The sequence below is a fragment of the Choloepus didactylus genome, chromosome 20 (genome assembly GCF_015220235.1).
Source record: "Choloepus didactylus isolate mChoDid1 chromosome 20, mChoDid1.pri, whole genome shotgun sequence".
NCBI classification, from domain to species: Eukaryota; Metazoa; Chordata; class Mammalia; order Pilosa; family Megalonychidae; genus Choloepus; species Choloepus didactylus.
This window is the reverse complement of record NC_051326.1, coordinates 8126084-8198172: the sequence shown is the minus strand read 5'-3', so window position 1 is coordinate 8198172 and position 72089 is coordinate 8126084. Positions and strand designations below refer to the sequence as shown.

Below are 72089 nucleotides of genomic sequence, written 5' to 3'. Positions count from 1 at the left end.
GGTTCTTTGATCTTCCTTGCCCAGGATCCCCTTTCCAGCCCAGGATTCCCTACATTCTCCTACTTTGCAAGATTGACTTAACTCCCAGACTCAAGCTCTCTCCATCTCCTGAAGACTAACATGCTTGGTTATGCTTGACCATTTGTCTTGATTTTAGATGTTCAGCCACAGAGGTTAAATACAATGGTGAGAGCAGTGGAATATTTAATACTAGCAAGATGTTTTTAGAAGATTCTACCATTAGAAGTAATTTATGGTAAACTAACTGCACAAATAGTCCCAAAACCAAGTACTTGTGCGGTAATGAAAAAAACCCACTAAGGGCAGAAAGAGTTGCAGAGCCTCAGTTTACCTCTTCTGGAATGTGGCTGAGAGTAGGGGCAAATGCACTCTTTCAGTTAGGAAAGGTATGACACTAACTCATGAGGACTGGTGACTCCTAGACAATTAGGGGACCACGGCTCATATTCAGAAATAACCCAAAGGCTTTAGAGCAGAGCAGAGGGGATGCAGAACATTGTGTTGCTAGGATTTGATCAGACAAACAGAACCAGTGGGAGACAGATATTAAGAGATCAGTCACAAGGAATTGGCTTTCTCAATTGTGAGGGCTGGCTAGGCAAGCTGGAAATCTGTAGGGCAGGCCCTAGGAAAGGCAGACTGGAGCACTGGGGGACAGGCTGATGCTGCTGTCCACAGGTGGAATTTCTTCTTCAGAGAAGCTGCAGCACTGCATTTAAGGCCTTTCACCTGATTGAGTCAGGCCCACCAATCTTCTGGGATAGTCTCTCTGATTTACAGTGTGCTGACTGTGGACTTTAACCACATCCACAAAAATACCTTCACAGCAACCTCTAGATGAATGTTTGATTGAATAACTGAGGACTGGTTGGCAATCCAGTTGACACACAAAAATCATCAGAAACAGATTCTGCATGTGGGTCTCTGCCTAAGCCATTCCCATGGAGTCCGGCTAAGAAGTCTGGTGGGTCAGTAGGTTGAGAAGGCAGCTGGGGCCTACGGGATGAGTCCCCCACAATGGGTGAAAGGAGGAGACCCCAGCCCAGATTACCCAGCTGCCACCAAGCCTGTACACCATGTAAGACTTTGCACCCCAGAACCCCAGGAAGACCAGAGCATCAGAGCCAAACAAGTCCTGAGACCCTCCATAGTGAAGCGGTCTCATCTGCCACTGAGAAAACCGTGGCCCAGATCAATGAAATGGCCAAGACCAGCTAGAAAGGGAATCGAAGGCTCTCATTTGCAAGAATGGGGAAAGGAATGAGAAGACTGAGAGGAAGAAGGGAAGGAGGCACAGAGCCTGAAGGGAGAGGAAAGGCAAACAGATCCTCTAGCCTCAGAGCTGGAAGGGACCCTAGAGCTCCCTAGTCCACCCCCCTTTGCACAGATGGGGAAACTGCGGCCCTCAGAGGGTGATGGGTTGACTCAAGGTCACGCTGAGCTGAGGGTGGAAGTGGAAGAGAACCCAGGCCCACGCCTCCTGGTCCACCACTGCCTGCCCATCCACCAGCCCACCCAGGAGCCCCCTCGCCTCCTGGCATTTGGAATGCTTAGCCCCAAAGCCTTCTTGGAACTGAAGACTCGTTTCATTGACCTTGACCATTTGTTTGGGAACCAGAGGGTTTGGGATTATGCCACAAGCACAATTCCAAGCACAGTCCCTGTGCTGCAAATGCCACAGATCACACCCCAGCCTCAACCGTCCACGCCAGGGGCACCAGGTGAGCTCCCATCACGACAGGTCCCCACTGTCCCAGGAGGGGTCCTGTGGGTGGTGGGTGAGAGACATGCACTTCCCGCCCCTCTCCCGCTGCACAAATGGCAACACGGAGGACAGAGAGGTCATCTGCTCAAGGCCAGACTGACGCCCCACCCCCGTCCTCTAATTCTCAACTCTGCACTGTTTTTCACTTCTGGCTCCCATTTCCAGCTGATTCTAGCAGGGCAGCTGCAGTTAGTGCCTGAAAGGGCTCTTATGTGGTGTTTGTGGCCAGGCAGAAGGTAGGTGGGCTTGGAAGGCTCAATAAAGCAGCATTTAGAAGCTTCCCAGACTCTTACGTTAGAGGAGAAGTACTCATGGATGGTTTTGAGGTTTCTTGCCTCAAGAAATCACAGAGATATCACACAGCACAACACCATGGGCCTCCGAGAGAAACTTGGGCCCAGGGCAGCTCCAACGCGGCACACACTGTGGTTCTGACCGTGACTGATCCAAACCCACCCCAGGCCCTGTTCTGTGGTGCACGTCCCCGCTCCTGGCATCTGTGAAATCGCTGCTCGGGAGCACACCCTCTTAGGGAAGGGAAACAGACGCTGGCACAGAGGCAGAAAGCGGGCATGGGTCACGCCGTGCTACGCTTGGAGGCACCCTGGGTCAGCAGAGCACACGTGTCTGCATGGCGGGTGCAGATGCCACCCACCAGATGCCAGGACTGGGCAGGGTCAGGTTTGCCGAGCTCTAAAACAGGTGGTCTTACCATCTGGAAGAGTCCATTCTGCCATCCAGTCCTGATGACCCCATTTCTGGATTGCCCATTCATCGGCAAACAGTTATCAAGCTGGGCTTGGCGCCGTGTGGCTCGGTACGTACAGAGATTTATAAACTCGGCCTACCCCTCAAGGAGGACAGTCTAGCTGAGGTGGTGAGACACACTCATCCTCAGATCCTGAACGAAACCTGTCCAGGTGTGCTCTGTGCCGGCCGTGGGCATAGACTCCGTGCTGCAGAGGGAATGCCACGTGAACGGCGCCCTCTGGAGTTGTGCATGGGGGTGGTGCTGGCCCCTCCAGGCTCTGGAGCTCAGAGGAAGGGGAGGTGTCTGTGCACTGAGCTGGAAAGCAAGGTTGCCCAGTCCTCTGCCTTTCTCACGTTGACAGCCGCCCACCACTGGCCAAGACTTCCGGAAGGCTTCGTGAAGCACTGGGCAAAGAAGGCAGCAGCATCACGGGGAAAGCCCACTGATGGGCCCACGGCTCCACGAGGGGCCAGAGTTCCCCATGCTTGTCTGCACCATCACACCCCGTGGCCCCAAGCTCCTTCGGTTCCAATCTGTCTCTTTGCTCCTTGGAAAGTGTCCATCTGCACGTCTGCTGGGGCTGGTTTTCCCACCAGGCTTATAGATGCCAGCTGCAGCCACAGTCGACATCGAAGAAAAAGTCAGAACAAATGCACCTGTGTAAGAGGAGCAATTGCAAGTTATTTGAAAAGAGGAATTTGACTGTGTGGTGAGAAGCTAAAGAGAGCTCTTCAGGTTGACTGCTCAGAGGCTCCTTCCTTGCTTGCAGCAGACACTGTTTCCTAGACATATGGCTTCTCGGTTTAATCGTTTGTGCAGCCCGCTTCCTCTGCTACTTGGAAATAAATCAGGTCCCAGGAGGGCTATGGCCGCCAGTCCTGCTCACCAGCCCCCACTGGCCATTGCAGGGAGGAGACCCTCCTGCACTCCCTGGGGAGCCCCTGTCCCGGGAGGCACAGTTTGTTGGTGCCTCCTGGTCCCGCTGCTCTTGAGCTCACAGCTCTTGGCCGCCTCCTTGTCTCATCTCTGGCTTCTGTCTCATCTCGGCGGCAATTAGCAGCTCCGATTCATATTTTGAACGTTGTGGGTTATATCTGCTCCTAATTTTGCTGCACACTGAGTTTACTGTTTTGTTCAGCCTTCTTGTTGCTCTTGTACGATTTAAAGGAGAAGAAAAAGAAAGATGCTGAATCTGTGCCTTCATGCGGAACCTTAACCAGAAGTTCTTAAGGTTAAAGTTTAATTCCATGAGCCTAAAGAGTGATTTCAGCCAAGTGCATGGCAAGGAATTTTCCCACGGTGATAATTACATGGCACTTTTCATCTTCAAAGTACTGGGCCATCGCTCACTGGTTACTCCTTCCGATACCCCAGAGCAATTAAAAATAGAAGCCACATATTTAATTTGGATAGAAGAGATAATTACCAATATAAGCAGACAAGAAATACCTTGAGGGAATGGAGAGGAATAATTAAATCCTCATAGAAATATTCCAAGGCATGACTGCCTTCAGCTTTCATCAGAGGAAAAGAAATTAAAGCTTCATTAGGAAGCAAAACTTATTTCCAATTTATAGGTGAAGAGACTGAGATCCAGGAAAGCTTCTAGTATATGCAAATACTGATGACCCAATAGTCTAAACTGAAGTTAATATGAGAACCACTTAAATGTGAGAACCACAGTGTGCTGGTTTGGAGCTGTTATGTACCCCAGAAAAGACTAAGTTCTTTTAATCCATTCTTGTGGGGGCAGACCTATAGTTCCGTGGGACCTTTTGATTAGGTTGTTTCCATGGAGATGTGACCCAGCCCACTCAGGGTGGGTCTTAATCCCCTTGCTGGAGTCCTTTGTGAGAGGATAAAAGGCAGATGAAACTCAGCTCAGAGAAGTGGAGAGAGAAACGCCCAGAGACTTTTGGCGAGAGAGAGCCATATTGAAACTAGATCCCAGGATGAAGGACCTGCAGACACCAGCCATGTGCCTTCCCGGGTGACAGAGGAGCCCCGGATGCCAGCAGCCTTTCCCACAGAAAGCATCTTCCTCTCGATGCCTTCATTTAGACATTTTCATGGCCTTAGAACTGTAAATTTGTAACCTAATAAATCCCCAGATACTCCAAACATTGATACATTTCATTACACAACATTTTAAAAAATCACATTTTTTTTACTTCACCTCCAGCCTCACCAGAAAATTTTTAACTACTAGGAAACCAGTCAAGCTCACGGTGGTAGATACAAGTCCTCCAAAATGCTAATTTTCTCTTCAAAGCCCTAATTTTATCATTGGCAGCAAATAATTCAGTCGTTTTCCTTGAAAGGATAGGTCCACTTCATTCACTTTTGAGAAAATGACTGACAAATGCACAGGTCAGAATAGTATCTGTCTGTCAGTCATTCTTTCAAGTAAAATGATGCTCTATAAAAAAGCAGCTAGTTCCATTCACAACTCAGACTGCAGAAGTGCTTTCCTCAAGAGCAACCTCGCCTTCAGCATGCAACAGAAGTGCTTCATGTGTACTTCCTGTTTTATTAAACAGAGTGTTAAAAAGATTTGTTTCCAAGGGTCAGGATAATAAAATTGATAAAATTTTTTGTTCATCAAGACCATTCTTAAACTAAACCAGTGTTCTTTAACTCCTTGTATGTGGCGGTGAAGAAAATAACAGTTCCTAGCGCAGTGTGGTGTCTGTCTTACCTCACCAGCGCTGCTATGACACATACACACAGTGGGCTGGCGGAAACGACGGGGATTTATTGTGTTGTGGTTCTGGAGGCCAGAAGACCGAGTCAAGGTCTTGCCAGGCCATGCTTTCTCCCGGAGTCTGTAGCGTCTGGTGCTGTCTGGCCGCAATCTTTGGGGCTCCTTGGCATCCTTCTCTGCCCCCGTCACATGGTGATCTGCTTTATTCTTCGGCTTCTACTTCCTTCAAGCTTCTTCTGACTGTGCATCCGATTGTTTGCTGCCTTCTCAGGAGTCCAGTCGTATGGCTTAAGGCCCACCCTGATTCAATTTGGCCTCATCGAATTAGTATTTCTGAAGATCCTATTCACAAATGAGTCCACACCTTAACTTATAATCACATCTTCAAAGGTCCTGTCTGCAAATGGGGTTCACACCCACAGGATCTGGGGTTAAGACCCGGACACACCTTTATGGGGGACGTGATTCAATCCCCAACAGTGCCACTGCCTTGATTTGTGCTAAGATGTCAGCAGTTTTAATCCATCATTGTTTTTGCACCATCAGTGCAAATGTCAACACAGTGAAAAAGAAATAATATATCATTATGAAAGTGGTTTTGACTTCATGGACTATCTGAAGGAAACTTGGGGACCCCTAAGGGCCTGGGACCACACTTTGAGAACCAGTGGCTTAGACAATCTAGCTGCATGAACACTGAGTCCAGGCTATAGCTAAGAAATTGCCATTTTGAACAACTCCTTGAGTTGATTAGAAAGACAAAGTGAGAGAGAGCAAAGATAGATAGGTGGATGATATGATAGATAGACAGGCAGGCGGATAGAACTCAGTCTGGGTTTGGTGGCTTGACATGCTGTATATCAAACCAGCACCTCCATCTAGCAGGCACCCCACCTCTCTTCCCGTCTTTTAATCTTGCTTCTTGTAAAACACAGTGGTGTACCCTCAGAGCTTTCCCTGCTCATATTTCACTTCATTCCATCCCTCACTGCCACTGCTCTGTGGAATCTGGTTCCATAAACCTCAGTAGAGACCTCCCAGTGGCCCAATCCAAACTTCTCTTTACCGGATACCTTACTGGAAACTTTTACTGCATCTAAGATTGTTGACTACTCCCTCCCTTTTATTCTAAATTAATTTAATTTTTGTCAAATTAATAACTGCATATAGTTTTTTAAAAAGTAAAATGGTACTAAACGACTTATAATAATATCCAGTGGTTCCCTTCTGCACCCCTCCCAGCTCCCTTCCATCTCCCCTCTCCCTTCCCCAGCCCCTTCCTTGCTTTCTGTTTCTCTCTGCAGAGGCAACCACTTTCAATGCTTATGGCCACACATTCTTCCCATCCCTATAGGCACATCCCTTTGCACTGTGACCCTGCAGCTCCTACCATCCAGAAGTAGAGTCTAGATTTGCAGCCCTTGAATCTGGGTGTTTTGGCCAGTGGAACTTTAGCAAATGTAGAACTAAAGTGCTTGTGCGCTGTCCTTGCTCTTTCATGCTGCTCTCAGGAACCCTGCAAAAAACGTATGAAAGAGCCTGGGCCAGCTTGCTGGACGACGAGAGACACATGGCTAAGTGATTGCTGTTGCTCCCCATTGACACAGAACCAACCACCAGACAGGTAGGACAGGACATTAAGACCATCTTGCCTCTGCTAAGTTTGTCAGCTGACCACGGAGATCTGCTGAGCTGGTCCAGACCAGAAGAGACACCCAGTTTATACACAGAATTATGCAATATAAAAACTGTTTGTGCTTTGAAGCTACTAAGTTTTGTGTGGTTTCTTACACAGCCAATGCACAACTGATACAATGTTTTCAGCTGTTTTATTTTTCCTGGCATATGCACAGTTCCATATTTGTGCACTACATTTTCATTAATCAATTTTTTATTTTACCTATTGGCCTATTATGGTAGATGATTTTCCTTCCCTTCAGTTGCCTTCCCAGAATATATTTCAAGGTTTTGTGAAAACATATTCAGTTTTAACTGGATTGTGCCTATGTAATTAACATCCACAGCTGAATGTTATAGAATATTCTGATCACATCTTTTCCAACTCTGTTTTTTTTGAACTTAAAATAATCACCTTCTTTACTCATTAGCTTGGTTTTTCTGTACTTGTTGCTTGCTAACTCTTGTCACCTGTTCCCAGCTCCTTTCATTACAAATTTTCTGCCAGGCTGAAGCATCCGGTGTCGAGAGCAGCCAGTCCAGATTGGAGCACTGAGGCTTAAGGGGAAAACATGTGGAGGCTGTCATCATTTTTTCCTTCTGCGATTGTAATGGGTTTTTAACCTGATAAAATGACTTGAGTATGGCATTGCAAGAGTGCTAAATCTTCATCAACCATAACAGGGAGCCAACAGATAATGTAAAAAAAAAAAAAAAAAGTTGACCATTGAAAATCTGCAAAAATGATGCTGACCCTCAACATGTGTCTTTCTAGAGTCACAGTGTTCCGCTCCTGGCTGGTTGCACAGTTTTCACCCTGGGATGTCCCTCCACCCCCCCCCCCACCCTCACTGTGCACTCATCCCGCCTCGTTGGGTCTCCGTTTTCTGTCTCCCATCTCTTCCTCTTTCCTGGCTTACTCCATTCTGATGGAGCAATCCTCTGGCTACCTGAGAAAAAGGTGAGACTTGTTTGAAAGTATATTTATTCTTCCCCCATACTTGAGGGACAGGCTGGCTAGATGTAGAATTATAAGCTGGAAATCATTTTTTCCTCTGGTTTTGAGGAAAACCTCAAGGGATATCTATATAATGCATAAGAATAATCTCCAGAGTGACCTCTCAACTCTATTTGAGACCTGTCAGCCACTGAAACTTTATTTTGTTTCATTTCTCTTCCCCCTCTTGGTCCAAGAAGGCTATCTCAATCCCATGAAGACAGGTCCAGGCTCATCCCCAGGAGTCATGTCCCACATTGCCAGGGGGATTTACACCCCTGGGAGTCATGTCCCACGTAGGGGGGAAGGCAGTGAGTTCACCTGCAGTGTTGGCTTAGAGAGACAGAGAGGTGTTTGTTGAAAAGTCCAGGGTTATTTGATTGTGGTGCTTTGTAAATGACCTGATTTTCTTCCTTCTCTCTGGAAACCTTTGGAATCTTCTGTTTGTCTCCATCGTCTTGAAATTTCATTCCGCTATGCCTTTATACAGATCCATTTTAGTCCAGTGAGATGGTCATTTTGTAGGCATTTTCAGTCTTGGGAACTCATTCCTTTAGCTCTGGGAAATGCTATCATATCAATGACTAATTCCTCTTTCTCTCTTTCAGGAATTCCTATTCAGATATTGGATATCCTAGATTAATCTTCTAACGTTCTTATTTTTCCTTTCTTACTTTACATATCTTAGTCTTCACACTGCTTTCTGGGAGATTTTCTCAACTTTATTTTCCAAACTTCTATTGAACATGTCATTTCTGCTCTCATGGTTTTAATTTCCCAAAACTCTTTGTGTCCTGTGAATGCTCATTATTAAGGGATCTGTTCTTGTTGCATGGATACATACAACGTCATGTTGTAGAGCTCTTTTCTGAGATTCTTTTGAAGTTTTCTCTCCTTTCACAGTTTCCATTTCCTCATGTTCCTATTTCCTGATTGTTTGGCCTCTGTCTTCCACGGCTTCCCTAGAGGTCTGGGATTTCTCCACTATTTGTTCCAGATTAAGAGTGGGGAATTAACAGGCTGACTGTAAACTCTGAGTTTACTGGTGGGATTTGTCAGCTTTGAGCTTCACTGTGGGCTGAACTGGGTGGGCCATTTATTGGGAAACTACCAAGTTTAGGTCTTTCTTCTGGGGCTAAGCAAGGGTTGGAGCTGGGTTTTGTGAGGCTTGAAGTTGATAAAACTGAGGGGGGCTCTTTAAGAAAGAGAATTCAAAATAACAATTTCAAAATTAAGTAGGAAGGTAAATATTTATTTAGATTGATAAAAATCACAATGATTTACAAAGTTTTAAAAGCTGACAATTATCAGAAAACATCAAAAAATATGAGAAAAAATATAATATTTTGATGAATTAGCTGCTTGGCACAAAACTATAATTCTTTTTTTCCTTCATTTTGAGGCTATGAAAATGTAATCTTTCTTCTATCATGGTTAATAAATTTCATTTTATTATTGTCAGTTTTATGAAAAGGTTTTTAACAGCTTCATAACTTATTGGTAAGGGTGTGTATATTTTTAGGATTGGTGTTAAATTTGGGAAAAGTCCATTGTGAAAGGAGATTAGTGTTTGCCTAGGAATCAGCAGGATGGGGAAATGAGGAGCGACTATAATGGGTATAGGGCTTCCTTTGGGGGTGAATAAAATGTTCTAAAATTGATGGTGCTGATGGTTATGCAACTCTGTAAATATACTAAAAAGTATTGAATTGTACACTTTCAATGGGTGATTTGTTTGGTATGTGAACTATATCTCATTAAGCTGTTTCCAAACAAAACAAAACAAAACAAAACAAAATCCTCTATCAAGGTAGTATTTTTCAAAGCTGTAAGATTTGGAAAGATCCAGCACACACCAGATGCTGACTTGGAATATTTCAGACCTTGTTTCACCTTCACAATCCAGGTCCTTGCAGTGCCAGAAGCTGGAAGACACTTTCACAATGTGACAGTGTCTCTGCCCCTACACCACGCACGGCACAACCGCAGCCCAGCGGCACAGTGGGAAGTAAGAGTATTCCTGGAAGCCACTCCCATATCAGGAAAATGCAACTGAAGCACCTGAAAACAGCTCACTAAATCCAAAATAATGAAACCCCAATCCAACTTCTCCTTAAATGAATGTCAAAAATCTCTGTGGCCACTCCAAAACCTCCTGACTCCACAGGAAGTTATGGAGGGAAGCAGAAGTGAAAAGAGCGGGTTGTCTGACCAAAGGGAAGTCAAAGTATCTTACTTTTTGCAAAGTATAAATTTTTTTTTTTTTTTTAACAAGAGCAAGAGGCTCTCCCAGGCCCAAGCAAGCAGAGAAGCCCCGAAGCTGAGTCTTGCTGGCTTAATAAACCCACCTCTGACCAACCCGGGGTGCAGGGAGAAGGGGGCCGGGCCCCCGGCTGCCGCGGGGAGGGAGGGGCTGGGGGTGGTCGTCACCCTGCACGCGGCCACTTCAAACCCCTCTTCACTCTGGGACTTACACCTTCAACTGTGCATCTGATCCAGAAAACTTCTGTGTTATCCACTCCAATAAATAAACCTCCAGTTATCTGCCCTGGGAAGGCACCTAGTGGGGTGGAGAAGGGAAAGAAATCTAGGGATGGGAACGCCTCATGAAGCGTTCGCACCAACCCTTCCTATTCTAGCGGGTCTCCCCTCTTCCCTCCAGCCCTGGAGGGACCAGCTTCCCCAGCTCTGCAGACGGGACCACAGCCATCACTTGCAGGGCTCGGGACAAAAAACAACGGGAGTCTCCCCTACGTGTGTCTAAATCCTAACGTTACCAATCAAGCTAACGCACGTAAATAAAATAGGTTCTGCTCTCCTACCTCGATAAATATTACCTTCCTAACGAGCTGGTGGCCTAGTTCAAATTCAGAATTCTCCCAATCGTTTGAGTTTTGTGCCCGACCGGCAGCGCGGGGAGAGCTGGCCTCCACCCAGCCCGCTTCCCACCCGGGCTCCGCCGCCCACGATGAGGAACCGCCCACGCCTGTGTGCATACCCCGTCTACACCCGCAATGGGGAAGCCCGGGAGGAGGCCCCAGAGGCCCTGGCAGCAGGCTGGAACCATTTGGGCAGGAATCCCGGGGTCCCGGGGACCCAGAGAACCATTTGGGAACAGGGGTGAGGCTCCGGTGAGCGTGACCCCGCGGCCCCAGGGGGGACCCCCCCCCCGCTCGGTGGGGAGGGGGTGGCCAGAGGAGGGCCAGACCGGGGTGGGGGGGCTCTCTGGACCCCAGCCTCCGGCCAGGGACCCCAGTTGCCTGGATGAAGACCAGAGTGGGTTTTGAGGGTCATGGCACTTAGATTGGGGTGGCTCTGCGTTTAAACGCACGTCGGTTTAGGATTTGGCTCCCAGGGGTCTGCTAAGGTAGTTAGCAGCTGGTCCATTTGCTATCCAGCTTCAAAAATTTTGTTCCTGCCGATCCCTTCTAGTCCCCCTGTTCTTGTGAGCCATGACCTACTTTTTAATCCCTTTCCTCTAGTTTAAGTGGGTTTTTAGGCGAGATTACAGTGAGAAGCGGCGGTTCGCTCTGCCATCTTTCACTCAGCTGGGAATTCTTTGATTGTGCTTTGCCTCTCCTGGGTGGTCTCCTTTGACTTTCCTGGTAACTCCTTCTAGCACCTGCCAGGGCTCCTTTCCTCTCCACGTGCCCCTTTAAAGGTGGGGTGCCCCCTGTGTGGCGGCCTTGCTCCCCTCCTGCATGCACAAGCCCAGGAGGACTTATCCATGGCTACCATGTCTCTCACGCCAGCACCATCTGCCTACTAAGAACCGTCCCCAGAAACGTATAAAACTGAGTCCTATGGTGGGCAACGTCCATGATTAACTGTACAAATATTAGAAATCTCTTCCACAAACCAGAACAAATGTATGGCAATACAATTAGAATTTGATAATAGAGGAGCATATAAGGAAGAAATATATACCTATTGCAAAGTATATACTACAGTTAGTAGTATTTCAACATTTTTTCATAAAAAGTAACAAATGTACTATACCAACACTACGAGTCAACAATTGAGGGGGGCTGGTTAGGGATATGGGAGGATTCGAGTTTTCTTTTCTTTTTTTCTTTTTTCATCTTTCACTTTATTTCTTGTCTGGAGTAATGAAAGGTTCTAAAAATTGAACAAAAATTAAGTGTGGTGATGGATGCACAGCTGTATGAGGGTACCAGGGGCAACTGTACACTTTGGATCTTTGGATAATTGTATGGTATCTGAACAATCCCAATAAAAATTAAAAAAAAAAAAAGAACCATCCCCAGAGATCCCGCTGGTGCCTCAGGGAGGTGAATCCAGCATCTTCTCCCCAAACCTATTCCACCTGCTAAGGAAGGGCTATTCCAACATCTTCAGTGCAATTTCAAGCTCTAGTAACTTTGAAAATATAAAAACTGCAACTTACAAAACAAATTTTGAAAGGTTATTTAAATTTTTATAATGTTGATATGTTTCTTATTAAAATTCAACATGAACATTCCAGAGAAAAAAGTTCTTGGAAATTAAAACCCAAGAGCAGAAATGAAAAACTCAAAGCAAAGGTTGAAAATAAAGTTGAGAAAATCTCCCAGAGAGCAAACAGGCACAGATATGTAAAATAAGAAAGAAAGAAAGAATAAATTAGACGATTAGTCCTCCATATATAAAATATCTAAATAATAGAAACTCCTGAGAGAAAGAGGAAATAGTCATCAATATGATAACATTTCCCAGAACTAAAGGAATCGCTTCCAAGACTGCATTTGTAATCCCAGTCTTAGAGTCATCCAAAGAACGAGGTTCTGAGACATACATGGCAGTTTTGAAGTGGCCCCTCAAGATAGATCAGGTAACTCAAGTGGCCAAGCAAGGGGACCTCTTCTACCAGCCACCGGTCTGAAAGAGTGTCATCCAGAAACTGTAACTCGTACACTGTGTATTGACAGGGTGTCTTGTTTGAAAATGGTGCTCTTTAATGGATGTAACATCTTCGGCCCAGAGATGAAAACGCTCTGAAGCCCTGCTAAGTAAGACTCACCAGAGGCCCATCCTGTATGACTTCCTAATGGCGCCCCAAACTTAACTTTCGGGGTGGCTCATGTTGCCAGGCTTCCTGAGGCTTTTCTGTACCCCAGACACAGCAACTGTGGAGCGCTGCTTTCTCAGAAAAGGTCAACTTGTCAGGTTCGCTGGAATTTCCCATTTTTTCCTTAATCAGTTGGCAGAGTCATCTTCCCCAAGAGGCTGACCTCAACGGGCTGCAGAAAACAGAACTCCCTCAACCTCCGGCTTCCTGTTGGGTTGGCTGGTGAGGAGCCCCAGCTGGAGACCAGAGGGTGGGAGGAGAGAGGCTTTATCGCCCACTCCCTCCCTGCTTGGCTGAGGCCGGCAAGGCAGCTCTCCCGTGCCCAAGGCCACAGCCCAATTGGAGCAGCCCTTTCCTCCAGGCTCAAGGCTCACAGGGTTCTGGAACCTTCTCCTTCCTTAATCTTTTAGGCCTTGCTGCTAAACCAAGTGTGCATCACCGTCTCTTGCAGTTCCCTGAACTCTCTTCAGGCACCCCTTTCTAGTGGGCCGGCAGAACCCTGACTGATACGCTAGGTCATAGCATTTTTAAAGAGAAAAACACATTATTAGTCAACATTTTCTCTTCAGTGACAACTCTCTTTTTAGTGAAGCAGTTCCACTCATTCAAATCAGCTCCTTATACCTGATCCTCTGATGGGTCCACAGTGAAACTTTCTTATTTATTTTACCCCCAAACCTACTAGTTTGAGAAAGAGGAGGAGCTGTACAAGCCGAATGAAAATGGTTACAGAAGGAAAAGGTGTAAATATGAAGAACTCTGATTACCAGAACTGAAGCAAACGGCGCCAATAAAGATGGGCAGGAAGCTACCACAGGAAAGACACAGACTTCAGGGATTCCATGTCAGATCAAGGTATGGGAAAATTCTCAGGAAAGGTGGAAAACTACGATTCTGAGACATAGTTGAATGTGTTAAATAATGTACATGGGCTCAAGATGTTGCTCATGCTAAAACCCACGTCAGCAAACCAATGTTTTACTTAGTTCCTGTTTCTTGAAGGCCAGGATCCCCCAGACCCCGAAACCTAAGGCCAACCAATCAGAAGCCGCCAGCTCTGGTTTAGCTGCTGTGTCCGGGCCCCTCTGGTTTGGGGTTAGCCAAACAAGGGTAGGTATCTTGTAGTCATTTCTAGTGCTGGCTGCCTTGGTGGTGGTGAAAGCTGTCCCTACCACGCAGGGGAGCTCCCTCTATTTCCTGGGTGGGATGCTGCCCGGTAACTGAATAGCTCAATAAAGCTGGGAGAGCCTAAATTTCATGTTGTTAAAAGGTTTTCTTTATTCAAATATTACCAGAAATCTTCAATGTGTGTGCAGGTGTGCGGGAAACTCATGAAACTTCAATCCAACAACATTTTTATCGCGGTCTAATAATTTTCACCTTGGCTTAAAGTCAAAACAATCAAGTCAGTTTGAATCGGGTGTAAGCCAAGATAGGAGATGGTAAATAGATTAAACATTGAGCGCATCATTAATTTAAACATATTTATTTGCAATTCAGCTAGAACTGGCAGTAAAAAGGTCTTTATATTGCCCATTTGTAAAAAGGGGTTGTGGACTAAAAGTATAAATAATGTTGAAAGAGCCATAAACCATTTGAGAATGAATAGGCTCAAAGCACTTTGAAAGCTTTAACTTTGAATCAGAATTCTAGATCTGAAAGTAGAAACTGTTTAGTTTAACCCCTTAGTCTCACATATGAAGAAAATAAAGCCAATCCGACTACTGAATCTCTTGTCCAGGAAAGTGAAACCCTCAAACATACCGACAGTAAATTTAAGCAATTTCCTTAGATAGGAGCTCAGCCAGGGCAAGCCAGCCTCCCCAGCAAGTCAGCCTTCTGGGCAAAGGAAAACCTATTATAAAAAACGGTGATAGGTAATTACATGCTGATTACAATCAAGCTTATTTATTCATCATGTACTAGAAAGAAAGTGAGGTTTCTTTGAAAACATTTTATAATTTGTGCTTTTCACTAATTTAGATCCTTGGTAAGGATTTAGTGTGTTTTAGGGTTACCCATTGTCTTATAAAATAAGCCTTTTCTACAACCACACATACACAAACTAGAAAATAGAGAAAAGGAATATTGTAAACCTGTAATTCCTACCAACCATTTTCACTTTGATATATTTACTTCTGGTTTATATTTAGGATCTGTGGTAAATAGAGCATAGCAAATTTTATTTTCTCTCTTCATTGAGCGTTATATAATAAATAGTCTTCCTTGTTTCACAGTTTGAATAACTTATACTCTTTCATCACAAAGGTGTATCATAATTTACTAAACTATTGTTCCAACTTTGGTCATTTATGTTGTTTCTAATGTTTTTCTATTATAACCAGTGCTGTGAAAAGTATCTGTGTGCAGATTCCTTTCTTATTTTTTAGACTTATCCCTCAGAACAGGTTATTCGAAATAGCATTACTAGGTTAGAGCATGTGATTTGTTATGGCTCTTAATACAGATTATCAAAATGCTTTCCAAAATGGTTGTTTCTATTCACAATCCCACAAGCTGTGCATAAAAGTATTTGTTTTATGATATCCTTACTATAACAGGATATTGTTTTTCCTCTTTAAAATTCTATTCATTTAGTAAAGGAAGGGAAAGAATTTCTCATTTATATTGAATTTATTTGGTTTATCATTTTTCCCCATGTTTCTTAGGAGGTTTTGTTCCTGGGTGTGAATTGTGAGTTCATATTTTTTGCCTATTTATTTATTGCTGCCTTAATGCTTTTGTTAATTATTTATAGGATATCTTTGGAAAGTAAAGATATCATTCATTTTGTGATATATTATTTTTCACTGTTGTTTGCTCTTAATTTATTCATTTATTTGGTACTATTCCTTATTCTAAAGCTCAATGGGGGTCCGGGGGGCAGGAATCAAACTGATTTACAACATAGTTTGAATGCTTTATTGACTTCTACTAATGAACTACTCTAAGAAGCAGGTTTCAAAGTTTCAGATTTCTTTTATTCTACTAAGCTTCTTTCAGGTATGTAATGAATTCATTAAGTACTATTCATATTAAATTACAAAGAAATAATTCTACTAAACCGCAGGCTTTGAACAGGCAGCTAAATATTTTTATAACGATGGTTGTGATTCATGAAATTCAGTCATGTGTTTAGTGTTGCCTTGAAGCTTCTATCCTGTATGATTGAAAGGCAAACATTTCAACAGAACCACGAAGCATGCTAAGCCAGACTGAAAAAAAATCTACATGACAGCAAGATTCCATACGGAAGAACCATTTGAGAAGATGGTTATGGATGTTATTTTTTCAAAAGATGAAATGAAGATCTTTTAAAAATATTTCAATCAAACATTAAAGGAAAGCCACTCAGTTCTATTTTATTAAAAAGCGTATTTCAGTCCAAATAATTTTTGTCTCATGAATAGGGGAAGCAGAGTAACTTGAACGTTGGAACAATATATGCCAAGTGCCTTCCAGCTGATGAGCGAGTCTAGTGAGGAGCTGAATGCGGCTCTGAACTGATTTTTCACTGTCCTTTCATTTCTTGGAAGTCATGAATACACTGTATCATAACACAGTCATTCATCTTCTATCAATGCTTTTATTGGTAGCCATGGATATTCCTTGGTAGAAGTCCTTAAAAATTCTCTCTTCAAAGCCCGCTATGATTCGAGTTGATAAAGAAGGATGACATGGAAGAGCATATTTTAAATTACTGTAAATTATAGTGTGAAAGGTCAAATTAAAATAACATGTAATGAAACAATATCAGTTGGGGTGGGGATTGGTAAGAGATAGACAAAGGTTTAAACATATGCAGGGAAGCTTAGAGTAGATTTAAGAATTATTTTCTAGGACATTGTTATACTTTAAATAGTCTATATTAAAAATAAAGTTTTATTACTACCTCATATCATTCACAAAAATAAATTTCAAATCAATACTAACTAATATTTATTGAATGCCCTCTATGTGCTGGGTGCTGTTTGAAAGGCTTAACATGACTTATTTAATCTTCACAGTATCTCTATCAGAAAAATATTATCATTATCCTCAGTGTACGGTTGAGGAATTGTCGTCTTTCATGTCACCACCACTCACATTTTATCTCTTTTGTCTGTGTGTGCTGAGTTCTGGATCAGTTCCTTGGTACAATCCTCTAAGTTAATCAATTTTATCTTTATCAAGAGTTTATCCAGGTGATTGAGATCTTTGTTTCACTGGCTTTTCCTACTTCAGTGGAACCTGAGTCTCCCTTTCTAAACAAAGCTAACCCTTCCTTCCATTTGTGTTCAGTAGCTGGTCCCTCCCCCATTTCCAATGTCCACCTTCCCTCTGTCTTTATTTAACAGCTTTATTGAGCTGTAATTCACATGCTACACAATTCACCCATTTAAAATGTACAATTCAGTGGTTCAATTCATTGTGGGTTTTTGATATTTTTTATTGAGGTACAATTGACATAACAAAATTCAACATTTTAAAGTGATTTGGTGATTCTTAGTATATTCACAAGGTTGTGTAACCAATGCCACGATCCAGTTCCAGAAGATTTTCATCACCCCATAAAGAAACCTGATACCTGTTAGCATCACTCCCAATGCCTCTTCACCAAGTCCCTACCAACCCCTAATCTACTTTCTATCTCTATGGATTTGCCCATTTTGGCATCTCATGTAAATGGAATCATCTAGTATGTGGCCTTTTGTGACTGGCTTCTTTCATTTAGCATATAATAGTATTTCATTCTTTTTTAAGGCTGAATAATATTCCATTTTTGTCTGTGTCACATTTGGCTACCCATACATCCATTATGAATATTTGGACTGTTTCAACTTTTGGACTATTATGAACAATACTGCTATGAAAATTCATATACAAGTTTTTGGGTGAACATATGTGTGCTGGTTTGGATGTATTATGTACCCCAAAACACTATTATCTTTGATGCAATCTTGTGTGGGCAGACTTATTAGTGTTGATTAGATTGTAATTTTTTGATTGAGTGTTTCCATAGAGATGTGACCCACCCAACTGTAGGTGATAACTCTGATTGGAAGTTCCATGGACATATGGCCCTGCCCATTCAGCGTGATTAGTTTACTGGAGCACTATATAAACTCAGACAGAAGGAGCGAGCTTGCTACAGCCAAGAGGGACACTTTGAAGAACGCACAGGAGCTGAGAGAGTAGCTGCAACTAACAGAGACATTTTGAAGACGGCCGTTGGAAGCTGACACTGAGATTTTGGAGAACCAATGATCACTGAACACCAGTCCCAGAATGCCCATCTGCTATGATGATGCCTTGATTTTGGATTTCTTTGATGATGCCTTGATTTTGGATTTCTCTTAGCCTCAAAACAACGAGCCAACAAATTCTCATCATTTAAGACAACCCATTGCACAGTATTTGCTTTAGCAGCCAAGAAATTAACCATAGACATATGGGTTTATTTCTGGACTCTCAATTCTAGTCCATTGATCTCTGTGTCTAGTCATTGTTGTTTGATTTGCATTTCTCTAAGGTCAAATGATGTTGAATAAGTTTTCGTATGATTATTGAACATTGGTTTATTTTCTTTGGTGAAATGTCTATTCAAATTCTTTGCCCATTTAAAAATTGGGTTATTTGCCTTTTATTATTGAATTGTAAGAGTTCTTCATGTATTCTAGACATAGGTCTTTTATCAGGTATATGATTCGCAAATATTTTCTCCCATTCTGTGGGTTAACATTTCAGTTTCTTCTTGGTGTCCTTTGAAGTGGATAAGTTTTTAATTTTGATTAAGTCCAACTTATCAACCTTCTCTTTTATTGCTTGTATTTTTTTAATTCAATTTTATTGACATATATTCACATACCATACAGTCATCCATGGTGTACAAGCAGTTGTTCACAGGACCGTTATATAGTTGTGCATTCATCACCCCAATCTATTTTGAACATTTTTTCATTACCACACCCAAAAAAAGAGTAAGAATAAAAGTTAAAGTAAAAAAGAATCCCTAACATATCCCATCCCACCATCCCTCCCTATTATTCATTTACTTTTTGTTCTTATTTTTCTATTCATCTGTCCATACACTATATAAAGGGAGTGGGAGCCACAAAGTTTTCACAATCACCTGGTCACAGAGTGTAAGCTACACAGTCATACAATTGTCTTCAAGAATCAAGGCTACTGGGTGGCAGTTCAACAGTTTCAGATATTTCCTTCTAGCTATTCCAATACACTAAAAACTAAAAAGGGATATCTATGTAATGCATAAGAATAACCTCCAGAATGACCTCTCAAGTCTATATGAGATCTCTCAGCCACTGAAACCTTACTTTGGTTCATTTCTCTTCAGTTATACATTCACCACCACTATCTATATAAAGACATTTCCATTTCTTCCACAAAGAAAGAGGAAGAGGTGAAAAAAGAAAAAGACAAAGAAAGAAAAAAATGACAACTAAAAAGTGAAAAAAGGAAAAATAAAATGCAATAAAAAGTCAGACAACACCACCGATGCCAAGAATCCCATACCTCTCCCTTATATTCCTCTCTTACAGACATTTAGCTTTGGTATGTTGCCTTTGTTACAATTAATGGAAGCATATCACAATGTTACTGTTAACTATAGACTCTGGTTTGCATTGATTGTATTTTTCCCCCAATACTACCCCATTTTTAACCTCTTGCAAGAGGTTCTCCCTCATGTAAAAACATTCTTATATTTGTACATTTAATCACAATCATTGACCACATGAATGCAATCATCCATGGTGTACAATCAGTTGTTCACAGGACCATTATATAGTTGTGCATTCATCACCCCAATCTACTTGAACATTTTTTTTCATTACAACACACAAAAAAAGAGTAAGAATAAAAGTTAAAGTAAAAAAGAACCCCTAAAATACCCCTTCTATCTTTCCTTCTGGTGTCCTACATGCTCCTAAGTTTCCTCTTTCAACCATACTCACGGTCATCTTTGTTCAATATACTTACATTACTGTGTTACCATCACTCAATATTGTGCTCCAGACTTCTCTCTCCTGTCTTTTCCTATCTGTCTGTAGTGTTCCCTTTAGTATTTCCTATAGAGCAGGTATCTTTTCACAAACTCTCTCAGCGTCTGTTTGAGAATATTTTATTCTCTCCCTCATATTTGAAGGACAGTTTGGCCAGATATAGGATTCTTGGTTGGTAGTTTTTCTTTTTCAGTATCTTAAATATATCATACCAGCCCCCAGTTTCACTTGTTGACTGGCATTGGTACCCGGTTCTCTGTGCCCCTGTTTTTGGGACACAGCCTTTTTCCAATATTTTGAGCTCAGCCATCTCCAAAAGCCTCCATTTTCTTTTTATTTATTTATTTATTTATTTTTCCTGCCAGCCCTGCTTCCTGTCTGCTGGTGGAGACCTCAGGGTTCCTCTCCTGCTTGCTCCAGGTTCATCTGTGCTTATTGCTTGTATTCTGTGGTCCAAATTTGTTAATTAGAACCTCAGTTGGAGCTTGGTTGAGTTACTCTCCCTCGCTCCATGAAGCCTGCTTCTTTTTTCCATGGGGACGGGTTTTAGCTCAGCCTGCCATGCCATTGTTGGAGGGGTGCCAGCTGTGCAGTTTGGGGAGCATTTGTGAATGCTGCAATCTCAGCTATTTCACCCTTTGCAGGCTAGTGTATGATACGTGTCCAGTCACAGATGTCCCCCAACAGTTGTTCTAGACTATTTACTACTTGTTCCTCACTATTTACTAGTTGCTCCAGAGGCCTAACTAAATTCCACACCTCTCTATGCCACCCTCTTTCCTGGCCTCCACCTATTGCTTCTATTTTGATCTCATAGTTAAGAAATCACTGCCTAACTTAAAGTCATGAAGATTTACTCCTGCGCTTTCTTCTAAGAACTTTATAGTTTTAGCTCTTACATTTAGGTAGGTCTATGATCCATTTAGAATTAATTTTTGTTTATGGTGTGATGTAGGGCTACAAATTCATACTTTCACATGTGGATAGCTAATTGTTCCAGCACTAGTTGTTGAAAAGACCATTTTTACCCCAGTGAAATGTATTGTCCCCTTTATCAAACATCAATTGATCATAAATATTAAGGTTTATTTCTGGACTCTCAATTTTATTACATTGATTTATGTGTCTATTTTTATACCAGCACCACTGTCTTGATTACTATAGCTTCGTAGTAAAGTTTGAAATAGGGGCAGTGGAAGTCCACCAATCTTGTTCTTTTTCAAGACTGTTTTGACTATTCTGGATGCTTTGCATTTCCATATGAAGTTTAGGATTAGCTTGTCAATTTCTATTAAAAAAAAGAGCCAGTTGGAATTTTGACAGGAATTGTATTTAATCTAGAGATGAATTTGAAGAGTATTGCTATCTTACCAACATTAAGCCTTCTGATCCATTAATATGGATGTCTATCCAGTTATTTAGGTTTCCTTATATTTCTTCCAACAATTTTCCTTCTCTCTTTTCAATCTTCAGTGTCTCCCTCTCTACTGGAACCTTCCCATTAGCATATATAATGTAGTCAATTTTATGCCATATTAAACAAAAATCAAAATAACAGCAAATTTCCTGGACTCTGTTTCCAACTATCATCCTTTCTCTTTTATCTCCTTTGCTGACAAACATCTTAAAAGTGTGATCTCTGCTCATTTTCTTCCCATCTTCTCTAACTTCTTACTCTTCGTTCAACTGCAGTTTGGCTTCTGTCCTTAGCTCGCCACTAAAATTGCTCTTGATAAGATCCTCACTTGCCTCTTGCTAACTTCAGTGAGCATTTACAATCTTTGTCTCATCTCTTACAGCTTTTTTTTTTTTTTAACATATTGCACACTTTTATTTTAGACACTGCACTAAGCACTGCAGGTGCATTATCCCATTTAAGCTTCACACCAATACTGTGAAGAAAGTACTATGACTGTGTTATCTTCAGTTTACAACGAGGAAGGTGAGATCTAGCACACTGATTCTCAAATCCGGAGAGCCTGTGAAAATACAGATTCCTGATCCCCAGAGACAGTAATCCAACTAGCCTGTGGTGGGGCCTGAGATTCTGCATTTCTAACTGGTTTCCAGGAGTGCTGAAGCTGCTGGGCATGGGCCATGCCTTGGGTACCCTAGCCTAGAGTTTAGGTGAACAACCAAGCCTTGGAACCATTTGGGGCAGGGCTAGTTCTCAAACCCAGGTTTGAGTGTGTGACTTTTTACCCATTCTTTTAATTATTTTTGATAACCTGCCTCTCATGAGTTACAAAAAGAGGTGAGTGATAAGTATTCAACATACACTCAGGAAATCATGTAAAAGAAATAATAAATGTTATTTCCCAAATGACCCAAGTCTTTCTTGATTGGTATCCTACATTTTTGGTCATCATGGGTCGTGATATTCAGACAATATGCAGACTCACAACCATACAATTAGTTTAACTGGCACATTACTTTGGCCTAATATAATAGATGCACTAATCTTCTCAAAATTATCAATTCTGAGAAGCCATGCCCAAAATAACCATACCCCCATGCCTTTTTTCCCAGACATACAATTCTTTACTGCTTGTAAACTATCAGACTTTCTTTGGTATTGTGGTAAAATAATATAACACAGAATTTGCCAGTATAACCAATTTTAAATGTACAATTCAGTGGCATTAATTGCATTTACAACATTGTGAAACCATCACTAATGCATATGATTGATTCTTATTATCTGCAGCAGTTACATTCCATAAAATCATCGTGAACATCGAATTAGTCAATTCCAAACCATTGATGTTAAGGGAAGTCCTGCAAGCTTCTGGTCACAACACTTTCATCAACCCATCAAGACATGACCTTTTTTACATGTAATTCCATAAGGAAATCTTACTTAACATAAACTGTTGATTCATTAGCATTAAACTCACAGCCAACAGCCTTGTACTAGTTTGGACATATTATGTCCTGTGAAAAGCCATATTCTTTAATGCAATCTTTTGGGGGCAGAGGGATTAGTGTTGATTAGGTTGGAATCTTTTGATCCAGTGTTTCCATGGAGATGTGATTCAATCAACTTTAAGTGATCATTTGATTGGATTATTTCCATGGGAATGTGGTCCCGCCCATTCAGGGTGGGTCTTGATTTAATTACTGGAGTCCTAAAAAAGAGTTCACAAACAGAAGGACCTCAGAGCAGCAGAGAGGGACATTTTGGACAGCAGCTGATAGAGGCATTTTGTAGATGCCATTGAAAGCAGACTTTTGCTGATGCTTTTGAGATACTAGCCCAGAGTTTGCTCCAGAGAAGGTAAGAGAGGACAAAATGCCCCAAGAGCAACATTTTGAAGAACACACAGAAGCTGAGAAAGGAGCTGGAACACAATGTGGTGGGATCAGCAGATGCCAGAATACGCCTTCCCAGCTAACAGAGGTTTTCCAGACGCCACTGGCCTTCCTGCAGTAAAGGTATACTTATGCTGATGCCTTAGCTTAGCCACTTTCATGGGGCTTTGGACTGTAAATTTGTAACCAAATTAACCCCCTTTATAAAAGCCAATCCATTTCTGGTATTTTGCATAACAGCAGCATTAGCAAACCAGAACAAGCACTAAAACTCATGCCTGAATAAGATTATCTAACACACATAATCACTTCATAAGGCAAATCACAGCCTTTTAATGCTTAGGAACATTACATAGCATCTCAGCTTGGAGGCCATTTGTAACAGTGAAATCACCAACAAAAAGCACAAAAATGGAAAATGTGGCACTAAATATACCATGACACAACTTGTTTACATTATGAGAGTTGAAACAAGAAGCAGAGTGTTGCCTTGTTCAACTTCAGCTAGGAATTTGAGGGTCAGGCAACTCATATTTTTTCTGCTTTGCACATATCCACAAATGAATGCAAATGTATAGCAAGTATGGATTTGGGGGTTGTGATGGTTAGGTTCATGTGTTAACTTGGCCAGGTCATGGTGTCCAGGTGTCTGGTCAAGCAAGCACTGGCCTAACCATTACTGCAAGGACACTTGTGGCTGGTTTATTAAATCATCAGTCAACTGGCTGCAGCTGTGACTGATTACATCAACAAAGGGCATGTCTTCCACAATGAGAGAATGCAGTCAGCTGGATTTAATCCAATCAGTTGAAGACTTTTAAGCAAGAAAGATAGAGGACCTTCACTACTTCTGCTAGCCAGTGAAGTGTTTCCTGAGGAATTCATTGAACACCTTCACTGGAGTTGCCAGTTTGCTGCCTCCCCTATGGAATTTGGACTTGTGCATACCCATAGTTGCATGAGACACTTTTATAAAATCTTATATTTATAGCTATCTCTTGCTGATTCTGTTTCACTAAAGAACCCTAACTAACACAACTTGGTATGGGGAGTGGCTCCTGAGAAACAGAATCACAAAACGTGCTTTTTTTTTTTTTTTTTTTTTTTTAATCATCATTTTATTGAGATATATTCACATACCACGCAGTCATACAAAACAAATTGTACTTTCGATTGTTTACAGTACCATTACATAGTTGTACATTCATCACCTAAATCAATCCCTGACACCTTCATTAGCACACACACAAAAATAACAAGAATAATAATTAGAGTGAAAAAGAGCAATTGAAGTAAAAAAGAACACTAGGTACCTTTGTCTGTTTGTTTGCTTCCCCTACTTTTCTACACATCCATCCATAAACTAGACAAAGTGGAGTTTGGTCCTTATGGCATTCCCAATCCCACTGTCACCCCTCATAAGCTACATTTTTATACAACTGTCTTCGAGATTCATGGGTTCTGGGTTGTAGTTTAATAGTTTCAGGTATCCACCACCAGCTACCCCAATTCTTTAGAACCTAAAAAAGGTTGTCTAAAGTGTGCGTAAGAGTGCCCACCAGAGTGATCTCTCGGCTCGTTTTGGAATCTCTCTGCCACTGAAGCTTATTTCATTTCCTTTCACATCCCCCTTTTGGTCAAGAAGATGTTCTCCATCCCACGATGCCGGGTCTACATTCCTCCCCAGGAGTCATATTCCACGTTGCCAGGGAGATTCACTTCCCTGGGTGTCTGATCCCACGTAGGGGGGAGGGCAGTGATTTCATCTTTCAAGTTGGCTTAGCCAGAGAGAGAGGGCCACATCTGAGCAACAAAGAGGCATTCAGGAGGAGACTCTTAGGCACAAATACAGGGAGGCCTAGCCTCTCCTTTGCAGCAACCGTCTTCCCAAGGGTAAAACTTATGGTAGAGGGCTCAACCCATCAAACCACCAGTCCCCTATGTCTGTGGTCATGTTAGCAACCATGGAGGTGGGGTAGGCGAATACCCCTGCATTCTCCACAGGCTCCTCAAGGGGGCACTACATCTTTTTTTTTTTTTTCCCTTGTTTGTCTTTTTTCTTTTTCTTTTTTTTTTTTTTAACTTTCCCTTCTTTTTTCAAATCAACTGTATGAAAAAAAAAGTTAAAAAGAAAACAAACATACAATAAAAGAACATTTCAAAGAGACCATAACAAGGGAGTAAGAAAAAGACAACTAACCTAAGATAACTGCTTAACTTCCAACATGTTCCTACTTTACCCCAAGAAAGTTACATAATATAGCAACATTTCAGTGAACTTGTTCCTACTACATCCATCAGAAATTAACAGACCATAGTCATTTCTGGGCATCCCCAGAACGTTAAATAGCTTATCTGTTCTTCTTGGATTATTGTTCCCCCTTCCTTAATTGCTCTCTACTGCTAGTTCCCCTACATTCTACATTATAAACCATTTGTTTTACATTTTTCAAAGTTCACATTATTGGTAGCATATAATATTTCTCTTTTTGTGCCTGGCTTATTTCGCTCAGCATTATGTCTTCAAGGTTCATCCATGTTGTCATATGTTTCACGAGATCGTTCCTTCTTACTGCCGCATAGTATTCCATTGTGTGTATATACCACATTTTATTTATCCACTCATCTGTTGAAGGACATTTGGGTTGTACAAAACGTGCTTTTACAATTGGTTTTCTACTCTGATTAGACTCAAAGGCACAAATGACTCCATTTCCAATAATCAGTATGGCACTGACAGTCCATGGCATGAGTTGGCAATGGAAATACACAAAATATCACCATTTGATTCTCCTAATCATACTCTTGTATGAAGCAAGGCTCTGGGTGACGTGTTTTTGACACCTTAACAGAATTTTGCAGAGTTAAGCTGTATAATGATGTTGACTGGTTACTTTTAGATGCACTAGATAAAGTTATAAGAGAAAGGAACAAGCTAAAGGCTTCAAATTTGAAACTGAAGTGCTATATGACAGACGTAAAGGTTTCTATGTGTGGCCTGAAAAAAATCTTATTTCCTATGGCCGCAGACTTGAGATTTCTGAAAACCAGACCAGAGTCTCATTGTATGAGCAGCAGATTTACAACATAAACTAAAATCTCAACCTCGCAGTGTGTCTGCTGTTAATGTAAAGGCACTGATTGGAAAAGAATGGGATCCAGAAACTTGGGATGGGGACATATGGATTGATAATGGCAGTGAAGACATTGGAACCCTGGATTCTGCTGATTCCTTGTTAGATACACCTATGGTATTCTGCCCTGAGGAGACAGCTTCCTGACCTCCAGTCTGCCCGGGGAGCCTGCCATCCAACCCCCACCTAAAGAGATTAACCCTTCAGTGCCTGCTAAACCTGTAATCATCTCCCCTGAGGAAGCAGCCCTCTCTCCTCTGTTTGGAGAGATTAATCCTGTTTCACAAGATGAAAGTGCAACAGAATGTCCTGAGGTAAATGACTGGAGGGATATTTCTAATTCTAATTGGTACCATCACCAATCTTTGCTTCAAGACCTATAACTAAAGTCCCAACAGGCCCCGAAGGGTGAGGTAAAAAGTGTGACCCATGAGGAAGTACTCTATACTCCAAAAGAACTGTATGAGTTTTCCAATTTATACAGACAGAAATCAGGGCAGTATGTGTGGGAATGGATATTAAGGGTGTGGGATACTGGTGGAAGGAATATAAAGTTGGATCAGGCTGAATTTACTGATATGGGCCCACTAAGCAGAGATTCTGCATTCATTGTTGTACCTCGAGGGGTTAGAAAGGGCATTAACAGTTTGTTTGGGTGGTTAGCTGAAACATGGATCAAAAGGTGGCCAGCATTACTGGAGGTTGAAATGCCAGAACTGCCCTGGTATAAGGTAGAGGAGGGGATTCAAAGGCTTAGAGACATTGGAATGTTAGAGAGGATTTATCATGGAAGACCTGCTTACACACCCCTGGAATGTCCAGAGGACACACCTTTTACCAGGACTGTGAGGAATAAATTTGTGAGACTAGCTCCATCATCCTTGAGGAGCTCTGTAGTCATCCTTCTCAGTAGGTCCGATATTACTGTGGAAACTGCTATCACTGAGCTGGAATCCTTAAACACAATGGGGATAATTGGATACCGAGTTGGCAGAAGCCATGTGACAGCAGTTAATCACCAAAGACAATGTGGGCGTGGCTACAATATGGAAAATGGGCTCAAAGCAGCAGTCAAAATCATCTGACTCAAAGAGACATAGCATTGGCTAGTAGATCATGGAGTCTAGAAGATGGGCAGTCTTAAATTCTTGTTTGATCTATATAAGCAGAAGAATTCTAGGTCAAGTGAACAAAAGTCTGCCTTGAATTACAAAAACAGAGAGTCACAGCCCCTTAACCAATTGCCAGACCTGAGACAGTTTACAGATCCAGAGCCCCTTGAATGAGGGGAAGGCCAGGTACCTTTTGGGAAGAACCTGGTTGCACTGCCAAAAATTTATATTGTTAATCTTCCTCCCGGCCTTCCCCAGGGAGACCTATGGCCTTTTACCAGGGTAAGTATGCATTGGGGAAAAGGAAATGATCAGATATTTCAGAGATTATTAGACACTGGTTCAGAAGTGACGTTAATTCCAGGTGACCCAAAACGTCACTCTGGTCCACCAGTCAGAGTTGGGGCTTATGGAGGTCAGGTGATCAATGGAGTTTTAGCTCAGGTCTATTTCACAGTGGTTCCAATGGGTCCCTGGACCCATTCTATGGTTATTTCCCCAGTTACAGAATGCAAAATTGGAATAGACATACTCAGCAACTGGCAGAATCCTCACACTGGTTCCCTGACTCATGGAGTGAGGGCTATTATGGTGGGAAAGGCCAAGTGGAAGCTGCTAGAACTGCCCCTGCCTAGCAAAACAGTAAACCAGAAGTAATACCAGATTCCTGGAGAGATTGCAGAGATTAGTGCCACTCTTAAGGACTAGAAGGATGGAGGGGTGGTGATTCCCACCACATCCCCATTCAACTCTCCTCTTTGGCCTGTGCAGAAAACAAACTGGTCTTGGAAGATGACAGTGGATTACCTTAAGCTTAACCAGGTGGTGACTCCAATTGCAGCTGCTCTTCCAGATGTGGTATCATTGCTTGAGCAAATCAACACATCCCCTGGTATCTGGTGTGATGGTTAGGTTCATGTGTCAACTTGGCCAGGTGATGGTACCCAGGAGTCTGGTCAAGCAAGCACTGGCCTAACCATTGCTGCAAGGATGTTTGTGGTTGCTTGATAAACCAGAAGGCTGGTTTGTTAAATCATCAGTCAATTGTTTGCAGCTGTGACTGATGATGTCAACAAAGGGTGTTTCTTCCACAATGAGAGAATGCAGTCAGCTGGATTTAATCCAATCAGTTGAAGACTTTTAAGCAAGACAGATAGAGGACCTTCACTTCTTCTTCAGCTGGCCAGCAAAGCGTTTCCTGAGGAGTTAGTCGAATTTGCCAGTTTATATCCTGAGGAGTTCACTGAACACATGCATCGAAGTTGCCAGCTTGCTGCCTGAGGAGTTCATCAGTTTGGTGCCTGCCCTACGGAATTTGGACTTTTGCATACCCACAGTTGCATGAGATACTTTTATAATTTCTTATATTTATAGATATCTCTTGTTGATTCTGTTTCTCTAGAGAACCCTAACTAATACACCTGGTATGCAGCTATTGATTGGGCAAAGGCTTTTTTCTCAATAGCTTTTAGTGGGGACCAACAAAAACAGTTTGCATAGGACCACCAAAAACTGTTTGCACTCAGCTGGCAAGGCCAGCAGTATACATTCACTGTGCTACCTCAAGGTTTTGTTAACTCTCCAGCCCTATGTTATAATATTGTCCGCAGGGATCCTGATCATTTCTCCCTCCCATGAGACATCACACTGGTCTATTATAATGATGATATCATGTTGATTGGACCTGGTGAGCAAGAAGTAGCAACTACTCTAGATTTGTTGGTAAGGTATTTGCGTGTCAGAGGATGGGAGATAAATCCAACAAAAATACAGTGGTCTTCCACCTCAGTAAAATTTCTAGGTGTCCAGTGGTGTGGAGCATATCAAGATATCCCTTCTAAGGTGAAGGATAAGTTGTTGCATCTGCCACCGCCCCCCCCCCCCCCCAATGCCTAGGTGGCCTCTTTGGATTTTGGAGACAACATATTCCTCATTTAGGTGTGCTACTCTGGCCATTTACCAAGTGACCAGAAAGGCTGCTAGTTTTGAGTGGGGACTGGAACAAGATGATGCTCTGTGACAGGTCCAGGCTGCTGTGCAAGCTGCTCTGCCACTTGGATCAAATGATCCAGCTGATCCAATGGTGCTGGAAGTGTCAGTGGCAAATAGAGATGCTGTTTGTAGCCTTTGGCAGGCTCCTATAGGAGGATCACAACACAGGCCCTTAGGATTTTGGAGTAAAACTTTACCATCCTCTGAAGATAACTACTCTCCATTTGAGAAACAGCTTTTGGCCTGCTATCGGGCCTTAGTAGAGACAGAACGCTGAACCATGGGCCACCAAGTACCATGAGACCAAGTTACCTATCATGAGCTGGGTGTCATCTGACCTGCCAAGCCATAATGCACAGCAGCATTCCATCATAAAATGGAAATGGTATATACAAGATAGAGCTTGAGTGATTCCTGAAGGCCCAGGTAAGTTACATGAGGAAGTGGCCCAAATGCCCATGGTCCCCACTCTTTCCACCTTACCTTCTCTTTCCCAGCCCACAGCTGTGAAGTCTTGTGGAGTTCCTTACAATCAGTTGACTGAAGAAAAGAAAACTTGGGCCTGGTTTACAGATGGTTCTGTATGACATGCAAGCACCACCTGAAAGTGGACAGCTGCAGCACTGCAGCCCCTTTCTGGGATGTCCCTGAAGGAATGTGGTGAGGAGAAATCCTCCAAGTGGGTGGAACTTCGAGCAGTACACCTGTTGTTCACTTTGCTTAGAAGGAGAACTGGCCAGAGGTGCATTTGTATACTGATTCATGGACTGTTGCTAATGGTTTGGCTGGATGATCAGGGACTTGGAAGGAACATGATTGGAAAATTGGTGACAAAGAAGTCTGGGGAAGAGGTATGTGGATAGACCTTTCTGAGTGGGCAAAAAACATGAAGATATTTGTGTCCCATGTGAATTCTCAACAGAGGGTGACTTCAGCAGAAGATTTTAATAATCAACTGGATAAGATGACCCATTTGGTGGATACCAATCAGCCTCCTTCTCCAGCCACTTCTGTCATTGCCCATTGGGCTCATGAACAAAGTGGCCATGGTGGTAGGGATGGAGGTTATGCATGGGCTCAGCAACGTGGACTTCCACTCACCAAGGCCAACCTGACCACAGCCACTGCTGAGTGTCCAATCTGCCAGCAGCAGCAACCAACACTCAGTCCCCAATATGGCACCATTCCCTGAGGTGATCAGCCTGCTACCTGGTGGCAGGTTGATTACGTTGGACCACTTCCATCATGATGGGGCAGCAATTTTTTTCTCACTGGAATAGACACATATGGATGTATCTCCCATCCTCTGACACACAAACACCTTACCAACTAATCTAGAGTAGTTGCTACTTCTTGCTCACTAGGTCCAATCAGCATATCATAATTATAATTGACCAGTGTGATAGGGGTTTGCCTTCCCTGCAAGCAATGTTCTGCGAAAACTGCCATCCGTGGACGTACAGAATGCCTTATCCACTGTCATGGTATTCCACCCAGCATTGCTTCTGAACAAGGAACCCACTTCACAGCAAATGAAATGAGGGAATGGCCACATGCTCATGGAATTCTCTGGTCTTACCATGTTCCCCATCATCCACAGGCAGCTGGGTTGATAGTATGGTAGAATGGCCTGTTGAAGACTCAACTATGGTGCCAACTAGGTGGCAATACCTTGCAGGGCTGGGGCAGTGTTCTCCAGGAGGCTGTGTATGCTTTGAATCAGCATCCACTCTATGGTGCTATTTCTCCTATAGCCAGGATCCACAGGTCCAGGAATCAAGGGCTGGAATGAGGAGTGGCACCACTCACTATCACTCCTAGTGATCCACTAGGAAAATTTTTGCTTCCTGTAAGCTTAAGCTCTGCTGGTCTAAAAGTCTTTGTTCCAAAAGGAGGAGTGCTTCCACCAGGAAATACAACAATAATTCCATTGAACTGGAAGTTAAGATTGCCATCTGGCCACTTTGGGCTTCTTATGCCTCTGAATCCACAGGCAAGGAAGATTACTGTACTGGCTGGGGTGACTGATCCTATCAAGCGGAAATAGTACTGCAACTACACAATGGAAGTGAAAAAGAGTTTTCCTGGAATACAGGAGATCCCCTAGGGCATCTCTTAGTACTACCATGTCCTGTGATTAAAGTCAATGGAAATCTTCAACAACCCAATCCAGGCAGGACTACCAATGGCCAAGAAACTTCAGGAATGAAGGTTTGGGTCACCCCACCAGGCAAAGAACCACGGCCAATCATAGTACTCGCTGAGGGTAAAGGGAACATGGAACGGGTAGTGGAAGAACATAGTGATAAATATGAACTACGATGGCAGGACCAATTACAGAAACGAGCACTATGATGGCATGAATATTTCCCCCTTGTTTTGTTATTAGTATGTTTGTATTTGTCTGTAAAGCAAATACCTTTGTTTCTCCTCTATCGTATCCCCTTATCACATCAAAGAAGCTGTGTTGTTCACTTTGCAGTATTTAAGTTAAAGGAAATCAAGTTTAAGATTTAATGTCACCCAAGGACTCACACCCTATTCTGGAGAGATTTAGTGCATTTCCTGTTATACGCAGGACAGCTGAGTATTGTTAGGTAAAATATACGTTATTATTAGAGATAAAGTATGGTTTAAGGTGATGTGTTTAACTGCCAATTGACAAGGGGTGGACTGTGATGGTTAGGTTCATGTGTCAACTTGGCCAGGTGAAAGGGTCCAGGTGTCTGGTCAAGCAAGCACTGGCATAACCATTACTGCAAGGACATTTGTGGCTGGTTAATAAACCAGAAGACTGGTTTATTAAATCATCAATTGGCTGCAGTTTTGACTGATTATATCAACAAAGGGTGTGTCTTCTGCAATGAGACAATTCAATCAGCTGGATTTAATCCAATCAGTTGAAGACTCTTAAGGGAAAAAGATAGAGGACCTTTATTACTTCTGCTAGCCAGTGAAGTGTTTCCTGAGAAATTCATCGAACATCTTCATTGGAGTTGCCAATTTGCTGCCTGGCGTACAGAATTTGGATTCGTGCATACCCACATTTGCATGAGACACTTTTATAAAATCTTATATTTATAGATATCTCTTGTTGAGTCTTTTTCCCTTGGGAACCCTAACTAATACAGGGGTTACAAACATATTTCAGCAGCTAGGCAAACACACACATGGAGTCTCAAGTAATGCTTTATTGTAATTTTTAACCACCCCAAACAAAATTTCTGTATAATACAGTATCTCCCTACTCTCACCTGTCCCTGGTAACCTCTAATCTACTTTCTGACTCTATGGATTTGCCTATTCTAGGTTATTTCATATAAGTGGAATCATATTCTACTTGTTCTTTTCTGTGTGGCTTATTTCACTTAGCATAATTTCAAGGTTCGTACATGTTGTGGTACGTGTCAAAACTTTTTTATGGCGGAATGATATTCCATTGAATGTATATAACACATTTTGTTTATCCTTTCATGTGTTCACTTGTTTTCACCTTTTGATTATTGTGAATAATGCTGCTATGAACACTGGCATACATGTATCTTAGCCCCTGTTTTCAATTCTTTTGAGTATAAAACTATGAGTAGAATCCCTGGTCACATGGAAATTCTTTATTTAACTTTCTGAGGAAATGCCATATTGTTTTCCAAAGTGGCTACACAACTTCACTTTCCCACGAGTATTATATGATGGTTCCAATTTATCTACATTCTTGCCAACACTAGTTATTTTCCACTTTATGGATTATAGTCATCCTAGTAGGTGTGAAGTGGAATATCATTGTGGTTTTGATTTGCATTTTCCTACTCCCTCATGATGCTTAGCATCTCTTCCTATGCTTACTGGCCATTCGTATGTCTTCTTTGGAGAAATGTCTCTTCAAGTCCTTCGGCCAACTTTTAAATGCATTGTTTGTGTTTTTGTTGTTGGGTTGTAGGTCTTATAGCTTTTTATATATTGAGTGTTCCTTACTGTTAAACATTCCTTCCTAACTTCCAATTAACCATCCACTCTTGTTTGAATTTGGCCTCCCCAAAGAGGTCTGGCCTTTTTCCTGCATCCTGGGCATTAACCTCTATATTCTTAGAATTTCCCATGATGGGAGTCCTTGGTATTCATGGTGGGCCTTCTAGAATATACCTGATAATTTATGCTAATGAGATGAATCAGGGTAGTCTTAGGGTGGGGGCTGGCCACACCAGGAGGACCAACCATGTGATAAGAGGGTTGGGTCTTTGAGCCATGTCATATCAGCCCAATCTCCAGGAGGAAAGGGGCCTAGAGATTGAGTTCAACCCACATGGGCATTATTCAATCAACTGCACCTATGTAATGAGACCCCATAAAAACCTCAAGTGAGCTACACATCGATGTGTTGGGAAGGTGATGCTGTAACTGAGAAGTGAGGATTTGTGGGATGTTTATGATTACTGAATCATTATACAGATATTCCTTTTTTTAACTTTCTGGTGTATTAGAGCAGACGGAGGGAAATACCTGAAATCTCTGAACCGTAATCCAGCTGCCTTGATCTCTGATAATGATCATTCAGCCTTCATCTTGTGCCCCTGTGATTGTAAAAACCTCGTAACTGACCCTCACTTGTAACCATTTTATCTGGTTTTTTGACTTTGGGGTCTTGTGATCACTAAAGACCGCCCCTAGTGTTTTATTAATGAAGGGCCTTGGGTGAGCCCAGAACCAACCCACTCTGGCCTGTGGAGGGAAACATATTGAAACCTGCCCACAACAGAAAAGGAGGCAGGGGTAGGGGAGGGCTGGGAGAGGGCAGCCAAGTGTGTCCCTGACTTCCCCAAGGCAGACTGTTTGCTGATCCTACTCCAAAATTTTCTCCAAAAAAGCTCTGTATGTTAGGAAATGAAAATTATCCAAACAAACTCCATAACCCTATCTCTTCCCCCTCCTCATGCACAGCTAGGTATGCTCTCTAGAGATTCCCAACTAGTCACCCTCCCTGTCCCTTACCTGGTGCAGTCCTATAAAGGGAAAACAGGCCTTAAGAGCTGATCTAACTCTATGTTAGGAACACATGATTTAGAATATGAACTGATATTAAGGAAACCAGAGAACTTCCCTATCTTATCTTTCTCTTTACCATTTTTATTTATTGAATTTCTTACATCAAGACAGAATACTTGGTGCTGTAAATTAGAGTCACCTAGACAGTTTTTAAAAATGCCAAAGCCTCGGTCTCAGCCCTTATCAATTAAAGCAGAACATCTGGGGGTGGTAGCCAGGAGTCCGTAGCTTTTAAAGGACCCCAGGTGACTCCAAAGTGCAACAAAGTTTAGGAATCGCTGTCACAGTAGGTATGAATCTTTCTTCTCACCCTTATTGGCTGTGTAATCTTGGGCAAGTTACTTAACTTTTCAGTGGAGCTAAAGAATATAAAAGCACTCACCTCACAGAACTGTTGCTTTAAAGATGAACTGAGTCAAAATAAACAAAGTAACTGGATTCTAAAGAGTATATGTTTGCTGGGGGAATTATAGTCTACCAGTGGTGATATGTCATAATTTGAGTTAAATTGCTACTAGCCCACCCCATCCTTCAGCCCAGTTTAGTCTAACTATGGCCTCCCAGATAGGTTGCAAGTATTATATTTTAGTATTCAGGGTCCACAGACAATTCATTGATTCAGCCTTTGCCTACCGTGTGCCTGGGGCCAACCGACCCCACCTGCGTACATCATCTATGTTCAAGCATCAACAAAGGAGGGGTGGGGAAGGCAGCTGCTTGAGTGAGTCATCCAGGCTCAAGCATCAACAAAGGACGAAAAAGAGGATGGTAGAAAATAATAAAAATTACAAAAGGAACAAAAAAGTATAAAAGTAGAGTGTCCCAGGCCTCCCTTCACTATCTTCTTGTGAGAGTGCCTGCATGTCCTCTCATGTGTACTTAATACATTTTCTACCTGCTTGCTCCATCTGTGCTGTGCCCTTGAATTCTTTCTCGTCACGTGACCAAGAACCTAGGCGCTAAAATCCAGCCAACAGTGGGGGAGACAATCTGCAAATGAATATATAATTTCAGATTTTGCTCATTGTAACATGTCAATGCAATAACCTCTACTCTGAATTCACTTGGATCTGTGGCTAAGAATATACTTGGCAGAAGGAAGACTTTTCTGTTCTCTAAAAGGAAGTGTACTTTCCAAAGTCTTAAAGGATGTTAAACAAAGGGAAAAAATAAAGTCATGTGTTTCATACAAATACAAAATGTACATGTGTCAAAGACTTCATTTAACTCATTACTTAATGAAGGAACCAGTAAAATGTTAGAACCGGTTCAAAGAATTTAAAGTACCCACTTATATCGCTGAATCAGGAATGCCTACATGGAATTTACAAATAGATGCCATGTGGCTTTTTCCAATGCAGGGGTATTCGATTTACAGGTCTACAGACAAGACTTAACTACAATTTACAGAGTTGGAAATAACTCACAAGACAAAAGTCAAGAGCCTCCATGGACTCAGATAATGCCACACTGCCTAGTTTTCCACTGAAGACACCCAGACTTTTGGTCCATTTCAAAGCGCTTCACAATTTTTCCCTAAAAAATCATACTGATTATCTGTTAACACCTAGGAGTTCTTTCGCTTTTTCTTACTTTTATCTTCCTTAATCCTCCAGCCTCTTAGTTGCCTTAGACAGGGTAGGATAACACTTCTTTGCACCCACCCTGAAGCCTTCAGTGTAGGACAAAAATTTAACCCTTTAACCCACACCGTAGCACCGCCCCCTCGAGCACAAGCACCTCCCCTCGGTCACAGACCCCGCCCCACCCACAGGCTCCGCCCTCCGCCAGATCAATAATTGAGCTGCGCGCTCATGTCACGTGAGCAGCGCAAGTTCCGTGAGGCCTGCGAAACAGTAACGAGGCAAAGATGTCACTCAAGACACTCCTTCGTGCCCGCTTCCTGCCGCCCTTATCTCGCGTCTCCCTTGTCTCCTACATGCCTCTTTTCTTGCCGACATCATCTCGGACATAGGGAATTACGGGGCCACGCCCAACAAGAACCGCCCTAGGCCCCCGCCCGGCCCGCGCCCACCTCGTAACTGCGGTTGTAGAGCTGCGCGCGACGAGTTGCACTTCTAATTGGTCCTGAGGTCTTGTCAATCTCCAGTTTCTTCCAATCAGCGGTCCAGTCGACCCAACTTTCCTCCCAAACTGCTCTTCCATTGGCCTGTTGGCGGTGAAAGGCGGAGGAAGGGATAAGTGGAGTCTCGCGAGAGTCGCGTCCGGCACTCTGTGCGTAAGTGCGGCGGAGCTGGCCGGGCTGGGCCGGGGGCGGGTTTGGAGACGCGTCGTTGGGTTTCGGAGGCCGTGACGGGCCTGTCTGGGTTCAACCGCCGGTCAGAGAGCGTTTCCCAGGGGCCCGGCTAGGAGCGAGGACCGCGAGATTCCCGATGGTGTCCATGTCTTTTAAGCGGAGCCGCAGCGAGCGGTTCTACAGCACCCGGTGCTGCGGCTGTTGCCATGTCCGCACCGGGACCATCATCCTGGGGACCTGGTACATGGTAAGGGCGGCGGCGCGCTGCGCATGTGCGCGGGGTCGGGGGCGGAGGGTGGAGTGTGGAGGGGGCTGCGGAGATGCGCCTCTCCAGGGGGCTCCAACACCGGGCGAAGTCCAGGGACCCCGAGGGGAGGCGGGTGGGAGAGAAGGAACTTCCTTGGCAAGACTCGGAGGGAAAGCGGAGCTGGGAGGGTCCCGAGGCCTTGCGGGCTTGGGGAGGAGAGGGGCTGGGTTTTGGTGGGAAGGGCTGGGATTTACTCGGCTTCGGCTCTTTTTTCACTTTCCTTATTTGAAAGAGCCCTCTCCTCCACCGCCTCCCCCAGATGTTTCCCGGATCCGCCACCCCAAATGCTTAGGAGCGCACACGGATCCCCGGCAGCCCGTTTCCACGTTCTGTCTTCCCCGAAGGGAAGGCGAAAGGTGACTGTGGTTGGCCGACCTTGTTTTGTTACAGCATGTTTGTGATGTAGGCAGAAGAAAGGCCTCTTTTGTGAGGCCAGCAGTTCCCCTGGAGGCAAACCCTTTGCCAGAATTCATGACACTTGATCTGCCCTTTCCTTCCTCCCTTCCCATTAGACCGTCGCCCCGTCAGACCCGCCCGGTATTTAAGGGGCCTTTACTGAGGGTCTATTCTGGCCGCATATGCTAGTTCTTCCGGGGTGCCAGGATCTCTTCTGTGTCGTAGTCAAGGTCGAGAATGTTATGGAATGGCGGTTCACTGGGAATACTTCTGTAATTTCTTACCGCTAACTCCAGTATCCGGTGCACGTTGAAGCTGATTGTTGGTATGATGAATTTACTAAAGCTTTGACGCTTTGGCAAACTTCACCTATTGTGCCCTTGGCCACCTTAGCTAATAACGCGTGATTTTGTTGTTGGGGTGAGTTGGCCTTTGGGAGACTGAGTGGTTTTGATACTTCCTTATTTTGCAAAAGAGGGAAGAACTTGATCTTCTTTCCTTTTCTCTGTGCGCATTGCCTCCCCACCCAGTGTCTTGACGTCATTATTAACCATTTGGACCCGAGGAAAATCAACTTCAGTCAGGCGGATACTGTTTCCTGACCCACCCGAGGGGACTCCCTGACCTCCACATTATTCCTCAGTTCTGACCGCCCAGTGGTTTTTTTTACAATTTTGCTTTATACACGTACATTTTTAAAAACACTTGAGTGTGTAGGCTTATTTCCCTAATTCCTTTTCATTTTTCTTGTACTTTTATATTCAGAACTGTTACTTTATTGGTGTAATTATATCACATTTTCCCTTCAGATACCCACCTTTGTTCTGTACTGTTTCAACTGATTGGTAGCGTTGGGTGTCAGTCAGTCAGTGACAATTAGCTGCATTATATTTCTAACTTTTATTTCTTCATTTTGCTAAGGGGCTGGGTCTTCCAGTTTCTTTTGTTTATTGTTAGCTCCGGGTTTTCTGGTCTGTTAAGTGATTAACTCAAATGTCAGGGTCCTTGAACTTTACTTTTTACTCAAACTTGCTTTCTTCACCCCCAGAACATGATCTTCCCTCCTATGGAATTGAGAAATGCAGTTTATTAGCCTGGGACACTCACTGGAAACTTTGTGTTTTTCTCAGATCCTTTCTTCCATTCAGAGAACAAAGGATTTCTGACTCCTATTCAAGAAGAAAATAACCACCCTCCCTGTTCATCAATCCAAACGTAATTGGCTATATTTCTTTCCAGTCTGTCTTAGGCAGATTTTTTGATGCTCTAGGCTCAGCTCATAAAAATGAAAGGAATAGCAGAGCAAGTTGGGGGCTGTAAACAGAAAAACTCAAAATGCAAGGAGGGAAAACTTTAGTAGTAAAGGCGTCTGTTCTTGCAAAATAGGGAGTGAGGAGTTTAAATCTGTTCCCCACTTGAAGCACAAGATGTGAAAATGTTTCCATGCTTTAGTTTCGCAAGTTTAAAAAGATGCCATTGCTGTTTTCTTCCTTTGGTGGACCTTTCAGCCTAGTAGAACAGTTGTGAGGCGTTTGAATCCATTTAGAGATTTATTGATCATCTACAACCTAAAGGCTTCTTTGGTGGATGTACAGAACAGTAAATCACGGGTCCAGGTTCCATTTGCCTTTTGTGTTCCTCTCACCTGCTGTGCTAGTAGACTCTCAGCCATTTCTTTTGACCATGGCATCTGCTTCAAGATCTTTGTGGTATTTAAAGAACAGAGACAAGGGAAAAAGGGGAGATGATTGGTAACATTGATTCTAATTAGATTAAAAACTGGGAAAAGGCCATTGGTTTTGTTGGTTACAAGATCCTTGGTGGCTTTCAGAAGTGCAGCTTCAGTACAGCAGTAGCAACATAAAGGCACAGTCTCTGCCCTCCTGGGGGGCTTGTAGTAATTGGTAAATGAGACCACCTAGGCGGAAGAGTAGTGTGATGCCTCTGAACAAAGAGGACTTGTCCAAACTGTGCCTTTTGTTGCCTGTCTCTTTACTAAGACAGAAATAATAGAGGGGTGAGTGAGGTGGTATCCCTTCCTCACGACTCACCGTGTCAACGAACTTTTCCTCTGTCCCAGGTGAGGCACTCACACTGCCGGGCAGAATATTTCCGATTCTCTGCAAATTGCGTGGGCCAAGGCTTCCAACATTAGGATTCCCTTGGTGCTATTTGGAGACTGGGGGTTGGGTGGGGACAGGCGCGGGGTGCTCTGGCACAGGCACTCTCCACCAGGGACTCGGACACAGCCGCATTGCTTCCTGGCTGCTGCTTCTACTGCCTAGTGTTCAGGGGACTGAAATGCTGTATGCTGAAGTTAGAATTGTTTGGTATTAAATAGTGCTGTAGGAAATAGAACAGCCAGAGCCAGGGTAGGCTCTAGGGGCACCAGCCCTGAAGTGTGAGCCTTGGTGTTCTAGATTTGAAAGAAGCATGCCTGGTTAAAATGTTTAAGTAATATGAAATTTCAAAATGAACTCAAGTTTAAATTCTGTCGTTCCTAAAATTGTTTCTGTGTCATTTATTGAAAAATTTGAAGGCAAATGACTTTTTTTTCTGACTCTCATTCTTTTTTTAAAAATTTTTATTCAGTTATATTGAGATTATATTTACATACCATACAATCATCCACAGTGTACAATCGATTATTCACAGTACCATCATATAATTGTGCATTCATCACCACAATTTTTGACCATTTTTATTACTCAAAAAAAAAATTAAAATAAGACTAAAAATAAAAGTAAAAAAGAATTCCCAAAACATCCCATCTCCCTATCCCCCCCCATTATTCATTCAATTTTTGTTCCCATTTTTCTACTCCTCTGTCCACACACTGGATAAAGGGAATGTGAGCCACAAGGTTTTCACAGTCACACAGTCACACTGTGTAAGCCACATAGCTATATAGTCCTCTTCAAAAATCAAGGCCCCTGGGTTGCAGTTCAACAGTTTCAGGTATTTCCTTCTAGCTATACCAATATAGTAAAATCTGAAAAGCGATATCCATATAATGCATAAGAATAACCTCCAGAATGACCTCTCAACTCCATTTGAAATCTCTCAGCCACTGAAACTTTATTTTGTTTCATTTCTCTTCCCCCTTTTGGTAAAGAAGGCTTTCTCAATCCCATGATGCCAGGTCCAGGCTCATCCCCGGGAGTCATGTCCTGCGTTGCCAGGGAGATTTAACACCCCTGGGAGTCATGTGCCACGTAGTGGGGAGGGCAATGAGTTTATCTGCTGAGTTGGCTTAGAGAGAGAGACCACATCTGAGCAAAAAAAGTTGTTCTCTGGGGGTGACTCTTTGGCACAATCTTAAGTAGGCTTAGCCTCTCCTTTGCAGTAACAAGCTTCATAAGGGCAAGCCCCAAGATCTAGGGGTCGGTCTTCTGAATTGGTAGTTCCCAATGCTTGTGAGAATATCATTAATTTCCCAGGTGGGGAAGTTTAATATTTCCACATTTTCCCCCAGACCCTCAAGGGGGCTTTGCAAATACATTTTTATTCTCTGCCCAGATTACTTTGGGATGTATCAGGGCTTCATGCTAACCTGTACAAACCAACCAGATCTCACCCCCTATTCAAGGTTCCATGTAATTATGGTGTTTGAATAAACTGGCCATACAAGTTAAATTATATAGTGTACTACAGAAAATACAGATTTTGCGCCAAATAAGCATTTCCTCTGTTGGTCTCACACAGAAGTTGAAGTTTTAAAACATCGTCAGTTTCATCCCTTACCCTTTAGTCTGATTGAAGGCAAATGATTTTAAAATAACAATTTCTTATGTGGTGTAAACCCACATGTTTATTGAAGGATTAAATAACTATACCTTGTTTATAGTTCAGAGTTAGTAACTTTACCCAGAGAAATTGTTTTGTCTTCTGTGCCTTTACATAGGCTATTCCTTCTCTGTGGAATCCCCTTCTCCTCCCAAGATACTTTTAAAAAACTTTTTTTTAAGGGAATTAGCAAACATACAAAAGTAGATAAACGGTAATAAAAAAAGGCTTCAACAATTTGCATTTTCCCATTTCCTAGGCATTTTTAAAGTGCTTAGCTGAAATGTTTTCTTAGTGAAGCTTCCCTTAATCTGCAGGCAGAGGGATTTGGTTTCCTCGCTGAGTAGCTGCAAGGGTTTCTACTTGCCTTTCATATCGTACTTATTAAAACAGTGGTATGATTATCTTTTTTTCTTGTTTTTCTCCCCCATGAGATATCCTCCTTGAGGGAGTAAGTGCATAGTAGCTCACTTACTAATTAGAACATTTTTGATGTTTGTTAGACATTTGTTGAATAAATTGCCATTAAAAAACAGTAGGAATAAGTCAGTTGTAACTGCACATGACAGTAAACGACAACAAAAATCTATAGGAAAAATTTTTAAGATATTCAGCCAGTTTTGATCTTTATCTGGCTGCAGTTCTTTGCTGATTGAGTTTTGTATATTTGTTCCTGTGTGGATGCCCTCCACCTGTTATCAGGGTGCACTGAAGCAAACACAGTTTTAATTATAGTCTCAGCAGATACTAGGTTGTCAGATAATCCATGGGAAAGCTAAAGAAGAATGATGTAAAATGCAGCCCACCCCTTGAGGAGTCTTCTGGGCTGATGTAGCAATGAAAAGGACAAGGCGAGGAGGCTTACTCTCAGGGGTAAGGTACTTCCGTGGATCTGATTCTGTTCCTTTCTAACAAGTAGACTCTAACATATCTGGTGTTCTTGGTTTTTTGTTTGTTTTTAGAAATAAAGTGACCTGTGTACCAGGAATATGTATCTACAACTTGATATTTTCAATGATTTTCCCACATTCATTTAAAACAGTTGTTGAAACACTTGTCAGTATTGCAGGGACCGTTTTTTGGTTGAATAAACTATCAGATCTTTAAATGAGTTATGAGATTCCAGTACTAACATAGTATACCCCTTGGTTTGAAAAGAAAAAAACATGCAGGTTGGGGTTCATAGGATGTTATTTTAGTTATTATCCTTAAATTTTATGAAGTGTGCGTAAGACTTTCAAAATAGTGCACAGCACCTTGTTTGACCCACTGTGCAGCAACCCCGCATCCAGTGGCGTGCCTGTTGACAGTGCTGTCGTGGTGTTTGCGCATACTCTCCCTTTCCATGGTACTAGTTTAGAAGTCAGTCTATTTTTTTTTAATAGAGCAGTTGTAGGTTTAGAGAATAATTGTGCATGAAGTACAGAGTTCCCATATATATCCCCTCTCACGCATAGTTTTCCCAGTTAGTACTTTGCATTAGTCTGGTAAGTGTTACAGTTGATTCAACAGTAACATTATAATTGTACTGTTAACTAGGTCCATAGTTTACATTAGGGTTAATTCTTTGTATTGGACAGTTCTGTGGTGGTTTCTTTTTTTTTTTCCGCTCCTGGTAACATACAGAACTAAAATTTCTCGTGTTAACTACTTTCAAACATAAAATTCACTGGCGTTAATTACATTCACCATGTTGTGCTACCATCTGTCATCCATTACCAAAACTTTTCCATCACCCCAAACAGAAACTCTGTACCAGTTAAGCATAACTCCCATTCCCTGCCCCCAACCTCAGTGCCTGGTAACCTGTATTCTAGCTTCTGGCTCTGAATTTTCATATTCTAATTATTACATATAAGTGAGGTCATACAATGTTTGTCCTTTTGTATCTGGCTTATTTCACTCAACATGATGTCTTCAAGGTTCATCTGTGCTGTAGCATGTATTAGAACTTCATTCCTTTTTATGGCTGAATAATATGCCATTGTAGGTATGTACCACATTTTGATTATCCATACATCTGATTATGGCCCCTTGGGTTGCTTCCACCTTTTGGCAATTGTGAATAATGCTGTGAACATCAGTGGGCAAATATGTTTTCAGCCCCTGCTTTTCAGTTCTTTGGGGCATAAACCTAGAAGTGGGATTTCTGGGTCATATGGTAAGTCTGTACTTTTTAGGAACTGCCCAACTGTCTCCCACAGTGGCTGACCATTTTACATTCCCACCAACAATGAATGAGTGTTCCTATCTCCACATCATCTTTAACACTTGTAATTTGCCATTTTTAATTTGTGTTTTCCTAATAGCTGATGATGTCGAGCATCTTTTCATGTGGTTTTTGGCCATGTGTGTATTTGGAGAACTGTCTGTTCAAATACTTTATCCATTTTTAATTGGACTGTGTGTCTTTTTGTTGTCAAGTTGTAGGATTTCCTGGAGAACAATCTGTGTGCACTTGAGAAGAATGCATGTTCTCTTGATGGGTGCAGTGTTCTGTATATGTCTTGTTAGATCTGGTTTATAATATAGTTCAAGTTCTCTGTTTCCGTATTGATCTTCTTTCTAGATATTTTATCTGTTATTGAAAGTGGTGTATTGAAGTCTCCTACTATTAATGTAGAATCATCTCTATTTCTTCAAATCTGTCAATATTTGCTTCACATATTTTGGGGCTCTGCTCTTTTTGTGCACATATATTTATAATTATTATGTATTCTTGTGAATTGACCCCTTTATCCATACATAATTTCCTTTTCTATCCCTTATAACAGCTTTGGACTTGAAGTCTGTTTTATCTAGTCTTAGTATAGCTGCCCCAGCTCTTTTTTGGTTACTGTTTGCATGGAAATTTTTTTTTTTTTTTTTTTAACATTTCCCCTTTTCACTTTCATCCTACTTGTGTCTTTGAATTTAAGGTGAGTCTTTTGTAAACAGCATATAGTTAGGTCATGCTTTTTTCTTTTCTGCCAGTCTCTGCCTGTTGAATGTAGAGTTTAATCCATTTATATTTATAGTAACTACTGATAATGCAGGAGTTTCTTCTGCCATTTTTCTATTTGGTTTTTATAAATCTTATACCTTTTATGTCCTTCAGTTCTTCCATTAATGCTTACTTCCATATTTGGATTTTTGTAGTGAACCGTTTTGAGTCCTTTCTCGTTTCCTTTGTGTTTATCATTCAGTATTTTCTTTGTGGTTACAACTTGGGCCTAAATTTAACATCCTGTATCTATAACAGTCACGATTGATTTGATACCAGTTTAACTTCACTAGCATATACATGTGCTCCCCTACCTTTTTTTGTACTTGTTACAAGTTATATATTTATACATTGCATGTCCCTCACCATAGATTTGTCATTACTTTTTGTGCATTTGCATTTTAATACCTGTAAGAAATAAAAAAAAGTGGAATTACATACCTAAAATACATTCAACAGTACTAGTGTTTATAATTACCTTGTGGTTACCTTTACAGGCTTCTTTATTTCTAAAATGCACAGTTCTCATATACCTCCTCATGTAACACAGTTTTCCCAGTTATTAATACTTCGCATTAGTGTGGTGCTTTTGTTACAGTTGATGAAACAATACTATAAGTTTTCTATTAACCATAGTCCATAGTTTACATTAGCATTCACAGTTTTCATTATACAATCCTAGGGTTTTTTAAAATTTTATTTTAGTAATACACACACACACACACACACACACACACACACACACACACACCTAACTTCAAACATTCCCCCTTTTAACCACATTCAAATAAATAATTCATTGGAGTTACATTCACAGTGTTGTACTGTCATCTCCACTGTCCATTACCAAAACTTTTCCATCACCCCACACAGAACCTCTGTACTAATTAAGCGTTAACTTTTCATTCCTCACCCCTGCTTTGGCTCCTGGTAACTTGTAGTCTTATTTCTGACTCTGTTTCTCCCTCATTTTTGACAGTCTCGTCAAATATAAAATTCTCGATTGGGAATTATTTTTTTCGGCAATTTAAATATCCCAGTGCCTTCTTCCTTTCATGGTTTCTGGTGAGAAATCAGAACTTAATCTTACTGGAGCTCCCTTGTACATGACATGCTGCTTTTTTCTTGAAGCTTTCAGAATTCTCTTTGTCTTTGGCATTAGAGGGTGACTGTAAGGTGTTTGAGTGTGGTTCCCTTTGAGGTTATCTTGTTTGAATTTGTTGGGCATCTGAATGTGTTCATCATTCATGTCTTAAGTTAAATTTGGGAACTTTCTGCCATTATTGCTTTTAATATTCCTTCTGCTTCTTTCTTCTCCACCTAGGACTCCTGTAATACATGCATTTTTATGCTTCATAGTGTCCCACAGGTCTCTTAGGGTCTGTTCATTTTTTTTCTTTCTGTTCCTCATCCTGAATAATTTCATTTGTCTTGGAGTTCACTGACTCTCTCTTCTGCCAGCTCCAATCTGTTGTGGAAACCTTCTAGGAAAATTTTTATTTCAGTTATTGTGGTCTTCAGCTCTAGTATTTCTGGTTCCTTGTGTGTGTATGTGTCTGTAATTTCTATCTCTTTAGTGAGATTCTCTTTTTGTTTATTTGTTGCTTTCCTCATATCCTTTAGTTTTTCTCTTCATGTTTTCTTTTAGTTTTTTGAGCATATTGAAGATCACCTTTTTTTTTTCCTTTTAAATTAGAGAAGTTCTGGGATTACAGGAAAATCATGCTGATCACTTTTTCAAGTGTTTGTCTGGTGTGTTCAATGTCTTGTCTACTTCCTTGTTGGTTTCTGAAGTTTCATCTTTTTTCTTTGAATGGGCCACCATTTCTTGTTTCTTTGTCTGCCTTGTAATGTTTTCATTTGTCAGTTTTAATATTTAATGTATTAATTCTGAACCATAGTCCCTGCACTGTCTGTTCCTTAAGTTTGTGTCCGGCTAGTGACAAGACAGAGATTTTCTGGCTTAGAGTGCCAGGAGCTAACAACCATAAAACAGTGCAGAAACCGCTTTCCACAGTCCTTGCAGTTGTTGGCTCTGCTGGTGCTCTCCTGAGTTGAGCTCTCCATTCATGATCAGCCTGCAGTGAAAGAGCAGGATCGTCTCTGTCTTTTCTGAGCCTGTGTCTTGTCCTGGATTTGTGCCCCTGGCTTTAGGAATTCCCTGTTTACAGAAATTGGGATACCCCCTGTAGTCCCTATGAAATAAACTTTCTCCCCTTCCCGGGAACTCTACTGTATGACTTAAAGTAGATAATCCTTTGCCCCGGGCCGCTTGGAATTAATTGTTTCTTGAGCTGCTTTAGCTGTCTGCAAGCTGCTTCTTCCTGCAGGGCACATTTCCTGGCTCAGCCTTTCAGTCTGTCACTTGAGAGATTGATGCTGACTTACAGGCATCCTGGTATGCACGTAGGGGTTACTCTGCTTCCCACAATGATAGCACAGGGAGGGAACAGCTAGGGTGTCACAAGTGTCTCCTACTGCTTTTAAGTTGTGTTTTCTTGATTTAGTTCTTGGCCAATTACTACAACCCATTATCTGATTTCCAGAAGTCTGAGGAAGATGGTTCTCCCAGTTTTTCCTAATTGTTCAAAGATTCTGTGGGGGAACTGAACCCTGGAGCATCTTTGGCTGCCATCTTGTTTGACCAGAAGTCCTCATATATTTTCTTGGAAAGGTAGATTTGTGTTAACTTCCCTTACTGAATATAGTGAAAAAGGGAGGGAAAAAATATCTCAGGAGTAAATATTCTGAAATAGTTTTTTATGTTCAGATATTTTTTACATTGCAGAACTGTGAAGTTAAATTTATAGTTCCTACATGGAACTTAGTAGGTACACCAACTGTAATCAAAAGTAAATAGCACAGGCGCCAGGGTTGCCATGAGGGTTTTGTAGGCCCCGCAGGGAGACTTGTGCTTGCTCAGGTGGCATGTCAGGGATAATGGCGGAAGGAGGTAATCGCAGCACCAGCCAGCTGGCTGCAGAGACCGCAGGCCTGGAGGAGCAGCTGCTAGGAGTGGGGAAGTGATGCTGATGCTGATCAAGTCCTCCATGGGAGAGAGCCTGGTTTCTGCCTGCCATCATGGGCGCAGTGTCTTTGGTGTTTCTAACTCACTATTATCTGAATCCATCTCTTTTGTCTGGTGTTTCCTGTTTTGTTATGTTTTTGTGCTTGGCTGACTACCTTGTTCCCCTTCTGGCGCCCAGAATTTTTGGCTCCAATAAATGAACCATTGAGCAATAACAGCAAAGAGTCCATGAAATTTGCAGCAATCTGATTAAAACTCAACGAAGAGTTGTGGGCTGGTGGAAATGCTGCTTCATACTAAAGTAAGAAAAGCCAAAAATGTACTTCATGGCCATGATCATTGGTCTTGCTGTGGTTGTGTGGATGGGATGGCAAGTCCACGACCTTTTTCTCACTTGCCTGATAGTGACTTCCTTACTGTTGCTTCCTGGACTCAGCCAACATGGAATTATTTCAGAGTACGTCAGAATGGCCAAAAGGGAGATAAACACGCTTCTCAAACGTGGAGAAAGAAAAATGAATAATGCATCCTGTTCATTGTGATTAATGGAATATCATTGTCCCTCGGAACAGTTTCCGCTCTGCCATCTATGTACTAAAATGTCACAGAGGTAGCCCTCTGCTCTCCGTTGTTCTGACCTTCGTTACTAGAAATTCAGACTTGTCAAGTAGGGCTTTATGCATAGTGTCTTCATGTCAAAAATAGCAGGGTCCATTCTCATCCGTTGACCTTACATGGACAACTCCTTAGTAAGTACTGACTTGTATTGATTTTTCTTACCCAAGGTTAATTGAATTCTTATTTTTAGGCAACTTCCTTTAAAATAATATAGTGGTGAACTTTACCCTTTAGTCCATTTAATGGTGACTTTTGGGAGTTGTTTGAATTCATTTTCACTTTAGCTGGATGCAAGGTAGTGGTCTGTGGCTACAGGAAGCTGGTTCAACAGTCGGTTTACAAAAACCATCTGGCTTCGTGAATACGGAGAACAATTTTACCACTTTCAACGAAGAGGCCAATTAAGATGCTTCCTCATTCTGTTTCCTTATTGTGGGTGAAAAATCCCCGTGGAATAAACTGAAGCTAATTCCATGCCCTAGTGTGTGTTAGTGTCTCCCTGGTGCAGAACTTAGCAATTTTTAGGAAACATTGATCCTTTCTCCCAAGCAGGGAATCTTGACAGCTTAGAGCTCTGGTTCCCTTGTGCTTAGAGTTCAATTTAGTAAATCCTTAGAGGCTATTTTTTAAAAATTCAATTTTATCGAGATGTATTCACATACCATACAGTCATCCATGGTGTACAATGAATTGTTCACAGTACCATTATATAGTTGTGCATTCATCACCACAATCAGTTTTTGAACATTTTCATTACCACACACACAAAAAGAATAAATAAAAGTTAAAGTAAAAAAGAACACCCAAAACATCCCATACCCCCATCCTTCCCTATTATTCATTTACTTTTTGTCCTCGTTTTTCTATTCATCTGTCCATACACTGTATAAAGGGAGTGGAAGCCACACTGTTTCATAATCACATGATCGTACAGTGTAATCTGTATAGTTACATAATTGTCTTCAAGAATAAAGGCTGTTGGGTTGCAGTTCAGCAATTTCAGGTATTTCCTTCTAGCTATTCCAGTACACTAAAAATTAAAAAGGGTTATCTATGTAATGCATAAGAATAACCTCCAGAATGACCTCTCAGCTCCATTTGAGATCTCTCAGCCACTGAAACTTTATTTTGTTTATTTCTCTTCCCCATTTTGGTCCAAGAAGGCTTTCTCAATCCCATGATGCCAGGGCCAGGCTCATCCCTGCAAGCCATGTCCCGTGTTGCCCGGGAGATTCACACCCCTGAGAGTGATGTCCCACCTGGGGGGAGGCCAGTGAGTTTACCTGTAAAGTTGGCTTAGAGAGAGAGAGGCCACAATTGAGCAACAGAAATCATTTTGAAGGTGACTCATAGGCACAATTTTTTTTTTTTGAAAGAAAAATATTTTTATTTCATTCTTAAATACCCCAGATTACTTACTAATGGTATCTGTGTGCCTGAGGCAACACGGTTTCTCAAATCTCGAAATAAGATTGGATACTGCCACACACTCGTTTTCTGTTCCACATTAATTGTGGTGCTGTGTTTATATTTTATTCACAGCAACCGCTGTATCTTCCCCTTTTCAGAGACATGTCATTGAAAGGAATGTAGTGTGATCTAATGTTGAATCCACAAGCTGCTTTAAGCTAGTAGTTCATGCAGGTTTTTTTAAATTCAGTTTTGCTGAGAGATTTTCACATATCATATAGTCATCTGTGGTGTGCAGTCACTTGTACCATCATATAGATGGGCATTCATCACCCCGATCTATTTTTTTAGCATTTTCTTTATACTAGAAAAAGTAAAAATAAGAATAACATAAAAGTAAAAAAGAACACCCAAATCATCCCTTCCCTCCCTATTTTTCATTTAGTTTTTGTCCCCATTTCTCTACTCATCCATCCATAATACACTGGATAAAGGGAGTGTGATCCACAAGGTTTTCACCGTCACACTGTCACCCCTTGTAAGCTACATTGTTACACAATCGTCTTCAAGAGTCAAGGCTACTGGGTTGGAGTTTGGTAGTTTCAGGTATTTACTTCTAGCTATTCCAATACATTAAAACCTAAGAAGGGTTATCTATATAGTGTATTAAGAGTGCCCACCAGAGTGACTCTGGACTCCATTTGGAATCTCTCAGCCACTGAAACTTTATTTTGTTTCATTTCACATCCCTCTTTTGGTCAAGAAGATGTTCTCAACCCCATGATGTTGGGTCCAGATTCATCCCCAGGAGTCATGTTCTGCATTGCCAGGGAGATTTACATCCCTGGGAGTCAGGTCCCATGTAGGGGAGAGGGCAATGAGTTCACGTGTCTTAGGCACAGTTTTAAGTAGGCTTGGCCTCTCCTTTATAGTAACAAACTTCATAAGGGCAAGCCCCAAGATTGAGCTATTGCCCTCTAAATTGATAGCCCCCAATGCTTGTAAGAATATCATTAATTCCCCAGGTAGGGAAATTTAATTTTTCCACATTTTCCCCCAGTCCCTTAAGGGGGTTTTGCAAATACATTTTTATTTTCTGCCCAAATTACTCTAGGATGTTTCGGGGCTTCACACTAACCTGTACAAACCAATCAGATTTCACTCCCTAGTCAACGTTCCATGTAATTATGTTGTTTCAATAAACTGACCTTGTAAGTTAAATTATGTAGTATGTTACAAAAAATACTGATTTTGCACCTAATAAACATCTCTTCCTTTGGTCTCACACAGAAGTTGAAGTTTTTAAAACCATCAGTATTGTCCTTTACCCTTTAGTCTGATTGACCTTATTCCTAACCAAGTCCAGTTTGTTCATATCTCTTAGAGGCTTTTTAATAGCAGACTTCCAAAAGATTGTATCTTAAATTTTAACATAGTTTTAATTTCAGATTTTCAGCCGACTGAAACTGAAGTACATGGCATGTCAGACTCAGGTCTCTGACCTTCACTCCAGGAGCAGCCAACAAAGAACAGAGGTCTTGCTGTGTTAGTCAGGATTCGTTTCAGTAGAAAATAATTGTATTCTCCTAATTTTTCAAGACCAGAATAAGCTCTCAGGGTAAACCTCAAAATTGTCATTGTATAGTCCCCGTGGGTTTAAGTAGGAGGTAGAGACGGAGACATCTGATTTTTTTCCCAGATCTTCTCTGAAGACTGCAAGGGCTGTTGTTGGAACAGACTTGCCATGATGGTAGTTTGGCCTCTGATCTACAAAGGTTTGTGACTCCTTGGAAAGCTTCTTACAATCGTTCTCTCCTTTTTAGTAGCTAGCATTTTGGAGTAGTTGAAATCTGTAGGAGTGAACCTCTGAGGGCCAAAAATATTGTGACATATTTGGGAACAATTCTTAGACTCTGATTACCTCGCTGTGATATAGTTTTGTGAATTGATTGCACAGATATTGTGAAACCTGGACCTTGTGGTTTATCTGTCCCTAAATAGGTGTTGTTTTTCCCCATCAGTGTTGCTGTGGACAGTGGCACACATGTAGCATATGTTTGGGTTTTTTTTAATGTTTCACACAAAAACTACCTTAATTTTACATGTGTTTTCTCAGTGTAAATAAGCCTGTCTTCCTATCTTGATCTTTTTTGAGGGTATGTGTTCTATTAACTACTTTTGCAGTTTTAATCCTGTATTCTTTCTTCTCCTTTGTTTTGTGGGAAAGAGGAAAAATTTAAAAAAGGTAGAATCTCAAAAAAAAAAAAAATAGTACAGGGTAGGTTCTCTGCTGAAACATAAGATCACAAGGCTGGACTTTACAGACTGATACTTTAAATGGTAATTTGGGATTCTCTTGGAATAGAATGAACTGAATGAAGATTTGAAAAATTGCTTGCACTTTTATTGAAGTAGCACAGGAATTTTATCATTTCTTGGTTCTTTTTTGAGGGGGGTGTCTATAATTTATTTGGTTTAATATTCAGGATACAATCCACCATGAAATGAAATTTGAAGTATAATTAATTCCAGAAGCAGGTAATAATGGATGAGTCTGTTACATATCCATGGAAGAGAAGAAAACAGATATTTATAGATCCTACATGTGACAAAAATGTTTAAGAAAGAATTATACTCCTACATATTTGTGGGTTGTTGTTCTCCTTCATTTAACAATTGGGTTTGCATGTTTTCTTGAAGAAGAGTTTACTGAATTGAGTTCAAACCTGATTTCCAGACACAAAATAGCAAAATATATGTCTCAGTAGATATATCCCCTTGTTCAGTAATTAATCTACCCAGTCATATCAGCTCATACGCATCCACCACATATGACCAAAACTCATTACAACAAAATTGGGCAACAAGAAAAATCAGCCTTCACTTGGGGATCCACTCTGCAAATAGGATCATTCTTTGTAAGTCCTGTTAATAGTTAGTGGGTAAGCTACCTTGCCTTTGAGTAGTGATGGGAAAAGGGCACTCTACTGAACATACTTATTTGGAGGGTAAAGTATACACATTTCATATCCTTAGTTGTTTCCTTTGGAAAGACCTTAAAATAGGAGTCGTCTAGGAATGGTTATAAGTAATCGTGACATGCTAAGAATCAGGGTGTTTTTAAAAGGACCGGATTTAGATCCTAGCTCTACCCATTATCAGCTCAGTAACTTAAGTGTTTAGATTTCTTTAGTTTCCCCATCTGTAAAGGGGATTTAGTAATATTTACTTCACGAAGTTATTGTGAGGAATATCTTCAGTAATACGTGAATGCATCTGGCATGTAGTATATCCTCACTAAATACTGGTCGAGTCTGAATTTGCTATTGGGACACTGTTTAGATCAGCTAACCTAAAAATCAGACCTGTTCTGCTTAGCTTAGGGTTTCTGTGAACTGACTTGAAAAACCTGATAAACTGATAAAAAAATGCATTTCATGTGTGTATTATTTGAAGTATTGCTGATAGGGCTCTAACATTCCTTAAAAATGTCAAATGCTTAGATGTTCACGAAGGCGAGGAGGGCAAGTTCTGTCAACCTTTGATAAGGAAGCCTGACTGCAGTCCTTGGTGAGATTTCTGTATTGAATCATAAAATCAGTGTTTATGAGCCCTAAAAAGAAGTGGTCCCCCCTGGGATCCTACAGGGCTTCACTAACGACTATCGGTATAATCAATTTCCTTTTACAAAAAATTTGTAACCCTGAAAAACTAGGGAAATTCACCAGAGAAGCTGGGATTTCAGCAATGTGTTTGAAAAAGTCTCAATAAAGGATTAGATTCACAGGTTGCTGATGGAGGTGGAGGGGCAGCCTGTGACCACTTTGTCCTTTGCGTGTTCTCTGATAGCGACTTAAATGGAGATACTGATTACATGCTGATTACATTTTCAAATATAAGAAGCTGAGATAGGCAGTAAATCTGTAGGGTGTCAGAATCCAGATCCAGAAAATCTTGACGGGAAAGAAAATAATAAGATGAAATTTGGTTGTAAATATGTAAGGGCTTGGGCTTGGGCACAAGTTCTGAATCCAGCTGTGCCAGATTCAGGCAGTAGCTTGGCAGGAGCAAGTGTGAAAAATAATGAGGGATTTTAGGGAGGTATATCTTAGGACATCTGAAAATATTATAAAGCCAGTGCAATTTCAGGATGCACTAATTGAAATTTGCTAGCTAGAATATGGGAATTGAGATTCTTTGTGTTCTGATCAGACTGATCTCACCTGCTTTTAGGAGGTGAGGTAATACTTACCTGTGGTATTGTGGTAAATTCTGGTCCTCTTTTTAACAGTGTTGACCAGACTAGAGTGTGCATATACAGGGTAGCAAAAAGGAAATAGGGAAGTGGATGGAAAACATGCTGGTAGATAGAAAAGTAAATTGGATGAGCTGTAGTTTTTTCAACCCTGAAACTAAGATTAGTATACAAATTAGTATGTGACCCTGAACACGAGCAGTTCGTATTGGTCCTTTATTTTAAATTTTGTGGTATTTTATTCTGTCGTATTAGTATTAGCAGAGTCAAGCCTCTTATCTCTGAAAGGGTGAATATTAAGTTTATACTTTAACTTCATGAAATACTTATTTTTAAGTTATTCTCTTAATGGTAATTGCATATTCTGTCTTACAGGTAGTCTAATATTTTACCTTTGATACTTCAAGTAAAACAATTTCAAGTATGGGCAGACATCTAAAGATTGTACTGAATACTGCTTCCTGATTTATAATAATGTAATTGATGAAATGTAATCTTTCACAGGTGGTAAACCTGTTGATGGCGATTTTGTTGACTGTGGAGGTGACTCACCCAAACTCAATGCCAGCTGTCAACATTCAGTATGAAGTCATTGGAAATTACTATTCATCTGAGAGAATGGCTGGTATGTTTTCAGTTGAAAAGAAAATATCTCTTACTAATAATATGTGCATACATCTTAGTTATTTAAAAGAGGATTGGCCAGATTATGTCTCAGTTGCTCTGCTTGCTGAGGCAGAAACACATTTTACCAGGTTTTCAAAGGTATACAGTGAGGACTACAACGGAGCATTTCTAGCTGGAACATGCACTGGCCTGCTAGAGACGTTTTGAGAAATAGACCTCGATGCTTGCTCGGGCACTGGGTAGGAGAGAGGGGAATAGGGAAGTACTGAAGAGCCATCAATCTCTGAGGAGCAGCTGACAAGTATAGTTGAGGACGGGAGATTTGCTCAGGGGTCCAACAGACTACTGCAGTAAAGTATAAAGTATGAATTACTTAATATTTGATATCTTTTGCCCAGAATCGCACTTACAAATATAATCCTCTTGTATAGATGGAGAAAGACTGGACAGCGGTGTTAAATGCAGAGTGACCTGAGGACAGTCACATTATCGCTTTTAAACCTATTCCTTGGTAGTATTTTTTATTGTTACTTCTATTTCTAAAACACAGGTCCAAAAAAATTCTAGTTGAAATTTTATGCTATAAATTGTGTTAGAAATTTAATATCTGAATAGAAATTCATGTGTTAACTTTTATATTGCAAGCCAAGTTGAGCTTTGTGGCTGTCATACATAGAAGTATGAAAACACGAAACATTGTTCACAATGTGTGGTGTTTTTAATTTTTGTTGCCAAATACGATAGAAAAAATAACAACATATTAGAAAGCCCTTTTGGCATTTGTTTGTTTTTGCTGGGTAGTCTTTAATTCAAAAACCAAAACCAAAAAGCAAATAAAACTTTGGTTATTAGTCACTTTTTGATATTTTCAAACATTTAAGCTGTGAAGTTTTAGTTAACCTGCTTTTGTCAACATTTTTCCTTCTTAATGTATATTTAATCTAAAACTAAGGTACAGAGAAAAGATGTATGATTGTGTTTGTTATCATGTTCTTGTTGATTATAATGGTACCAAAGCCCTTATTCCTAACAGAATACAGAAAGACTTAGTTCTTGGTCATAACAGTTTGTGTTTCTTTGCAAGTTGAAAATTGAATTTCCCATAAATCCAGTGTTATAGTGGCAAGTTAACTTCTGATCATTGGCTTGATGACCAATTAGAAATATGAGATTTGGGATTTGTTATTTTTAGCCAGCTGAACAGGATACGGCGGCAGTATATGAAACCCATGTGCAGAGTATGCAAGCTGTTTCTCAAATATGCATTTAACCTAATTTACATTCTCCTTGGGAAAATCCAGGTGGAATGGTGTGAGAAGGGCATGTGGGGGTTTGGGAAGACCGCTGTGGAGGCCCCTAAATGGTGGTGGTAGGGTACCTGGGGTTCATATCCGGGCATCTGCCCCTCATGTTTTGTTTGCTTTGTTGATTCACAGATTACTGGAGTGTCTGTTGTTCTGGGCAGCTCCATTTCCCCCCGCTCTCCTGATGGAATATCTTTGAACTGAACTTTAATTATTGTTTCAATACTTTAATAGAAATGGTCTTCCATAACACATTCTTAGAAACTGATTTTTTGAATTATAAACTTTGCTTTCAAGTTCAACGTATGTATCATGATTATTTCATATTTTTTTATATGAATTCTTCCATCTAAGTGGCATTTTACACACTGCAACAAAGAAGTCCTTTAAATTCTTTTTTTGTCTTCATTTTATTGAGATATATTCACATACCACGCAGTCATACAAAACAAATCGTACATTCGATTGTTCACAGTACCATTACATAGTTGTACATTCATCACCTAAATCAATCCCTGACACCTTCATTAGCACACACACAAAAATAACAAGAATAATAATTAGAGTGAAAAAGAGCAATTGAAGTAAAAAAGAACACTGGGTACCTTTGTCTGTTTGTTTGTTTGTTTGTTTCCTTCCCCTATTTTTCTACTCATCCATCCATAAACTAGACACTGGGGAGTGTGGTCCTTATGGCTTTCCAAATCCCATTGTCACCCCTCATAAGCTACATTTTTATACAATTGTTTTTGAGATTCATGGGTTCTGGGTTGTAGTTTGATAGTTTCAGGTATCCACCACCAGCTACCCCAATTCTTTAGAACCTAAAAAGGGTTGTCTAAAGTGTGCATAAGAGTGCCCACCAGAGTGACTGCTCGGCTCCTTTTGGAATCTCTCTGCCACTGAAGCTTATTTCATTTCCTTTCACATCCCCCTTTTGGTCAAGAAGATGTTCTCCGTCCCACGATGCCAGGTCTACATTCCTCCCCGGGAGTCATATTCCACGTTGCCAGGGAGATTCACTCCCCTGGGTGTCTGATCCCACGTAGTGGGGAGGGCAGTGATTTCACCTGCCAAGTTGGCTTAGCCAGAGAGAGAGGTCCACATCTGAGCAACAAAGAGGCATTCGGGAGGAGGCTCTTAGGCACAACCATAGGGAGGCCTAGCCTCTCCTTTGCAGCAACCGTCTTCCCAAGGGTAAATTCCGTGGTAGAGGGCTCAACCCATCAAATCACCAGTCCCCAATGTCTGTGCCTTTAAATTCTTAACATTTAGCTATCCTGTCTCCTCTAAGAAAATTTTAGAGAGCTATTCTTACTTAATAATGACATTTGTACTGCCCAGTAGTAAACTTTTATTTATCAAATAGTGTGCATATTCAAATAGCAGTTATTCCAGTCGTTCACCATTACCAGTGCCCTTCGGGTTCTTAATATTTATCCAGAGCCACAGAATCGACTACAGATTTGTGTGAAGAAACTCAACAAGTCAATTGTGGTTTAGTATTCTTTGAGATTTGCTTAGATGTTTTGCGAGAAAATTGATGAAAATGAATTAATAGAGAGATGGTACAATCCGAGAAAGAGTTGAGGAACGAAGGAGAAAATAGATCCGTAGCCCGAAGCCAAGGTGAAAGAATATACAGACAGATGAGGTTGGACATTATTGTTCGGGTGTTGGGGGAGGAAGAGGATGTTAATGGAGGAGCTTGAGTTTCGGGTTATGTTTTATCTAAGGCAAGGGTTGGCTTCTTTAGAAGTCTGTGTTTAATACATCTGTCTTTAAAGCAGATCCCAGCCTTTCCCTCCAGTTGAACTTTACTCATCTATCAAGACCCAACTTGAGTGTCATATCTTTTGTATTTTTTCCTGATGTTCCTAGGCAGATTGTTTCTGCCTCTGCTGCATCACTGGCCACATTGGATTGTAATCCTGTCTGCACATCTTCACACTGCTCATGTGCCACCCTAAAGAAGTGTCAGTGAATTTAACAAACAAGAGCTTCCTCAAGTGTTACCACTTAAAATGCTGAGACTTTATTTTTTTTTGTTTTGTTTTGTTTTAACCTTCTTGGTCTTAGATCTTTTCATAGCCAGTGTCTAGACAATATTTTGTAAAAAGTTTAAGCTAACTTTAACACACTATTTTGTCATGAAGACTTTTGTTCATTTTGTTGTATAAGGAGCTTACTTAGATTTTTGTTTTTGTATTTTTAGATAATGCCTGTGTTCTTTTTGCCGTCTCTGTTCTTATGTTTATAATCAGTTCGATGCTGGTATATGGAGCAATTTCTGTAAGTATCTTGTATTTTTCTGCTTTTAGAGTTTAGCCTTCAAAGAGTGGTACTATGTGTGTGACATGACCTGGTGGTGGTTCTTGTCTTCTGCAGTATCAAGTGGGTTGGCTGATTCCATTCTTCTGTTACCGGCTTTTTGACTTTGTTCTCAGTTGCCTGGTTGCTATCAGTTCTCTCACTTATTTGCCAAGAATCAAAGAATATCTGGATCAATTGGTAAGTATGTATACTATAAACCTTTTTTTTTTTAATTTTAAGTGAAATATTTAAATTCTGAATTGGCCTGAGATTAGTTTTAACTACCCTATTTTCTTTTTATGGTGTTTTAAAGTAACAATTATTACTGATCTCTCAACTACCATGTTGAAACCAGTAAGTTGAAAATAGAATATCTTGTTATATACCTTTGGATAATCCAATATCAAAAATCCCTAAGGATGGTTATGGTGGAACTTACGGACTTGTTCAGCTTTTGTTTTTTAGGACACTGACAGTATAATAATTCGTCTCTACTTGGTATCCACTAATTTATTTGCTACGAATGCCTGCATAGAGAAAAAGCTAATATTGGAGTGCCTGCTATAGCCTCTTCCTTTTTCTAGGTACTGTTGGTGAATGGTGTGGATATAGAAATAATACTGCTTTCTTTGAGAGACCATTTACTGGGGTAGTCAGGTCATGCAGAGATTTTATCTGTGAGAATGAGCTGGAGTTATCCCGAGGCAGCACTTGAATGGGAGGGAACAGGGAACATTCTGGGCTGAAGGGCCAAAGAGGGCTTCACAGAGGAGGTCTGCAGGGAAGGAGGGTAGTGCGTCCTAGTTCATTTCCAAATGCTGTCTTTTAAACTTTCCTCCCCGCTTGCAGATTTCCTTCCTAGTCCACTTTGCACACCACCAGGTATATCTTTAATCCATTCGAAAACCGTTTGCTGATAGCCTCCTGCGTGCAGGGTACTCTGCTTATTCCATGGCAGGTACCTCCTGGTGAGGGTGTTGGACAGTGAGCAGTTACTGAATTACAGTTGTGGGAAAAGTGTAGGCTGCTTTGTAAGTGGATGTCACATGGTTCCAAACCCGGGCTAGACAGTGGGATTTGAATTGTACTCAGGAGAATGAGTAGGAATTAAAATAGGGAAAGTACAGAAGAAAATTTTCCAAGTAAAAGAGAGACCTTGAGGTACGAAGGAGCATGATATAGCCAGAGAACTAAAAGGTGGCCCTGGTGGCTGGCACATGGTAAGGGGAAGCAGGGCACCCTGGGGCCAGAGAGAGGTGGCCAGGGTAGGGCCTGCTGGCCTGGTCAGCGTGTTCGGAAACACAGCTCTCTGCTCATGTCATCTCGGGCTAGAAAACTGCAGGGGATACCTCACTGCCTTCTGAACAAAACCCAGTCCTAAGCATAGCATTCCTTTGTGAGCTGGTCCCATTGTTTCTGTCCTTTTCCTTACAGACAGGCTCAGAGGAGCATCTTGCCCCAGGGAGACTCTTGGCTAGGATTTTTTGTTTTGGTGTGTGGGTTCCATTTCCCTCCTCCTTGCTCCCTTCTGTCTGATTTGAAATGGACATAGTGACTTTTGTAGGACTGATTGGCTCATGGAACTTACATAAATCTCAGCACTTCCTTACTTTGTGGCTCAGTGATAAAGGGACAAATCTGGGGTCCCATACAGGAAAGAGTGGTTTTCTAAAGGCTAGAAAGATGTACAGTAGTGAAAAGTAGAGAGAAAATTAACTCCATTTAGACCCTTCAATGTATTCTGAACATTCAAACAAGTGTCTTTGAAATGCTTAGTAGCAGGCATTAATGCCGATGAGGTTTAAAAGCACTTTGAGTTAAATTGTGTGTATACATTTTATTCCAATATCAGTTCTGACTTTGGACCTTTTGTTTATGTTGTTAAAATGCTCTGTAGGTTGTCACAAAGTGTTAATTGCCCTGGCCAAATTGTAAATGTGTGTGTGTTTTTTAATAGCCTGATTTTCCCTACAAAGATGACCTCCTGGCCTTGGACTCCAGCTGCCTCCTCTTCATTGTTCTGTTGTTCTTTGTCTTATTCATCTTGTTCAAGGTGAGTTGATGACTAAACCTTTGAGAGGCCAGTTTGGCTGACACTGCCCACCTGAACCTTTTGGTTGTCCTTTCTCCTTGCAGGTTACAGTAGAGTGATGATTTATTGTGATGGTATTTATTCTGGCACAATAATAGAGATAGCTTCTAAGGAATGTCCTCCCTCTTGCTTCCAGAGAGTGGTTGGCAGAGTCAGGACCCTTCCTCAGTGTAAGGAACATCGCTGTGCTTTTAGAAGTGGTTCATGATTTGGATTGAAAATCTATTAAAATTCCCAAGGTTCAGAAGCACGGATTTGCAGCACAGTGTTTGACAGACCTAACTTGAAACCCGAACTCTGGTTTCTCTGTAAAATGGTGATAATAAAACTTGTGACAATTAAATGAGACTTCAGGTGTGGAAAGAGCCTCGCCAGTGCTAGATCCAAATGGATGTCAGTTCCTTTCTCCATTGAGAAAATGTGGGAAAGCATTACGTCACCTTAAGAACAGATATTTGAATTTCTGGCATATATAAATTTTGTTTTCATTCTTTCAGGCTTATCTAATAAACTGTGTTTGGAACTGCTATAAATATATTAACAACAGAAATGTGCCTGAGATTGCTGTGTACCCTGCCTTTGAAGCACCTCCACAGGTAATTACTGTGTGACATGTTAAAACCTCACTAGCCATTACTGATTGTTCCCAGGAGAAGAACGTGGATCTGACTTTGCTTCTGTGCCATTTGACTGTGGCTTGGGAGTGGATAGCTTAGTTCCACAGGAGTCAGCATTTCCCTGTTGGAGCCCTGGGTGTGTGGGTCTAGAGAAACCCTGCACTGCTCATCTTAGTTCGCTGGGCTGTTAGTGCTTGAGTCGTAAATGGTCTCCAGGAGTGCTGGCCTTTGTGGGGAGAGAGCAGGCGGGACACAGCAGCGTGAGCCACTCTCACGGCCTCTGGAGCGTCTAAGGATGTGGGATGCTACTGGCTAAAGTTTGTATTGTTTTAAGAAAACCGCCAGATGATCCATGGGGAAGCTGACCTTTCTGTGGGAGAGGAATGCAGTGGGAGGGAGGGTGGCCCCTCAAGAGCTTCCTCGATGCTGCTGCACAGTCTTCATTGTCGTTCCAGGTTTCAGCATGTAGAGTACATGTGGTCCGTGGAGGGCCGATCTGCCACACTTAGAGCCACGTAGGTTAGAAGTCCACTTTCCTCCACAGCTGTGTCCTTTACCCTTGAGGACCTGTGTCTAGTTCCTGATCCTTCAGTTACAAACAGATTTTGATGCAATTCAGGATCCAGAATTCAGCATCTTCTTGGAGGCTTTCTGGGTGTGGTTCAGGTATCAAGCAAGGCCCCCAAAACTCCATCCTCTGCACCTGAGATAAAATTGACACTGGTACTTTATCAGTCATGCCAGAAAGGGGAGAACAGTGGTGCATTCTCTTTTTTTTTTTTTGGAAATAAATTCAAACTTACAGTAACAGTTGCAAAAATAATACAAACCCCATAAGCATACCCCAACCCCTCTCCACCAATACCCCGATCTACCAACTTTAATATTTTGTCGCTTTACCATTTCTTTCTTTCCTTCCCTCCCTCCCGTCTATCATCCATTATCTATTGCTCTGTCTTCTGAACATGTGAGAGCAAGTTGCACACATCCTCGAACAAATAATATAATTCACGTATATATTTCCTATGAACAAGAATATTCATTTATGTAATGATATTAAGTGTAGTGAAGAAGTTCAAGAAATTTAACATTGATATAAAGCTTACATTCTGTATTTCATTTTTTTCTTATGTCCCAGTTGTGTCCTTTTGAGCCTTTTCTCCTCTATTCTTAGATCTCATCCAGGATCATCTGTGGCATTTAATTGTCATTATCTATTTAGCCTCTTTTTTTTCAATTGTGGAAACATATATACAGCATAAATCTTCCCATTCCAACCCCTCCCAAGCATTCCATTTACTGGGATTAATCACATTCACAATGTTGCAATGCCATCACCTTCCCACCATCCATTACTAGAAATTTCCCTTCACACCAAACAGAAACTCTACACTCATTTCTTATTAACTCCCCATTGCCCCTTCCCCCACTTCTTGTAACCCATACTTTACTTTTCATCTCTATGATCATATTCTCTGATACTTTCTTTGTGTTTACCGTGGGGCTTAAATTTAATGTCTGAAGTCTATAACAATCTTGTTTTCTTTGATACCAACTTCAATAGGACACATAAACTATGTTCCTATACTCCTCCATTCCCCCACCTTTATGTAGTTCTTGTTAACAGTTAACATATTTTACTTTGAGTCCAAAACCACTGATTTCTCATTACAGTTTATGTATTTTAGATCCTGTAGGAAGTAAATAGTGGAGTTACAAATAAAAAATACAGTAGTATTGGTATTTATATTTACCATGTGGTCTTTACTGGAAATCTTTATTTTTTCATGTGGTTTCAGTCAGTGCGGTCGGGGTTACTGCTTCTAGGGGGAGTGGCGGCCGGTAGCCGAGCCCTCAGCTCTCGGGGCTGCTTAAAGGGTACCGGCGGCGGGGGCTCTTTCCCGGAGGCGAGGGCGAGGCGGAGGACGTGGCCGGGTCCTCGGCGAGAGGCGTGCAAGGTGTGGAGGGCGGCGATAAGGACAAAAACACTCTTCATCCAGTAGGAGTATGCGCCAAAGAGATTTATTCAGGGGTGATTACAGGTTATATAGGCTGGTAAGAAGGGCAGGGCTGGAAAGGAGGTGAAGCAGCCTTAAATGGCAATGCTGAAGGGAGAGGGGCTAGGATTGGTTCTGAGAGGACGCAGGAGCCATTGCAGCGGGCGGGGGTTGTTCTGGCCACGGTGCATGCGCGCTGGCGGTGGCAGGAGTGGCCTTGGCACCAGGGAGTGAGTGGGTAAGATAAGGAAGTGGGGAAAGGGCAGTTGGGAGAAAGGCGGTTTCCTCCGGCAAGCCTCCCCTGCCAGTGGCATTTTGGGTGAGGAAAAGGGAGCTGCCCCGACCTCGCTTCTCAGGCTCGGGGGGGCTGCAGAGGGCACTCACGCCCGTACCTACTACCCTCCCCAGGGGGTGATATCAGGTCCCCTGGCCCAGGCCTGGTAAGTCGAGGCACAAGCTCAGCTACCCGCAAGTCAGTTGTTTAGTGTCCCTTCCTTTCAGCCTGCACAATTCCCTTTAACATTTCTTATAGGACTGATCTATTGGTGATGAAGTCCCTCAGCTTTTGATTATCTGGGAATGTTTTCATTTCCCCCTCTCCAGGTGTTTGTGAATTTTCTGAGTCTCTGATGGTTATTGACGTCTATTTGTATTCCATTGTGGTCAGAGAATGTGCTTTGAATAATTTCGATTGTTTTAAATTTATTGAGGCTTGTTTTATGTCCCAGCATATGGTCTATTGTGGAGAAAGTTCTGTGATCACTAGAGAAGAATGTGTATCCCTGGTGATTTGGGATGTAATGTTCTGTATATGTCTGTTAAATTTCTCTATATCTCTCTCTCCTTTCTTTGTTTTTTTGTCAGTAGGGCTCCCTTTTAGTATCTGAAGTAGGGCAGGTCTTTTATTGGCAAAATCTCTCAGCATTTGTTTCTGAAAAATTTAAGCTCTCCCTCAAATTTGAAGGAGAGTTTTGCTGGATAAAGTATTCTTGGTTGGAAATTTTTCTCTCTCAGAATTTTAAATATGTCATGCCACTGCCTTCTCGCCTGCATGGTGGCTGCTGAGTAGTCACTACTTAGTCTTATGCTGCTTCCTTTGTATGTGGTGAATTGCTTTTCTCTTGCTGCTTTCAGAACTTGCTCCTTCTCTTCAGTATTTGACAGTCTGATCAGACTATGTCTTGGAGTGGGTTTATTTGGATTTATTCTATTTGGAGTTAGCTGGGCATTTATGCTTTGTGTATGTATATTGTGTAGAAGGTTTGGGAAGTTTTCCCCAGCAATTTCTTTGAATACTCTTTCTAGACCTTTACCCTTCTCTTCCCCTTCTGGGACACCAATGAGTCTTAAATTTGGATGCTCTATTTTATCTGTCATATCCCTGAGATCTATTCTGATTTTTTAAATTTTTTCCCCCATTCTTTCTCTTGTTCTTTCATTTTCCATTCTGTGGTTCTTGAGGTCGCTGAGTCATTCGTTGTTCAGCTTCCTCTAGTCTTGTACTGTGAATATCCAGAATCTTTTTAATTTGGTCAACAGCTTCTTTTATTTCCATAAGATCATCTGTTTTTTTAATTTACTCTTGCAATTTCTTCTTTTTGCTCTTCTAGGTCTTCTTCATGTCCTTTATATCCTGTGCCATGCTCTCATTGTTTGTCTTGAGATCTTTGATTAATTGCTCCAAGTACTGTGTCTCCTCTTATCTTTTGATTCGGGTGTTTGGGTTTGGGTTATCCATATCATCTGGTTTTTTCATATGCTTTAAAATTTTCTGTTGTTTTTGGGCTCTTGGCATCTGCTTTACTTGATAGGGTTCTTTTAGGATATCAAGGATTATTCAGACATCAGTCTCTAATTTGTCAGATCTACAGCTTGGTGGCATACACTTTCTCTAACTAACCAGCAGATGGTGTCCGCAGGTCACCTATTCCCTTCAAGTCACTTCTCCCCAACTTTGTCTTTGTGGTGTGAGGGGGTCTGGTTCTTTTGGGGTCCAGCGGGTGCACCAAGTTTGGGTGTGTTGTTGGTGTTGTCTGCCCTGAATGTGGGGCGTGTGTCTGAGCAGTTAGGGAGGCAGGGCAGCTTTAATAATCAAACCTCCCAGGTGTTCCTGGAGATTTAAGGCTGTTGCAAGAGTCTAAACCATCATTTCAGTCTTGCCACAGATTGTGTCTGCCGCTGACCCACAAGTCCTTGGTATTGGTGTAGGGTCCCTGGGATTTCCGGGTGGGTTCTTCTTCCCAGCCATGCCCTTCTAGGGCCTCTACTGAGGGAAGGCTGTGCTACATCACAAATGCGCGCCATCCCTCAAGGGAAGCCCTGGGCCACCAGGCTGTGCAGGGGCGTTCCCAGCCTGCTATAAGGATGGCTGTGTGGGGCATGTTAATTTCCCCCTTTTTGCACAGCTTCGTCTTCCCAGCTCTAGGACAATTAGCTGTGGGTGCATGAAAGGCTGTTGTCCACGCCTGATATTGTGGCGTGTACGCAGTTGTGCCAGAAACACTTCCCGTCCCACTGGGTCCCTTGGCACGGCTCTGGGCTGTGGGTCTGGTGCCGGGCAGAAGCGTTCCCAGACCGCTGGGAAGATGGCTGCAAGGGGCGTGTTTTTTTTCCCCTTTTGGCTAACTTCTGCCCTCCTCGCTCCGAGACAACTAGCATTGGGTGTGCAAAAAGCTATCTTCCATGCCAGATACTGAGGTGTTGCACAGCCCTTTCCTGCTGCTCTTCACTATGTGGTTCTCGCTGCTGTATCTGCAGCCGCTTTTGGGTTTTTTAAAAAGAACTAGTCCGCCTCCAAACGCCAACCCATGGTTTCCCCACACTGCAGCATGGCTACTGGACGTTCAGCCAGCTCACTCACTCATTTTAGAACGCAGACTCCTGGTTTCACCAAGTGCATGGTCCCTGTGGATTTAGCAGACCTTGTCCAGCTGGTGCATCACTGGAACTGGTGTTCTGGGTCACTTTCTGGCCTCTATCTCGTATTTTTCATGGAGGTGTTTTTTTGCCCTGTCTCTCCTAGCCGCTGTCTTAGGTTCTCCTCTTCACATTGGTGCTTTGTTACCTGTCAAGGAATTCCGGCAGCCCCCAGGCCAGACAGGAAGCAGAGGTCTGCTTGGCTGCCATCCATCCATCCATCTCTAGCACACTTGGGTCAGTTGTCTCACCTCGATGTAAAGGTCCATGTTTTTAAGTTATCACTCCTGTCAGGAATTTAAGTAACAGTTCCCGCAGCTATTCTCTGTAGGGTTGTATAACCCTACTTAAGGTATGAAATCTCAAAACTGAATTATTCTAGAAAGTTTTCTTTTTTTTAGCCATTTTTAATTGTGGTAAAATATACATAAATTATTTTAACCATTTTAAGTGGACAGTTCTTTGACAGATACATTAACAATAGTGTGTAACTTTTACCGCTATCTTTTCCAGACTGTTTCCATCATCTTAAACCAAAACTCATATTCATTGGCTGTTATGAATAATGCTGTGATGGACATTGGCCTGCAGATATCTGTTCAAGTCCCTGCTTTCAGTTCTTCAGGGTATATATCTAGGAGTGGAATTTCTGGGTTGTGTGGTACTTCTCTGTTTAACTCTGAGGAACCGCCAAACTGTTTTCCACAGCACCTGCACCATTTTCCATTCCCTGCAACAATGTATGAAGGCTCCTATTTATATCCTTACCAACCCTTATTTTCAGTTTTTTTGTTTGTTTTTAATAATAATCACTTCACGCCCACTAGGGTGGCTATCTTATAGTTTTAATTTGCATTTCTTTAATGGCTAATGATGTTGAACGTCTTTTCATATACTTATTGGCCATTTGAATATCTTCTTTGGAAGAAATTGTTTTCTTGGTTTCCTTTTCAGATTGTTTATTACTGGTGTATAGAAATCCAACTGACTTCTACATGTTTATCTCTTATCCTGCAACTTTGCTGAATTTATTCTAATAGCTTTCTTGTGTATTCTTTGGGATTTTCTTTATATAGGATCATGTCATCTGTGAATAGGGATAATTTTACTTCTTTCTCTGTCTTCCAATTTGGTTGTCTTTTACTTCTTTTTCTTGCCTGATTACTCTGGCTACAACTGCCAGTACAAGGTTCAATAACAGTGGTGACAGCAGGCTTCCTTGTGTTGCTCCTGATCTTATAAGGGGAAAAGATTTCAGTCTTTCACCATTGAGTATGATATTTGCTGTAGGTTTTTCATATAAGCTTATTGTCATGTTGAGAAAGTTCCTTTCTGTTCCTAGTTTACTGAGTATTTTTGTCATGAAAGGATATTGGATCTTGTCAAATGCCTTTTCTGCGTCAGTTGAGATGACTGTGTGTGGGGGGTGGTTTCCTTCATTCTATTAATGTGGTGTATTACATTGATTTTTCTTATGATGAAGCATCCTTGCATTCCTGGAATAAATCCCACTTGGTCATCGTATATAATTCCTTTAATATAGTTTCGGATTTGAGTTGCCAGTATTTTGTTGAGAGTTTTTGCATCTATATTCATAAAGGATACTGGTCCATAATTTTCATGTGCTGTTTTTATCTGGCTTTGGTTTCAGGGGCTTCATAGAATAAGTTAGGAAGTAATCCCTCCACTTGTGTTTTTTTTTTTTTGAAAGAGTTTGAGAAGATTGGTGTTTTAAAATAAATTGGTGTTAAATGTTTGATAGAATTCAGCAGTCATTCCTGGACTTTTCTTTCTTGGGAGTTTAATTACTGAGTCAATCACTTTACTTGCTGCTATAGGTCTGTTGAGATTTTCTAGTTAAGAAACTTGTCCATTTTATCCATCCAGGTTTTGTAATTTGCTGGTGTATAATTGTTCATAGAATCTTCCTGTAATCCTTATTTCTGTAAGGCTGGTAATAATGCTGCCACTTTCAAGTGTCCTAATTGTGTATTTTTTGGTCTTCTCTTTGTCAATCTGGGTAAAAGTTTAATTTTATTGTTCTTTGAAAAAAACAACTTCTGTTTTTTTGTTGTTTTTTGTTTTCTCTATTGTTTTTCTGTTTTCAGTTTCATTTATTTCTGCTCTAATCTTTACTATGTTCTTCCTTCTACCAATTTTGGGTTTAGTTTTCTACATTCTTTAGGAGTGAAGTTAGGTCATTGATTTGTGATTTTTTTTATTTTTGGAAGTACATATGTATAAAATTGGTGCACATATATATAATTTGGAGGCTTATATATAATATATATAAATAATACATATATATAAAAATAATATATCTATCTGGACTGTAGGAATTGGTTCACACAACTGTGACGATGGGCTATAGGGCAGGCCACAGGCTGGGAATTGCATGAACATTTTCAGTGAATTCCTCAGAGAACGCTGGCTGGCTGAAGTAGAGATGGACATGTTTCCTTCTGACAGCTGATATCATCATTTTGTCTTTTAAGGCCTTTAAACTGATTGGATGAGACTTCTCTCATTGCTGAAGGCAATCTCCTTAGATGGTTGTAGGTATAATCATCCAGAGATGGAATCAACTGACGATTTAAATCCACAAAATATCTTCACAGTGACAGGCCAGTGCTTGTTTGACCAAACAACTGAACACCATAAACTAGCCAAGTTGATGCGTGAACTTAACCATTGTGATCTTTTAACATAAGTGTTGAGAGCTAGCTATAAATTTTCACTGAGCCCTGCCTTCACCGCATCCCATAAATTTTGTTATGTTGTGTGTTCATTGTCACTCATCTGAAATTTTTCCTAATGTCCTTTGTAATTTTGTCTTTGACCTATTGGTTATTTTTATAGTTTGTTGTTTAATTTCCACACATTTGTAAAGTTTCCAGTTTCCCTTCTGTTACTGATTCCATTGTGAACAGAGGAGACAGTTTATGTGATTTCAGTATTTTTAAGTATATTAAGATTCAAGTTTTGGCCTAACATAATGGTCTATCCTGGAAAATGTTCCATGTGTACTTGAGAAGTGGAGTATTCCATGTATGTCCATTGTGTCCACTTAAAAGTATAGTTCAAGTCATCTGTTTTCTTATTGTTCTTCTGTTCAGATGTTCTATCAGTTATTGAAGTTGGTAGAGTGAAGTCTCCAACTATTATTGTGGGATTACCTACTTCTCATTTCGGTTCTGTCAATCTTTGCTTCATATATTTTGGGGTCTGATGTGCAGTGCATATATGTTTTTAATCATCATATCTTCTTTTAAGATCAACATACAATATCTTTCTTTGTCACTTACAGTTTTTTTGACTTAAAGGCCATTATGACTGACAATAATATAGCCACTTTAGCTGTTTTTTGACTACTGTTTGTATGAAATATCTTAATTTTCACTCTTTTACTTTCACCCTCATTTTGTCTTTGTGCCTAAAGTGAGTCTTTTGCAGTCGGCATATCGATAGATCATACTTTTTCATCCAATCTTCTGTCTCGGCCTTTTAGTGAAAGTTTAATCCATTGACATTTAAGATCAATGGAGGTCAAGGAGAAGGAATGATTTACTTCTGCCAGTTACCTGTTTGCTTTCTGTATGTCTTGGGTTTTTTGTTAGTGGTTACCTTTTTAATTACAATTAACCACTTGAACTAATAACCTGGTTAGCTTAGTACCAACCTAGTTTCAGTAGAATACAAACTTTCTATTCCTGTATAACTCCATCCCTTTCCCTTTATATTGTTATTGGCTCAGTTTTTTTTTTTTAATCTACAAATGTCTTAATGTTTCCTTCATATTTGAGAGATAATTTTGCTGAATATAGAATTCTTGGTAGATACATGTTTCCTCTAAGGATTTTGAATATCCCATCCTGCTGACTTCTAGCCTCCCTGGTTTCTGATGAGAAATCTGCTGTTAATCTCATTGGGGATCCCTTGTATGTGACAAGGTGCTTCTCATGCTGCCTTCAAAGTCCTCTCTGTCTTTGGATTTTGATAATTTCACTATAATGTGCCTTGAAGTAGGTCCCTGAAGAGTCTCTTCTGCTCAAGTTGTTTATTTGCGTGTATATGTTCTGTCTTTCATCATTTTGGGATGTTTCCGGCCATTATGTCTAAACACTTTTTCTGCTCCTTTCTCTCTTCTTGTCCTTCTGGGATTTAGTGATGGATATATTGTTAGGCTTGATGGTGTCCCACAGGTCCTCAGGCCCTGTTCATTTATTTCTATCTCTTTATTTTGTTCAGGCAGTGTTTTCCTATTTCCTTTAGTTTTTTGTGTATGAATTCCTTTAGCTTGTTGAACATATTTAAGACAATCAGTTTAAAGTCTGATTAATAAATAGCTGCTGTGTATGGGCTTCTTTCAGGATGGTTTCTGGCAAATTCTTTTTTTCTTCCCTGTGAATGGGTGATCAAGTTTCCTGATTGTGTGTTTGTAGTTTTTTTGTTAAGTACTAGACATTCTGAATATTCTATTGTTACAACTCTGAGAATCTGGCTCTCTCATTCCTGGGATTACAGGTTTTGTTGTCTGAGGGCTGGAGCCATCAATTTGTGGCTTTTTCAAACAGAGAATGGAAAGAGAAGAGGGAAAATACAGGTACTGCCTCTGTAAGACTCCCCCCCCTCCCCCGTGCTGCTTTTGCCCAAGGGAGTTAGAACAGTGACCACCCTGACAGCCGGCCCCCCAGTGATCTGACGGGGATCTGAAGGATCTGATTAAAGGCCCTGGTTGCTGATGAGACCACACACATCCGCATCTTAGAGGACTGGATCCTAGCCCACCCTGGCATCAGCGAGGAGCTGCACTGAGCTCAGGCGGCTATCTCCCCTGTTGCCTGCCACATGGTTGGGGGCTGGGGGGCAGGAGGCCCTTGCAAGGAGAGTTAAGATTCACTGATATTTGCCGCAGTTTATCAGACTTCCTTCTAGCTCTTGTCTGGATGCTGCACAGTGCTCCACCAGACGTCAGAAACTGGTCGATTCACACAGTTCTGCCTGTAGTTGTTTCGGCGGAGGGGCTGATTTCCTGGCACTCCCTACTCTGCCACCCCCAGGAAGATTTTTAAGAAGATTTAAGTCTGATATAATTTTTTTTCTCTCTGTAGTATGTTTTGCCAACCTATGAAATGGCAGTGAAGATGCCTGAAAAAGAGCCACCGCCTCCTTACATACCTGCCTGAAGGAATCCTGCCCTGTGTCAATAAACTCTACACCAGCTTTGGTTTCGTTTATTTTACAGAATGCTGCAATACAGGGCTCTCCAAACTTGTTTGGTATAAAACACATTTTCATTTGTTTAAGCATTTATTTTCAAAACACTAAGGAGCTTTTTGGACATGTATTAAAAGTAATTTTTTTGTTAAGCGTATTATATTTGAATAGTTTTTGAAGACAATCTAGGTTAACCGAGAGCAAAGTGCCATTGTTTGCCTTTAATTGGGGGTGGGAATGGGTATTCTCTACATATTTTCTTTTTTAACTTTGCACTTTGTTTATATAATAGTTTGCGTTTTAGTTGTTAGCTACCCTGGATACTTTGAGGAAGAATGAATTAAATATTCAGAGTGTGTGAGTTGGGAATAAGATCTAAGGTTTTCAGCTATGAAAACAGGAAAAATATATAACATTTTGACCTGACTGTGGAAAATGATGGTTGCATGTTTCTAATTTGTATGTTTCCATCTTTGTAATAAGATGCTTTAATAAATCTCTTAAATATTTACCGTTGTCACTTTTTTTAAATATTACCTTTTCTTTGTAGATAAAACCTAATATTTTCCATTACAGTAAGTTCAGACTGCCAGCGTTTTTTGGTATTTTGAGAATATAATGTTAGATGTTTACTTTAAAAATCATCCTTTAGTACATAACTCAGAACTATAATTTCAAGTTCTGTTGAAGAGAATTCTTGAATCACAAACCAGAAATTAATACTGGTAGTTTGATAGAAAAATCATCTAATTAGTGCAACAGACTATGCATTTATGTTGTGATATTCAGTTAGGTAATGAGCTCATAAGAGCATTTCAAGTTAAAATGCATCAATTGACCTTGAAGGGAACTGAAAGAGAAAGCAGAATTAAACTGCAGTTTATCGACACAGATTTTCTCCTGCAAATACTCTGCCTTCCCTCTCGCTGAGGTGCAGGTACAGTGGCTTTACACAGCAGATGTGGGGGTCGTTTTTCACATCGCTAGAGGGAGATCAGTGTCGTTTGGTTGCCCGTCTCACTTTAATGGACACCTCTCACTACTACCACCAAAAAAAAAAAAAAAAACCAAGTAAGCTGTATATTTAGAAAAGTGTAGTTATAACTGGGAATATACCCAGTTCCCAGTAATGGATGTTTTATTGATTTTTTTATTGTTTTAGACCATCTCAAAATCAGGAGCAGTTTCTCTGGGCAGGGTCTTTATTTCTGTACAAAAACTGAAATGGAAGCCTTGTAAACGAGACCCATCTCGGTTTTCTTAGGTGCTATTAATTTAATCTACTGTTTGCTTTGAAGACCATGCTAAGCAGTACTTAGATCTTATCCCACCTTTGTAGCTGTTTGCTGATGGTGGGTTGCTCTGAACATTTGAACACATCAGCTGGGT

At 41.3% G+C, this 72089-nt stretch overlaps 1 protein-coding gene and 1 pseudogene across 1 annotated transcript; both read left to right on the top strand.

Moving 5' to 3' along the window:
- The first annotated feature begins 36815 nt into the window (after positions 1–36815).
- LAPTM4A (lysosomal protein transmembrane 4 alpha) lies at positions 36816–71209 on the top strand. Its single transcript, XM_037812829.1, has 7 exons — positions 36816–37081; positions 54122–54242; positions 57764–57840; positions 57937–58059; positions 59819–59914; positions 60451–60549; positions 70595–71209. The coding sequence occupies exons 1-7, from the start codon at positions 36971–36973 to the stop codon at positions 70667–70669; spliced, it is 702 nt and encodes a 233-aa protein (XP_037668757.1). The 5' UTR covers positions 36816–36970; the 3' UTR covers positions 70670–71209.
- On the top strand, positions 45928–48677 carry LOC119516522 (annotated as a pseudogene).
- Positions 71210–72089: the final 880 nt, after the last annotated feature.

Bases quoted from the DNA above. Each gene is read 5' to 3' on its own strand.
- LAPTM4A (XM_037812829.1), top strand. From the start codon at position 36,971: ATGGTGTCCATGTCTTTTAAGCGGAGCCGCAGCGAGCGGTTCTACAGC. The intron at 57,841-57,936 runs GTAAGTATCTTG...TGTCTTCTGCAG, and splicing joins TGGTATATGGAGCAATTTCT to TATCAAGTGGGTTGGCTGAT. The intron at 59,915-60,450 runs GTGAGTTGATGA...TCATTCTTTCAG, and splicing joins TCTTATTCATCTTGTTCAAG to GCTTATCTAATAAACTGTGT.